Below are 70,840 nucleotides of genomic sequence, written 5' to 3' on the forward strand. Positions count from 1 at the left end.
GCACAGTTAAACCTGTATATGCCTTTTTTGGGGTGGGAGACTGTTGCTTTTGCACAGTTAAACAAATCTGTGCCTGATCTGGAGGGTAATTTGCAGCAACAGTCTGTTCCTGTTGCACATGTAAACCTGTCCTTGCTTGTTCTGGGGGGTAATTTGCAACAACAGTCTGTTCCTGTTGCACAGGTAAACCTGTCCTTGCTTGTTCTGGGGGGTAATTTGCAGCAACAGTCTGTTCCTGTTGCACAGGTAAACCTGTCCTTGCTTGTTCTGGGGGGTAATTTGCAGCAACAGTCTGTTCCTGTTGCATAGGTAAACCTGTCCTTGCCTGTTCTGGGGGGTAATTTGCAGCAAAAATCTGTTCCTGTTGCACAGGTAAACCTGTCCATGCCTGTTCTGGGGGGTAATTTGTAGAATGCACCGATGAATATAGAGTAGATGGAGACAGTATCTGCTTCTGATGACCTTGGGTGCTGAGTTATGGAATGCTCTATATCCAAAGGTTGAACTATAGTCAGGTTTGGGTGCAGAGTCTGAACCTGGCTTGGAGGAGGAAGTTCTACCCCAGGCAGGGAAGTGGAATGTTCAACCTCCATTATGGGTTTTGGAGTTATAGTGACCTCCAGGTCCTTCGGTTTAAGTGTGACACTGGGCAAGTGTGGGTTTGAATGCTGAACTTGATCCTGCTTGGTTGGAGGAGGTTGAGCCTCCATACTGAGTTCTGGAGTTATGGTAAACTCCAGATTCCCAGGTTTGTTTGTTTTTTAATTTTTAAAAAAAATTTTTTTATAGGTACACAGGAATTTATTATGCTATTTTGCATATGGTTCAAAAGAAAAAAATAAAAAAACTGAAAAAATTACGTAAGAAATACTTTTTAAAAGACAGAATGAGTGCAGATAATAAAAGGGAACATACAGATAAACTTTTGCATGGACAGGGACTTGAGGCTAATCTGTATAATCACCTACACCATTGCCTGCCTAGCACATAGAAGGCGGTCAAAATTCAATAAAATAAAATAAAAAAACAACCAACAGAAAAGATAATTGCTCTGACAGCCCCTCTCCCCTACTCCCAATGCCATATCTAGGAATCTGGAGACTTCTCTTCCATTCCAGCTCTTCTTGCCCAATCATCCAGCTGTTTTATATACACATACTCTTATACTTTTCCAGTAAGTTTTTATTATTAGTTAAGTCATGATCAGGATCCCAGGGTGGGGTTCACCATGTACCCAGGTACCCCTTCACCACCCTGGGAGAAGGATGAAGGACAGAGAAAAAGTGCGATGGGTAGTTCAGATCTTCCCAGGAAATGTGCCTTCTGCCCTGCGATCGTCCCAGGCTGACACCCAAGATAAGGGGCAGAGGGACTTATACACACGCTGGTACCACTCGCACACAGTGACATCACCTCCTTTAGCAGTCATTGCCTTTTCGCAGCGGTGGAAGTCCAGGTAGTTCTGCCAGCAGTTCCTGGTTTGGTTCTGGTTGGGGAAGCGGCTGTCAAAAGGGGCAGTTCGGTAGTTCTTGATTTTGGTCTTGATGTCTTCGGCCATGGTGGTGACTCCTAAAGGCAACCCTGAAGTCGCTTGAACCTCAATGTGACCCTCAGACTACACGTCAGTCCCGGACCCAGATTCCCAGGTTTAACAGTGACTTCTTGCGGTCACCCCTCGGGCTGAAGTGTGGTTTGCTGGCCTAGCGAGGGGCGGCGGCCGCGGTAGGCCTATTCCAAACCGCTGCCCCCATAATAGGGTGGTTGGTCGGGCCCACTGCCACCCCTGAAGGAAGCTCGGCATGGGCGCAGAGTGCCCTCGGGTCTCCCCTTCTCGCCAGCCATGCTTCCGCAGCCGCCCCTCCTCCCGAATGGCGCCACATGATGCCTTGTAGGGCGGCACCCTTCTTCTTCTTTCTCCCTGCGCAAGCGCAGGGCGGAAAAATCCAGTTTGCCCTTTTCCCTCCCCCCGACAGCAGCAACAGCCAGGGTGAGCTGCAACCTCATTAGGGGCCAGTGGTGGCTGAAATGGGGACTCTGGCTGGCCTGCAGAAGGGCTGAGTGTCTCATTGCGTTGTATAAACTGTTGTGGAATCCTGCTGGATTGCTTGATATTCAGCTTCTGCAGCAGGTTTTGGAGGCTGAACTGGAGCCTCTTGCTGCACTGGTGATAGCTCCAATTCCCCTATAGGCTCTGGAAGCTGAACTGGCTCCTCCTGTTGATGTGGAGAGGGTGGAGGGGGAGTTGGAAGCCCTGAGGTCTCCTGCTGGGTTGTAGAAGGTTCAGTTTCCTCAGAGGTATCTGCAGGGTGAGCTGGGACCTCCTGCTGGTCTAGAGAAAGTCCAGCTTCTTCTGAATGCTCTAGAGGTTGAGGTGGGCCTTCCTGTAGGACTGGAGAAGGTTCTGCTTCTTCAGGGGGTGTTGGTGGTTGACCCGGGGTCTCCTGCTGGCTTAGAGAAGGTTCAGCCTCTTTAGTGGGCTCTGGAGTTATGGTAACCTGTAGATCCCCAGTTCCAAGTGTATCACTTGGCAAGTTTGAGTAATGAGCTGGGCCCTGGCCTGGAGCTGGAGTTTGAGTTATAACCCCCATAGAGGGCTCTGGACCTGTACTGTCCTGCTCGAATGGAGAAGGTTCAACTTCTTCAGGTAGTTGCAGAGACTGAGCTGAGGCCTCTTGCTGACCTGGAGCACTTTCAACCTGTTCAGCAGGTTCCAGTGGCTGAGCTGATGCTTCCTGCTCTACTGGAGAAGGTTCCACCTGTTCAGACAGCTCGGATCGTTGAGCTGGGGCTTCTGGTTGGGCTGGAGAAGTTTCCACCTCCTCAGAGGGCCCTGGAAGTTGAGCTGGGCCTTCTTGCTGGCCTGGAGAAGGTTCACCCTCATAAGCGAGCTCTGGACGCTGAGCTGGGACCTCCTGCTCTCTTGAAGTTCCAGCACTAGTGGCTTCTGGAGTTACGGTAAGCTGTAGATCTACAGGTTTGAGTGTGACATTGGGAAAGTTTGAAAAATGAGCTTCACCCAGATCTGGATGTTTAACAGTCACAAGATTCCCTGGAGGTTGATGTGCAGCCTCCCTTTCAGGCTCTGGAGGCTCAGCTGGGGCCTCCGGCTGGAATGGAGGAGGTTCAGCCTCCTCGTGTGCCTCTGAGGGTTGTGCTGGGTCATATGGCTGGACTGGAGGAAGTTCAGCCTCCTCAGGGGCCTCTGAGGGCTGTGCTGGGGTCTCCAGCTGGCCTGCAGGAAGTTCAGCCCCCTCGAGGGTGTCTGAGGACTGGGCTGGGTTCTCCTGCTGGGCTGGAGATGGTTCTGCTTTCTCAGGGGGCTCTGGATGCTCAGCTGGGGCTTCCTGTTGGGTTTGAGATTGTTCTAGCTCCTCAGCAGGCTCTAGATGCTGAGTTTGGATTTCCCACTCATGTGGGGAAAGTTCAGCCTCCTCAGGGGACTCTGAAAGCTCATCTAAGTTCTCTAGGAAGTCCAGAGGTAGGCCGTCTGGAGGATAAAATATGTCCAGACTTGGATCTAGAAGATCAGACTCATAGGATTGATCTCTGCTGGTCTAGAGAAAGTCCAGCTTCTTCTGAGTGCTCTAGAGGTTGAGGTGGGCCTTCCTGTAGGATTGGAGAAGGTTCTGCTTCTTCAGGGGGTGTTGGTGGTTGACCCGGGGTCTCCTGCTGGCTTAGGGAAGGTTCAGCCTCTTTAGTGGGCTCTGGAGTTATGGTAACCTGTAGATGCCCAGTGCCAAGTGTATCACTTGGCAAGTTTGAGTAATGAGCTGGGCCCTGACCTGAATTTCCAATCTTAGCAAGCTGACGATGGTGAGCTAGATCTTTCTTCAGGTTTGAGGGTGAAGCAATAAACTTAGCTGATTTTGAACTCTGACTGTCCTCTAAAGGTGGAACAAGTATTTCAAATGACTGGTTATCTTCAGCCCGATTCAAAGCTGCAGTGTGTCTCCTACTTTTGAGTTGAGGAGGCATAGCTAGGGCCTGATTCTGAATCCAATCGAGTGTTGGATCTGCCTCCAGGAGCTTTTGATGCCGAGTTAGGTTATTATTCAAATCCAGAAGTGGAAGAGCAAACTGATCAGGCCCTGCAGGCAGCTCTGTGTCCAAGAGTGGAACCAAAGTTTCGGTGAACTGCTGAGGTCGGGCCAACATGGGGGCGGGAGCCGAGGATCCCAAGTAGTCAAATCCTCCTGGCTCAGGTTGGGGTGTAAGCGCATGGGGTGGTTCAGCGGGGGGACTGGAGAAGGGAGTAGACCCGGGCTCAGTGGGCCCGGGAGGGTGGGAGATCACCTGGATTGGGTCCAGGGATGACAATGGAGGCTGAGCCACCGAAACCAGCAGCCACAGCGGATGCAGTGCGAGAAGGAGCTGTGGGGCCCCTAGGCGCAGTCGGGACATGACGTGCGGATGCTCAAGCGTCCAGCGACCCACGACAGTGGGGTGCCGGCGCCGCGCAGAGAGCGGGAACCGATCGGTTCTGGCAGCCTGAAGCAGGCACACCTTAGTAACCACGTGCCCCTCCCCCACCTCACGACCCACCCTTTATTTACGTCGCTTTTGTTTAGGCCAGCTGTATTTAGCTTGGCCTGTGATTGCTCCACCCCACCAGGGTGAGCCCTTGTCCCAGAAGCACTATGGCTTAAGGCTCCCTTCCCCAAAGTGGAGTTGCCGGCTGCCATGTCTTGTCTCCGCAGTGAGGCAGGATTTGAGTCAGACCCTGGTTCCCCCTCCAACACCCCAATTCTACCTCGAGTAGCATGGGCAGGGAGGGAGGCAGTGCTTGCCAAGGAAGCAACAGAACACAGACTCTTTGGATATTCAAAACCGCTAGTCTATTTCCCGCAGCCTGAACTCTTTTTCCTCCCAGCTGAAATCCGAAAGACCCTCTTCCTCCCCTTGGCTATACTGCTTCCAAGGAAAGTAACTGACCTGCAAAATGAGCACCCTTTAATGTAGCCATTTCTCAGTATTCTCTTTATTCCTCATTATATATATATATTTAAAGATTTATTTATTTTTAATCCGCGCACCCCCCCCCCCGCCCCCCGCGGATTGCCGGTGTCTATTTGCTGCAGGCTGTACTTTCTCTCCCGCTGGGTGGCTCTCCTCACAGGCGCACTCCTTGCGCTTGGGGCTCCCCTACGTGGGGGACACCCCTGTGTGGCAGGGCCCTCCATGTGCGCATCAGCACTGCGCATGGGCCAGCTCCACACAGGTCAAGGAGGCTCGGGCTTTGAACCGCGGAACTCGCATGTGGTAGACGGATGCCCTAAGCACTGGGCCAAGTCCGTTTCCCTCATTTGATTATTAATCCCCTCTATGGGCTACCACTAATTAGTGATGACTCCAAAATTTCTGTAGGAATGATTTTGGGAGATGGGCAGTTGAGTCTGGAAGAGAGCATAGCATTTTACATTGGCAAAGGAAAACTTCCCCAATCCCACCTTTGCTTAACACAGCCATTCATCTAGAAAAAGTTAACCCCACTTTACAGAGGTCTACCTTCCATATGCATAGGGAGAAGACACTTAGGATGATAAAATCAGCAAATACTTTTTTTAAAATACTGATGTGGGCTGTGGGTGACCCGGCCCGCAGGTCAAACGAACCCGCACCTGAAAGAGGGAGTGGGAATTGGGGGACAAGAGGCGAGAAAAACGGAGACAAGACAGGATTCTGATCAAGTCTCCGTTTATTGAGGGTAGAAGCATCAGAATATATACTAAGGGGAGGGTATTTAGCGGGGGGTGATAGGCTGATGAAGCAGCTCTTCCATATAAGGCAATAAAATGCTGTTACACCACTTGCTATAGGTTGCGAGTCTTCAATGCTGGTCATGGCTTCAACATCTTGTTGCGCAGGCGCGACACTTTTTGCCTGGGAAACTGGGGAAAGGGGAAGAAGAAGGCGGAAGCACAGGGGTGGAGTAGGTGTACTTATGAAAACTGCCATGTTGCTGGAGACTGCAAATGCACGTAGCTCCGGGCAGCTCCCCGCATGTGGGTAAGAGGCTGTTTGTCTCTTCGTAGATAACCTAAGCTGTGTGTGTCCTGGCTTGTGGGTGTGGGACAGTGAGAGGCTGCAGTCTGGCCTTGGTGACCATGGCAACGACTCCAGTCCTGGGAGGCAATTTAGCAATGCAAACTCTATATACATACCAGTCAGTCAGGGAGACTCTGATGGTGGTGATGCAGAAGCTTAAGGGAACTTGGACTTGGCCTCCAATGGGAAATATAAGGTAGCTTGTGCATAAATTCAAATGTATCTATTTCTGTGTCCAAATGTGCCTAGTCTCTAGAAATCCAGTTACGTGATATAGGCTTTGAATGTTCAGAAAGGATGTAAGACTGAATGTGTATTCAAAGTTGTATCCAGGGGGCGGGGCAAGATGGTGGCTGAGTGAGCTTACCTGACGGTCTCTCCTGCAAAGAAGTGGCTGGGCAGCGTTGGAGGTTCTCCAGGACCAGGCTGTTTAGGGATATTTGCAGGGCAGGAAGTGTCTGGACATCGATTTGTTGGGAAGGTAATGGAGAGGATTAGTCTATAAGAAATAATTGAAATTCCATTGCACGGAGGTGAGAGCTGCAGGTGGAATGCTCCCTCCTGGGGTGGGTGGAGCCGCAGAACCAGCGCTGCGGCAGTGCTTTTTGGATACTCTGCGGTACTGGGGAATTCGTGAGCCCTGGGCGGGCTGTTAGGGGGTTGACAGGACGGGACGCCTTTGCAGACCGATTTGGGGAGACAAACGGGGGTTTTGTTGCGAAGCGCGGAATTTTTCATTGCGAACACAAGTAATAGCGCTTCCACCTGGAGCCCCGCCCTCCCAAGCTCGGCTGCCATCTGCAGTGGACTTAGATTGCTGGCAATAAAGGGACATAATCGGGAGGCTGTTACAGGGTGTGTGTGTGGGTGGGGGGGAAACGACACACGTCTGGAAGCCGATTGGGGGAATATTTTGCGAAGCTTGGGAATTTGGGGTTTTGGACTCTGTTGGTGTTTCAGGCTGGAGCCCCACCCCCGGGCCTGGCTTCTGCTCTGCATCATTAAATTGGCTGCAGTGTTGAGGCGCCCTCAGGTGGCCGTTCTGGGGGCTTACAGGGTGGGAGCTGTCCTGAAGCCGAATTGATGATACATACACAGAATTGACCCCAGTGAGTGAGTGAATTGTGGGGTTCAGACACATAAGATAGTGTTTGCGGATCTGACTTCCCCCATAGGGCTGGCACCCTGCTGTGGGGATCCCTGAAGGCTGTGTTACACTGCGGTGCTCCCAGGCTCCCTGTTGACCAGATATGAGGTTGCCAGGTCTGAGTCCCCTAAACCCTGGTGGCCCACACCCCAGAGACTCACACCTCTTGAGTCTTCCATATCTCAGACTTTCCACCCTTGAATCCATCATGCCCTGAGGTCCATCTGAGGTCCTTGAATGTCCTAGCCCTCAACGTTTGCGTTTTTTCTTTTTTGTTTCATTTTGTTTTGTTTTAATTTCATTTTATCTTATTTTTTATTTTTTTAATGTCCTGATTGCTAACATTGCATTATCCCCTAGTCTTTTCTCCCAGCGTATCCCCCAAAGTCTTTTTTTTTTCAGTTATTTAGGCTTTTTTTGTTGTTGTTGTTGTTGTTGCTGTTGTGATTGGTGTATATCTTTTTTTTCTTTTCCCTACCTGTTCCCCACCCTTTACCCACCCCCTTTTTCTTTCTTCCTTTCATCTCTTTTTTTTTTCCCTCTGTTTTTTCTCTCTCTCTCTCGTCCCTCATTTTCTTCTTATTTTATTTTATCTTATTTATACAATAGGTGCTGCAGGGAACACCTCACATTTGCTGGGTTTCTTCATCCTCCACTGCCTCATTTCTGTGTGAATTGATTTTGGCTACTTACACTATCCCCTTTCCCCTACATCTTGATATCCTCCATCATCTACTGTCTCTCCTATATTCCACCTCCCTTTCTTTGATCCAGAAAGTGTCCAACTCTTAATTTCTAATACCTTTGTTTCATTTTCTGTCTGTTATCCACTCTTGAAACTATTACCTTTCTTTTCTCTTTCCCTCTCTCATGAAAATACTAGCTTTTTAAATTCATACCATATTCCTCCCATATTCAGTTGACTACCTCATTATAGGTACTATACCTACTGCTATAACTCTACAGAACTTACATGAATCTAATATCCATCCTCCCAGATCTCATATTGTTGCTCTGTTAACATTTATCACCAATACTACTTTACACTTTTTCCTTGCTTACACAATTGCCTTTCCCTGACCCTAATACTCTCCTTTAAAGTGAACTCAACCAGCAATAAGAAATTAGAATAAGAAAAACAAAATGACAAAGAGAAGATATAACACTTACGCAAAAACAACAGCTAATTAATCCCCAAGACTAGACAAAGAAGCTAAGGAACTGATTAAACCCGTCAAGATAAAATGATGACCAGACAGCAACAAAAATCTACAAACCAAACCAGTAATCAGGAAAACATGGCTGAATCCAATGAACAAACTAAAAATCAGGAAGGGGAGCAGAACTTCGCACAAGTAATGAAAGATCTCAGAACATTTATCACCGACAAATTTAATGAAGTAAAGGAAGATGTTAACAACATGAAGACAACACTTGGAGGGGAAATTGCAGACATATGCAAAAAGATAACAGATATGATGGGAATGAACATCACAGTTCAAGAAATCAAAAATACACTTGCAGCAAATATCAGCAGACTAGAAGAGGCAGAGCAGAGAATTAGTGATGTGGAAGACAGTACATCGGAAATCAAACAGATAGTAGAATTGGTTGATAAAAAGATAGAAAAAATCCAGCTAGGACTTAGGGACCTGAATGATAATGCAAAATGCTCAAACATACGTATTATACACATTCCAGAAGGAGAAGAGAAGGGAAAGGGGTCAGAAGGAGTGTTGCAGGAAATAATGGCTGAAAACTTCCCAAATCTACTGAAAGAGACAGAAGTACATATCCAAGAAGCACAGCGCACCCCAATCATCATAAATCCCAACAGGCCCACCCCAAGACATATACTTGTCAAATTATCCAACGCTCAAGACAAAGAGAAAATTCTAAAAGCAACAAGAGAAAAGAAAACCAACACATACAAGGGAAGCTCCATAAGATTAAGTGCTGATTTCTCATCTGAAACCATGGAGGCAAGAAGGCAGTGGTATGATATAGTGAAGGTACTAAAGGAAAAAAATTTCCAACCAAGAATACTCTATCCAGCTAAACTAGCATTCAAATATGATGGAGAGTTCAAAATATTCGCAGATAAAAAAAAAACTTAATGAAAACTGTGACTGGGAATTGAAGATCATTTATAGATGCATTTATGTTATAGAACAGCAGAAGGACAATGACTGAAATTGTGACTGGGTGAGTTTGGCCTGAACCTATTATTATAAGTATACATTCTGGGCTAACCTTGCCTTCCTTTGTGGTCACTTCAGGCCTGGCCTCGCCCTTTGCCTTTACTTATGGTTATTTCATAACAGCTTCTGCCCCTTTGTTTCAGAGAAAAGCAGACATGGGACATCTCTCTCCTGTCCTACTGGTGTTGGTGGCCCTGCTTTCTCTCATGATTCCAAGTGTGAACTGAATTGCTGCCTGGTGAAATTCTTAATCCTTGGGGTTGAACAACCACTGGAGTTTTATTATCTCCAAGGACTGGGAATTAAAGGAGATCTCCTGACTTGACTGTCAGGGTTCCTAAGAGTGGCAATTCATGAGAGAAACCAGTCTTCCTGAGGCTTCAATTGCCTTGGTAGACATACATAGAATTAGTCTTGTTGCTCATCCAAAATTCTGCTAAATTCAAGGTAAAGTATAAAGTTCTGGAACAAAAAAAAATTGTGTTAAAGCATTGGGAACATTTTGGTTACAAGCCATTAGTTAAGAAACAATTCTTGTGCAAAACTGCATGGTTATAGTGCAAATCAAGGAAAAAAACCTTTAGAAATCTTCAATTATTTTGCAGTCACACGTGTTTCATAAAAAAATGGAAGTTTTAAGTAACTAAGTTATGTTTCTGTGTCAAACTATTCATGTCTGCCTATTTGCTCATTGTTGGTTAAATATGCAGTTATGTAAGTAATAAATGTATATCTAGAACCTGTATGGTATTTAAATAATGCAAATTTTAAGTAACATCAATGAGTTGTGTTTCTGTGTCTAATGGTATATAAAATAATGCAAATTATAATTAACATCAATGAGTTGTGTTTCTGTGTCTAACTTTATTTGTGTCTGCCTATTTGCTCAGTGTATATCTTCATACATCGGGATAATAATATCAAATTAACAAATGAAAATTCTTAAAAGAGCTCTATTCAAATTGCTAAAAATTAAATATGCAGTTATATGTGTGAATAAATATTCCTGGAGCCCAAATTAAACTAAGCAGGATGGAAGGGTCATATAGAAATCTGATTATAGAAACTATTGGGAAAGGACCTCCTCTTTGTAGTAGCTTTGAGAGCAGGACTAGGTATGGCAGATTAAACCTATCTACTAGGCTGGGGAATTAAGAATCAATTTGCCCTATAATTCCCCAGTTTAAACCTTTTAAAAGGGAAGCAGACTTGGCCCAATGGATAGGGCGTCTGCCTACTACATGGGAGGTCCGTGGTTTAAACCCTGGGCTTCCTTGACCCATGTGGAGCTGGCCCATGCACAGTGCTGATGCGCTCAAGGAATGCCCTGCCATGCAGGGGTGTCCCCCGCATAGGGGAGCCCCACGTGCAAGGAGTGTGCCCCCTAAGGAGAGCCACCCAGTGCGAGAGAAAGTGCAACCTGCCCAAGAATGGCACCGCACACATGGAGAGCTGACACAAGATGGCGCAACAAAAAGAACACAGATTCCCGGTGCCGCTGATAAGGATAGAAGTGGTCACAGAAGAACACACAGTGAATGGACACAGAGAAGACAACTTGGGGGGGGGGGGCAGGGAAGAGAAATAAATAAAAAATAAACTTTTAACAGCCTTAAAATAAGGGTGGTTAGAGGTTCTGTTGCCAAATTTCAGAAAGTAAAGGAAGGTCCATAAAAGCTATGGAGAGATCTTTCCTGGATTATGATTAAACAAATTATGTGATTTTAATGTGTTTTGGAAACTGGTAGTTAGTAAGCTTTTAAAAATTTCAGAACTTAAACAAAGAAAAGAGGTTTTAGCTTTCTGTAAAGAAAAGAAAGAACATTCCTTGCATAAATAATGGTTTCGATTTTATTTAGCTTGGGTATAATCTCCCTTAGTTTATAAATTACCTATTAAATAAATTAACATATATACAAAATCTTTGGAGTAATGAAAATTATAAGCTCATGTTAATGAAATTAAGCTAAGAAAAAATTGTAGATATGCTCTCTTAAATAAAGTAAACTTCTTTGGTTGGTAATTTAATTTAATAAGTTTATTTAAATGTAAGGTAACTAGTCTATGTGGTTGTGGTCAATTATAAAGAGTTTGTAAAAACATCTTCCAGGCTGAAAATGTTTAAATGGTTCTAGTTCTAGAAGTCATTGTTAACAAAAAATCTGGATTGGTATTGGTGGCAAAGAATAACTTTGTGATAATAAAACCTATCTGAAGGCCACCACAAGGTACATATTTAAGTAAATGGTAATGAAAAGTTATCTTGATTCTATTGGGAATCTTCTGTTTTCATTTTAACAATGAAAAATAGGTTTTTTTTCTCTCTCTATTATTAAAGTAAAATACCTACTATTATCTTCATGGTAAAATTGTATAAGTAAACAAAGTCATTTGATTTATGATGTGTTACATTAAAATGTTTAAAATATATAAAAACAAGGAATAAACTTTAACATTGTCAAACTCTTTGGTGCATTCAAACCAGGCCTTGAATACATTATAGCTTGCCTCTCCATGTGAGTTATTGACTAGGCTTATCACTGACCCCTCAAATAGAAATATTTGCAATATCAGCCTCTGGTTATGCTCCTGAAGTCAATGGAAACTACATTGCAGTTTCAAGTTCCTGCAGCAGCCAGTGATGACTCGGTACAGTCAAGTATACAATGGATATCCCCTCCAGACTGGCACTGTTCCATAGTGCCAGAGAGCACTATGCACCAGGCTGGTAGAATACTGGAAACTCTCACTAGGATCAACGATGCTGCGACTTGCTCACCGTGTGAAGAACATGCTAAGTGGAGCCATGATTACCAGGATTCTGTAAGTAAAACTTAAACACAATTGGCATTATGGCCTGCTCCCATGGAGAGATAACATGTAAAGTATTACAAACCTGAAACTTAAAACTATTAATTGGAACTCAGAATTCTTATGCATTATGTAATACATTAATTACTATTAAGTGCTGTACTTTTATCCTGTACTAAATATATGCCTACTAATTATGTTATCTTTTCTATTCTGGATCAGGTAGAAAAGTATATTAGACATGCTAAATTCCTGGTAACTTCGTTTTCTAAATAGTTAATAAACATGTCTATAAAATAAGATGGCGGTCATAGCTGAAAAACAATGGGGCTACCTGTGGCTTGCAGGTAGCCAGTTAATTGGTGCCAGGTTCAGTCAACTTACTATTCTACTGTACTCTACTGTGTTGCAAAAATGAGACTTGCTTGCTAATAAAGGGTCACCTATTAAATAGTGAAAATTACCAGGAATTGTACAATTTAAACCAAAATGTAAAAAAAACTTTATTCTGTAGTTCTGGTCACTCCCACAGCTAAAGACTAAGAAAATTTCCAACTTGGTGCACTAATCCTGAATGAAACCAACTGCCCAAAAGTTGCCAGTTCACCAGGAGCATCTGACAGAGCACATTAAGTGCCAATCATTAAATAGCCTGAAATGCATCTTCAAAACAAAGCTACATATCTGTTGCAATTTCTCTCTGAAAATAACTTTAATATATATATATATACAGTTCCCACCAGCTTTTAAAAAGGGGTGCCATCTTTATAGCACCCAACCTTGTCTACCTCTGTAATCCAATGTCCTCTTTTAAAACTGGGTATTCCAAAATTTTAATTAAGTTTGTTTCTTTCAGAATGAACATCTTATTAACCGTATGAAAACTTCATCCAGCTTCATACAGAATGCCAGATCCATCTTCCTCCAGTTAAAATAAAAGTTTTATATGTTGTTAGGCAATGACTACAGCCCATGGCCAGCAGGAAGCACTTACAGAAAAGAGATCATCTCCCTTCAGTACCCCTTAGAAATTAAGGGTGTAAACTCTTTAAGGGTAAAATAAAATTAGTAGATGGATCTGGAACCTGACTGGAAATCTACTTGAGTGCTGGTGGCCCCAGGCTGACTGCAGGGGGACCCTGCCCCAGGATTCTACTGTCCAGAACAAAAACTTCTAAAAACAGGAACTTTGTCTTTAGGTCCTCACTGAAAATTGATAAGTAATCAATCAAAACAACAAAAAGCCACCCACCTCAACTCCAACTATAATTATGCCAAAGCTTAGCAAGTTTAGCTTTGGCATAAGGGAAGAAAATGATGTGGGCTATGGGTGGGAGGCTGTTCATCTTTTCGTAGATAAACTAAGCTGTATGTGTCCTGACTTGTGGGTGTGGGACAGTGAGAGGATGCACTCCTGCCCTTGCTGACCATGGCAATGACTCCAGTCCTGGGAAACAGTTTATCAATGCAAACTCTATAAACTTTAAATATTCAGGGAAAATGCAAACCAAATATGCTAAAAGCTTATCCAGAATGTATAAAGTACATGCCAAAAGCTTACCTAGGATGTGGAAGATAATATGCTAATTCAAGCCTATTGAGCACTGAAACAAAAGAACCATTTGGCTCTTCCTCTCTGTAGAAAAGGAACTCAGAAATCTTGTTCAGGGCTCCGATTTTGGAATGAGACTACCAAGCCCGGCCAGTCATAAATCATTTTTCCTTCCCAAAATTATTCCTGAGCAAATAATTGAACCTCTCAACTTCTACAACACCTGAAGTATGAGAAGGGAGACATGGGCCAGGAACTTGGCACATGCCTAACACCACCCACAGATTTCAAAATGACAAAGCTGCACTCCTACAGGCTCTCCTCCCTCATATGTCAAGAGCTAGAATCACACATCAGGATATTTTTGGTGGAGGTGCAGATGATCTGGCCCCTCCCTGGGCATCACCTCTGGAGCCCAGTCCTCTCCACTTGCTAACAGTGCAGACTCTGACTTAAACTCCTAGGTTTGAGTGCCCTGCATTCTAGAAAAAATTCAGAACCAATTGGAGTACCCGTTCAGGGTAACTATTGGACTGCTTCTGATCAAGCGCTTCCATAGGAGGCAAAGGACTGAAAGTTTACAGGTTTATATGGGTTTTCAGATGATTTTGTTGGGGTAACTGAAGGTTGTAAGAGATCTGTATGTGAAGGACTGTTTTAGCACAAAGCAAGTTCTTAACCAAAAGCTTGATAAACATTATTCCCCTCCCCAAGCTTCTTGGGAGGAGGTCAGCTCTAAACTTTTTATGAAAGGTTCTGTCAGGTATTGCTTAAGGATTAAGGTAAAAAAATCTGTATTGTAAGGCCCAAGGCAGAGTTTAGTAAGCAGATGGCCTGATGATACATCTGAAAAGATGAGAAAAAATGATAGGGTCCCCATCCCCACCACTCCCTGCTGCTCACCCCCATACCCCACCCCAACCCATCCTGGAAACAGACCTCCTTCCTGCTCATCCAAAGGCTCCTGGACCATGCCAACCCCAGGACTCCTGCGCTTGTGTGCTGGCAGCACCACTTCCAAAGCACAGAAGAACTTCAGGCTTTGCTTTGGAGGTGGTACCACGATGTCCTCATTTCCTCTTTCTTCAAGGCCAGAAAGATCCTGAAGCTATTAGGATTCTGAATTAAAGTTCCTTTCAAGGATCTCAACGTAGACTTCAAAATGTTTTGTTATTAGAAATGAAAACTAAACTCCACCAATCTCACCTAATAGTTGAAGTATCCTATAGCTTTAAAACTGAGTACTATTGTGAATGAATTACTGAAGACAACTACTTCTTTTTATATACTATATAAAAACTCGGAAAAAAAATTATAGACACCATCATCCAAATCACTGAAAGTATAGGTTAATTCTCAGTGGCAGGCCAATGCTCAGATATTTCTTCTTATCCTTTCATAGTAGGAGACCTCCCACACTTCCTCCCCCAACCCAATTCAATCCTACTCTCTAAAGTCTAGGACTTCACAGAGTATTGAATGAAAGTCTGGCTAAAGAAAACCTACAAAGTTTACCTTGATGATCCTTTTTGACCATCCATTGAAACAAAAGTAGTAATTTGCTGGTTCTTGGCATTGGGAGCTATTTAGGGCAAGGGCCTGATGTTGAAAAGCCTTATGCCTGGTGCCAAAACAAACCTAAAGACACAAGAAATAGACCAACAAATGTCATAACCTGCCACAGAGACTTTATTTTGGGTACACCTGAGATTTATCCATACCAATTCAGAGGATTGTGAAGACAGAATACTTTAAGTACTTGAGTTCACAGTAAGTCCGGCATAACTGTTGTTTATTATTATTAAGCTAGAGTACTTTTCTGCATCTTTCCAGGTTCTCTGATTAATAGGAAGGTTTCCCTGATCTCTGGTGGTGAACAGTGATGATGAAAGCAACCAAGGAAGCCTGCAGAAGCAGATTATAGGGTTGCAGGTGAACAAAGAAAGTAAATTTTGCAACAAGAAGACAAACATGGGCATTTGCTAATAGAAGTGAACTTTTAATTGTTTTGCTTGCTAGTGATATGTATAGAGGTATGTGTATTCCTCTATAAAAAATGGGCAAAGGAACTTGAATAGACATTTCTCCAAAGAAGATATACAAATGGCCAATAAACACATGAAAAGATGTTCAACACCACTAGCCATTAGGAAAATGTAAATTAAAATCAGAACAAGGTATACTTCACACCCACAAAGAAGGGTGTTATTTAAAAAAAAGAAAAAAAGGAAAATAAGTGTTGGAGAGGATGTGGAGAAATGTGGAATTCCAGTGCATTGCTGGTGGGACTATAAAATAGTGCAGCCACTTCTCACTGTGGAAAGCAGTATGGAATTTCCTCAAGAAGTTAAATATATAATTACCATTTGTTTTGTTTTTTTGTTTTTTTTAAAGATTCATTTGTTTTCAATTCCTCCCCCTCCCCCGGTTGTCTGTTCTCTATGTCTGTTTTGCTGCGTCTTGTTTCTTTGTCGTCAGCGGCATGGGAAGTGTGGGCGGCGCCATTCCTGGGCAGGCTGCACTTTCTTTCGCGCTGGATGGCTCTCCTTACGGGGCGCACTCCTTGCGCGTGGGGCTCCCCTATGCGGGGGACACTGCTGCGTGGCTCGGCACTCCTTGCGCGAATCAGCACTGCGCATGGGCCAGCTCCACAAGGGTCAAGGAGGCCCGGGGTTTGAACTGCGGACCTCCCATATGGTAGACGGACGCCCTAACCACTGGGACAAGTCCGTTTCCCTATAATTACCATTTGATCCAGAATCCCACTTCTAGGTATTTACCCAAAGAGAGTGATAATAGGGCCACAAAAGAATACTTTACCCAAACGTTTTTAGCATTATTCACAATAGCCAAAAGATATGGACAACCAAGTGTCCTTCAACAAATAAATGGATTAAAAAAATGTGGTAAACCTCAAAGGAGTTTATCAAGAAGGTGAAAAGAGAGCCTACACAATGGGAGAAAATATTTGCTAACCATATATCTGATAGGAGACTTATATCCTGCATATAAAAAGAACTCCTATATCTCGAAAATAAAGAGACAACCCATTTTAAAAATGAGAAAAAGATTTGAACAGATACTTCTGCAAAGAAGAAACACAAATGGCTAGAAAGCACATGAAAAAATGCTCAAAATCACTAGCTTTAGGGAAATGCAAATCAAAACTACAATGAGATACCATCTTACTCCCATAAGATTGGCAGCTATGAAAAAAACAGAAGACTACAAGTGCTGGAGAGGATGTGGAGGAATGGGAATATTCACCCACTGCAGGTGGGAATGCAGAAGGATCCAGCCATTCTGGAGGATAGTTTGGCGATTTCCCAAAAAACTAGCATTAGATTTTCCATATGACCCAGTAATTCCACTGCTGGGGATATACCCAGTAGAACTGAAAACAAGGACACAAACCAATATATGCACACCAAGGTTCATAGCAGTATTGTTCACTATTGCCAAAAGTTGGAATCAACCCAAATGCCCATCAACAGGTGTATGGATAAATAAAATGTGGTATGTATGTACAATGGAATACTACTCAGCTATAAGAACGAATATAGTACAAACACGTGATAACATGGATGAATCTTGAGAACATTATGTTGAGTGAAGCAACCCAGACATTGAAGGACAAATACTACATGACCTCACTGATATGAAATGAGTAAACCAAGCTGTCTCAGAGAGCTAGAGACCGGATGATAGGCTTAAAGGAATTTGGGAGGTAGAGGAAGGTTGCGAGTCGACACCTACCTGGGTGAAATCTATGATAAGCTGGAGGTAAGTATTTGTACAGGAAAGGGATAAAATGGGGGCATAGGGGTACTTTTGGGTGGGGCTTTGCGGGCTTGAGGGGAGCTGGGATGGGAGGATGGGTAAGATGGCCCAAGAAATTGGGGAAGGTGGGGGAACATCTGTACATAGGAGATTGTCAGGTATGTGGTTGAAAATAAAAGGTTGAGGAAACTTTTTCAAAAATATGATAAGGAAGGTTACCTGTTTAAGATGCTTAAAGGAGAGAATCTGACACAGGGCAGGCTTCTAGGGAGTGTGTGGGTGCTCATTTTGTCATAGTGGCTTTTATCTTTGGATGGAGACCCATACAATGAGAGTGAATGTATACCCACATCCTGGGGAGGACTGATGTTCTCAAATAGAGGGAATTGTATCTCTCGAGAGAACTGGTGGCTCCCAGTGGGTTAGGGCAGTTGAGCGTGTCAAGCCCTCAACATTGTTGCAAGTATCTATAAATATTGCCCTTCAAGTAATGAAGATTGACTGTCACTGTGGGCCCTGAGAGCAGGGGGAAAGAGGTATTGAATAGATGCAATCAGTGCAACTGTGGAGCAATGAAAGTGTTCCATAAGATTATGCAAGGATGGATATAGGGCATGTTAAATTACACCAAAAATGTATAGGGGCCTATAGGCTAAAATGTAAATCATAATGTAAAACATAAGATAACTAAAAATTTTTTAAATTGTTTGGTCTAAAATGTAAACCATAATGTAAACCCAAAAGTAACCATGTTTAAAGCTATTGTCTCAATATCTGTACATCAGTTGCAGCAAATATAATATGAACATGTGAAAAGATCATTGCTGAGGAAGGGACAAAGTGTTTGATGTTGGATATGTGGGAGGACCATATATTATATATATGAATTACTGTGATCTAAAACTTTCGTGAAGACAAGCTTAATAATTAGAAAAGAAAAAGAAAAAGAAAGGATGTAAACACTGAGGAAGAGATGGAAGAAGTTGCCTTGCCACTGTGCATACAGGGCAACACTTATTGCAGTGATGGAAGGCAAAACATCAAAAACAAAGCTTTTTAATTTTTAAATGTTTTGATACCCCAATTTATTTTTACTTTAATTTTTCTAAATTAGTATGTATTCTATATCTAACCTTTAAACCCATCACTATATTCATTTTACTATTAATGGAACCTGGCAAGATATTAGGCTTCATTTTTTAAGAAGTTTTGGACCACAAAGAGGTTCAACTATGGCAGGGGAGGAATACTGGTATGGGGTGTTATTGATAGGGGGCATATGGTTGGGAGGGAGTTCTCCAGTGTAGGAAAATAACTTGAATTTGAATGTGGGAACCTGGCTTGAAGTTGAAATATTTCCATAACGCAGATAAAAAGTGTGGACTTAGGAACACTGGCCTTGACTAGATGGAACACTGTCTGGTCAGCATGAAAATTATTTGCTTGTGGATGGGTTTGAACTTTCTATGACCTGCTCCCTATCATTGCAGGTGCTGCAGCTTTAATAACAAGAAGCCTTGAAAGTAAACATAGATAACTACTGCTTTGTAATTTCTAATAAATATGGTGTGGAAACTAGGGTCGAGGCTCTCAGTTCTAGAAGCTGTTGAGTCCCCTGGTCCCATCTTTATTTTCTCTCTTGTATCTTTCTTTCTGTCTTTTATTTCTTCAGTTCTGTGTCACCTTCCCTTCATGCAAACCTGTTGCTGAACTGGTCTTAGCACTCCAGGGCATGCATACAGGGTACATAAAAATGTTTGGATATTTTCAAAGTGGTTACAGTTAAAATCGACAACTGAGGGAGTCTGAGATCCTAGCCAGGGAGCTCTATCACATTCCCCAATGGAACAGCAACAATCCCCCAAGTGCAATGGCTAAGACCAATAAAGAAGGATTGTCCAGCAATGAGCCCTTGACACTAATGACTACGCTTGTAAGCCTGTGTGCCTGAAATTAGAACTAGTCCTAGAGATGCAGGGTGCCTCAGAGTTACCTCCTGAGAGCCTCCATGTTGCTCAAATGTGGCCACTCTTGAAGCCAAACTCAGCAGGTAAATGCCTTGCCTTCCCTGCAGTGTGGGACATGACTCCTGGGGATGAGCCTCCCTGGCACCAAGGGATTACTACCAAGTACCAGCTGATGTAACTAAAAAACGACTTTGAATAAAAGGGTCGACTCAGACCAGCAGAATATCTCAGCCTACATGTAATATCAGGTGTTAGAAATGCTTTTTGATCTTGAATAAAAGGGGGAAATGGAAAGGACAAATGAGTTTATATGGCTATGAGTCTCCAAAAAAGAGTCGGGAGATCATCAGAGGGGTCACCCTTATGCACGCCTCAGCAGGGTCCCAGAGACAGCCAAAGTAGATACAAGCCCAGGTATTCATTCTTCTGAGGGCCACAAAGACCCACAGGTTCTATGGTCATGGAAGATGGAGTTCAGTGCCATGTCATTAGGCCCTGCTTTGGAGTTTGTGTTCCTGAGTATGATGGAGTTGGACTCAGATGTGATCTTTGTTCACAAGCCTCTCCTATTACTTTTACTGGACCTGTGGTTGGCGCTGGGGTTTGGTGTATACTCAGGGGACCTGAATCTCTGGACTGTCCATGTGATAGCCAGTCTCTGAGCCTCAACGGACTTGCAACTCCTACCCTCTGGTTTATTGGACTTATCCCAGCCAGCTAACAGGGAGATGAAGAAGGTCAACCACCACACCAGGGAGCCAAGAGTGCCTACAACTGCAAGCAGAAGAATTGCATCCATCATCCAAATGGAATCTAAGCCCCCTCTTGATATAGAGTTGGAGTGGACATAATCATCCCAGGGTCCACAGAATGGAGGAATAGAGTATAGATTAGAGTGGACTTACTGATATTCTATTCTGGAACTATTGTGGTTAGTAATGGAAGAAAATGTAACATTGATGTAGAGAAAGTGGCCACGGTAGAAGCTGAGGGTAGGGAAAGGGAAGAAGAGATGTGATGTGGGGCATTTTCAGGACTTGGAGTTATCCTGAGTGATACTGCAGGGACAGTTACTGGACATTGTATGTCCTGCCATGGCCCACTGGGTGGACTGGGGGAGAGTGTAAACTATAATATGGACCATTGTCCATGTGGTGCAGCAGTGCTCAGAGATGTATTCACCAAGTGCAATGAATGTCCTATGATGATGGAGGAGGTTGTTGGTATGTGAGGAGTGGGGTGAGGGGAGTGGGGGTTATATGGGGCCCTCGTATTTTTTTAATGTAACATTAAAAAAAAAAGACAAAAAATAAAGAAGATGTAATACTAACCTTTCTCAAACTCTTCCAAAAATATTGTACAGGAAAGAATGATACCCAACTCATTCTATGAAGCTAACATCATCCTAATAACAAAGCCAAATAAAGTTATTATGAAAAAGAAAAAGTGGTACATTTGCACAATGAAATATTATTTGGTCATAAGAAAGAATGAAGTTATGAAGCATGCTGCAACATGGAAGAAACTCAAAAACATTTATGTTCAGTGAAATAAGCAAGATAATATGGACAAAAATTCTATGGTAACAACTACAAGAGATAAGTAGAAATAGAAAATTTCTAGAGATAAAAAGCAGATTAAAGGTTATTGAGTGAGGGGAGTAGGAGAAAGAGAGGGGAAGGTTTAAGTCTTCCCATCCAGAAGCTCCTGCCTGATAATATGACCTGAAAAGTGAAAAGCAGATAAGATGGACCCACTGCCAAGGTAGGACCTCAATCTACAGCAACCCTCTCCCCAAGTTACTAACCCCTATGAGAAGAAGGAATACACAGACCGCTATACATATCACTAGCAATCAAAACAATTAGAAGTTCACTTCTATTAGCAAGCTCTAAATAATTTACATATTACTGTGGATTTCTTGTATCACTAGTTCTTTCTTTCTAGGAGGTACTGGGGATTGAACCCAGGACCTTGTACATGGGAAGCAGGTGCCCAACTACTTGAGCTACATCTGTTCCCCACTAGTTATTTCTTAAGTGTCTATTTCATTTTTAAATAGAAGTATATGAATATATTTACTGTAAATTTTCAAACAATACAAATAAAGCATTTAAGACTTTTTTATTTTTATTGATCCCCCCCCCAACCATCATCTGCTCTGTGTCCATTCGCTGTGTTCTTCTGTTCTGTTTGTATTCTCATTAGGCACCACCGGGAACCGATCCTGGGACCTTCCAGAGTGGGAGAGAGGTGATCATTCTCTTACAACACCTCAGCTCCCCAATCTGCTCCATCTCTTATTGTCTCTCTCCTGTCTCTTTTTGTTGCATCATCTTGCTGCGCCAGCTCTCCACATGGGCCAGCGCTCCGCGTGAGGCAGTACTCTGTGGAGGTCAGCTCTCTGCACAGGCCAGCACTCCACGTGGGCCAGCTCGCCACACGAGCCAGCTTGCCTTCACCAGAAGGCCCTGGGCATCAAACTCTGGAGCTCCTGTATGGTAGATGGGAACCCAACTGCTTGAGCCACATCTGCTTCCCAAAGCATTATTCTTTATTGATTCATTTATACATCTCTATCACTAGTTTATAAGTTCCTTAAGAGCCTGAGGGTACCATAACTTATTCTTTTCTCACTCTCAACAATAAGCACAGTTCTTGGCATATAACAAGGGATTGTCTGTTTACTGAATGAAAGAATGAATAAATTTTTTAAAAAATTACTTTTCCCACCTGAACCTGCTTGCTAGGAAGGAGAAATGAAGGCTAATTTTTTAATGTGGAGTGCAGCAGAGGCTGGCCTGTACAGTGAGTTATTGTGAAGCTTTTCTGGACAGAGAACTTCAGAAGGGCTGGGAGTTCCTAAGCAGTAGAGACAGTGGAACCTAGGATAACCTTGCCACAGTTCAGACTGGAAACCATTTTCCTTCATGCTGCTGAAAAAAAATCTCTCAGGTGCCCTAGGTCTCCCCTTGATTTTATTTTAAAATGTTCTTTTTCTTTTCTATAGTTAAAAAAGGCAAAAAGGTAGGAACTATGTGGATTTGGTAAAGTATAAAAGAACAATTGAATTAAACTAGATAGCAGTTTGGGGGATAGTAACCCAAGCTTTGTATTCAATCACTCAATCTGATATGAACACCCTTTCCTCTCATCCATATTTTGACTTGTAGATTATTTCCTTAGCACTCTATCATTGATGGGCTTTATGCTGTGAAAATCTGAAATCCTAAAGTTTATGAAGGGGTTTTAATGTCTAAAGAGCACTAAAAACTCATTATTTCCAAACTGATACCAAGTAAATTTTTCATAATCTTTCCAGTAGCATCTGTAATATCTGAGTGGCTACATGAGATGATCATAGGTTACAAGCAGGCAGATCCTAGTTTGCAAATTAAAGAACATCTGACAGGTAATCATTTCAATCACAGGGAGTAAAGCCAGCATTGAAGAAGGTATTGAGCAGGATATAGAAGTGGAAGTTTTATACCTGGAGTCACTCTGAGGAGAGTTCTCAAATAACATCAAGGTTAAATCAAAGAGGAAAGGAAGATGGTCAAGAATAGGCAACAAGAGCAGTGGGAAGGATCAAAGAGCTGAAGACATACAATTATAAGCCTTTTGGGAAAATCTAAGTCTCACTCATTTAGAGAAACTGAAATGTCCTTAAAAAGGAAATGTGGTTTAACTGAGATATTGAGGCATGTAATGAGATATAGTTCTGGGACTCTGGGAAAGTAAAACTGATTGGCATATTGATATGGAATAAGGTTTCTACAGTGCATTAAAATATGTTTTGTCTATCTTCTGGAAACTGAATAGGCATTTGATAGTAATGATGATGATAATGATGACATTCTTTGTGCCACATAACTGGTAAAAGAGATTGTCACTATCAAACACTTTAAACCCACATGAAAGTAAACATAAGCAAGACTCTTGAAAATTTCCCAAATATAGGGTCAGTATAGAATGACCTGGGGTTTAGCATCAGTAAATTTCTATTTGACTTCTAGCTCCAACAATTAACCATCCTGAAACCCTTCATCTAAAAGAAATGGGAAAGTGGAGAATCAGTGTGGCAATACGTCTGAAAGCATTTTGTAAATCAATGAATTCAGCACTTCATTCCAGTGGGGCTAGGAATTCCATGTTCAGATCCACCTTCACTGGAGATTTCTCAAAAAGCAACTTCTGGTCGCATGCCTTTTGGGCTTTATGAGCATCCCTTGCTGAACAAAACCTGATAATGGCATAGTAACCAGGACCAGCCACCGCAGCATTTGGGAAGACATGGATTGAGTACAGAAGGCCAAACTGGGAGAATGCTGTGGGGTGGTCCCACACCAAGTAAGTGCATAGAATGTCACACCTGGGAAACAAAACCAAATATTCCCTTAAATTCCCCAAGCTATTCTCACAAAGGGTGCAACTCAAAACACCTGTCATTGGGAAGCGGACTTGGCCCAATTGATGGGGCATCCGCCTATCACATGGGAGGTCTGCGGTTCAAACCCCGGGCCTTCTTGACCCGTGTGGCGCTGGCCCATGTGCAAAACAAAACAAAACAAAATCTGTCATTTCATGAATGAGTTTTCCTCTCACCTCTTAAAATCTGAGAAGCATTAGAAGGTAGCATGTGCTGGTTAAGTTACCTCTCTGCATCTCTGTAAATATGCTGGGGTTAGTTAAATGCTGGGATACCCTCTAGAACTAATGTTCCTCTTCCCGTGCATTCAACGTGGCCTGAAATTGATGGAGATCACAAGGCAAATGAGGAAATGGGAAGTAATTGAGCACGGGTGAAAATGCCAAGGCAGGGTTGCTGGACTCCCAGGCACCAGGCTTTCTTCTACCCTCCTTCCACCCTGGCCCCAGCTCACATGCAAGGTCTCTGTTGTGGGCCCAGAGCTCGGCTCCCACACCAGCAAGGTTTTATCGTCCTCAGAGGGAACTGCAAAAGGAACCAACTCTGCCATTTCATTGCTACTGCAAGTGGGCAGCTGAGGCTCAAGCAGCAATGCGCCTGCGCAGGGCAGGCCCCACAAAGTTTTAAAGGAAACACGCGTGAGGGGTGGGGCTAGCCCAGCATGGGCGGGGCATGAGCGGCTCTTGGCAGGTTCTCTGGTCCCCACGCTGGAGGGCGTCAGTGTCTAGTTACCATCCTCCAACCCACTGCCCGAGTCTCACAGAGGGTAGAGCTTTTATTTATTTTTTTTTAAGATTTATTTCTCTCCCTTCCTACCCCCCCCCTCCCCCCGTCTGCTCTCTCTGTCCATTCACTGTGTGTTCTTCTGTGACCGCTTCTATCCTTATGAGCAGCACAGGGAATCTGTGTTTCTTTTTGTTGCTTCATCTTGTGTGTCAGCTCTCTGTGTGTGCAGCACCATTCCTGGGCAGGCTGAACTTTATTTCTCACTGGGCGGCTCTCCTTATGGGCACACTCCTTGCGCGGGACTCCCCTATGCGTGGGACACCCCTGTGTGGCCCGGCACTCCTTGCGCGCATCAGCACTGCGCGTGGGCCAGCTCCACACGGGTCAAGGAGGCCCAGGGTTTGAAATGCGAACCTCCCATGTGGTAGACGGACGCCCTAACCACTGGGCTAAGTCCACTTCCCTAGTGCTTTTACTAAGCTGTTATTTTCAGGGTAGAATCCTAAGGGTGGATTTATAGGGTCAAGGGTACGGACAGACCTCTTTATGGAGGCCGGCTTCATATTCACTTCTGGAGAAGGGAGAGGCCTAGAAGACTGGGTAGGTAGTACTATTTCCTGAGCTTTGAAAAGATTTCCAGGAGCAGTGTTAGAAATAGCCACTAAATGATAACAGTTCTTTGACTCTAGAATGTTCTCAGGAGTTTTAAATTTGCAAGTCAAGGTATAACTCACTAAACCATTAAAAGTCTAGCATGAGGTCCTTAAAAAGAATTACCTGAGAGTTCCTGTTGGGTTCCGGCAAACTGTGTTTGTGTGTTTGTAGTATGAGGATGATGTGGGAGGTTTATTTTCCATAAATTTGGAAAACCAAAAAGGGGGTCCAAGTAAGGCATTAAAATTGAAGCTGGTGGTGCCTGAGAAGGGACATTCTAGGCATCCCGAGTGGCAGAGTAACATGCTGAGAGGGACCCCGTGTGGATCGTAAGACTCTCTCTCTCCATCCTAGACCATCAGAGCCAGAAGCGTCCTTGCAGAGCAGGCCTCTTGTGGTTTCTAAGAAATGGCCTTGAATAGACACAGAGAACAGACAACTGGAATGGGGAGTGGGGGTGGGGGGAGAGAGAAATAAATAAATAAATCTTTAAAAAAAAAGAAAGAAATGGCCTTGGAACTGTAAGATTTTCCCCTAATAAAATTCCCATTAGAAAAGCCAACCCACTTCTGGTACTTTGCATAAGCAGCCCTTTATCAAACTAAGACATGGTCTGTGATGAAGTTTTCACTAGTTTTCAGAAAAAACTTATTTCAGAAATAAGAAAAAGGTAATGTAATCAGTTTTAAAAGTAGTGCATAAAGCAAAATCGATTCCATTTTCTTATCCTATGGTTATGATCTTAAAATTTTGGTGATACACTTTTTTTTTCTTTTATGAAGAAATGCTGATAAATAGGTGATAGTTTTGATTACTGCTCTTACGGGGCAATAAAATAATTAGGAAATCTTATCATGGTCTTATTTTCTTGTTTATTTTACTGGCCTGTGAATGGAAAAGTCTGGGGCCCAGTGAGAAGTAAAACTTCTCATTTTACAGCTGAAGTTTAGTTGAGGCCCAAAGGTAAGGGCAAGAGGATAGCCCAAGCTGATATCCCAGTTTGTTCAGACACTACTAATGATGGCTATGAGAAGAAAATTCCTCCAACTGCCCCTTTTCTGCCTTTGTCTTTGTCTAAAACCAAGTTCTATTCCACCTCAGCATACTCCCAGAAAAATGATTCCTCTCCAGAGAGGCCATTCTAAAAATCTAGACTCTAGCCCATTCTCCCACAATACTCCAAAACATTGGCACCTGGCTCCATTTGCCCCATCCCACCATGACGTTCTCCATCCCAAAGTCAGGTCCTTAGCCCAACTCATTATCTTCTTCTGAAGAATTACTTATCACAAAACTATATCAAACCAATATTAGATTTAATTAGTCATTTCATTATCCATTGTAATTAGTCATATATATCTCTACTTCTTCACCTAGATTATGAATGCTTAAAGAACTATAGTTATGTTTTTTCTTTCTTCTTAATATCTAGCACATTTCTACCATATTAGGCACCAAATGTATGTTGAACTCATGACTACATTAACACATTCTTTGCACAGGGATGCTTTAATAATTCAAAATTTATAGACACTTTATTGTGGTCCCCTTGGTTTGCAAATGACAGTCAGGAACCTGAGGCCTGGGCCTGGATGAGAACAAGAAGGAAGTCCAAGAGATTTGTTTATTCCTGGTGCTCTGGTCAATCTGGAAGTTGGAAAGGAAGAAAATTTACTTGTAAATGAGAAAGAAGATAAAAGGAAGGCGAGGCAATAGAAAGAAGAAACAAAGAATCTCCACTTGAGGAGAAGAGTCCTGGAATGACTCCACCTCAGGCCTGTGCCCTTGTTTCATCACAGGTGACATCCTGTCATCCAGTGGGCGAGTGGCCGGCCTAAGCAGTGCAGCTTCCATTCTATCCTGTGGAGAAAAGAGATGCCATTCTTGCTTCCCACTTAGTAGCTTCTTTCTCCACACATATAACCCAGCTTTTGATGAATTTTCCATGTAGAACAACTCCAAGAATCCCCTTCATTCCTAGCTCTCTGGTCTGTCCTCTGGTTCTTCCTTCAAATTTCCCTCATCCCTGGTGTTTATCTTCTTCCCCCATTCATTATGTTTCTACATTTCAAACCCTCTTCTCCCTCTGACAGGGGAAAGCACTGTTTTACAAGACGGTTACTTTAGAAATCCAAGGCGCAACCATTGACTCTCCTACAAAAAAGTATCAGCCCTAAAATCAACAAGCTCCCTTAATTTTCATGGTGTTTCAGAGTGTGCAAGGCCCTTAATTCTTTCAGTCCTCACGGTCACCTGTAGAAGCAGCCAGAGCAAATTTGTGTAGCTCAGAAAAGTCAAGTAACCATCCCATTGGTGAGCTGACAGCTTTGGGGTGTCTACCTGGCTGATGAGCAGCACATTCATTTACAGAAAATTTTGTTGCCAATAATGGAGAGAGGCAGCCGTGATAGTATTCCTCATCTCCTTCCACACCCACAGCTGAGTGGCCCGAGGTGGGGAACAACTGGCTCAAGCTGAACCAGTCAGATACTCTATCCCAGGAGCCTGGACTGAGTCTGCGTCTAGCCAGTCTCTACGGTTTAGAACTTTAGACCACAAGCTTGGAGAATCCACAGTTTGTTCTGTGCACAGGGGTACAGGGAAAGCTGGCCTGCAGAGAGTGGTGAAGCGGATGCACCAAGAGAAAGCAGAAAGCTGTCATGGAAAACCTGCTGACAGTTTCCAGCCCTGGTTCCGTTCTCTTCCTGAGGCCCAGCTCTACTGGTGTGAGACACTTTGTTCTCACAGAATGTATTTCCCCCAGCCAGATCAAGTCGGTTTCTGTTACTGCAATCATGAGTTTTGTTAAATATCATATCAGAGAATGAAGCAGAGCCCAGGTTTACCGACTCAGAGGTCCAAGCCCTTCCAGGCCACACATTTTTTCTAGACTGCGAAAGGGAGTGCCCACCAGTCATTGCCTGTTGTCCCTTTCTCTGCTCTGCTTGCTAACTAGGGCCCACAGTGTCCTCACCAGTTGTTCATTCCCCCTCCTCCAGACACAATCCTTTTGGCACAGTTGATGGCTGAGAGAAGGTTGGAGTTCAACAGTTCTGAAAGCAGAAAGAGAATAACTGAGAGCACAAAGAGTCCCGAAGGCTGAGGCAGAAACTGGCCTTCCCTGTGTAGGCACCTGCCACCGTGAGGCTGGGCGCTTCCAGATTAGGCAAGGCCTCCCTCCCAGGGGCCCATTTAAACATCCTTGCAGTGGCTGGTGGGGGTTGGGGGGCCAGGCTGGTGGGGGAAGAGGGTTGAGATTTAAACCTGTTCATGACCATACTTCCAAGCCAGAGAAGATGGTGGTTCACCCAAAGTTTGGGGGGTCCTAGGGAGAGGAAATGCCAAAACAGGCAGCACACAGGCCAAAATAAAAGTCCTGCCTAATAAGTGGACTCTCTAGACAAAGAGCCCAGGGACGTTAGAGTATGCAGGAGCTGGGTGGGGGACAGGGATTCACGGATTCTGTCAGACCTCCTGGATCAGCTCTGAGGTGGGAAGCATGCACTTGGCTTTTGGATGGGCCATTAGCTGAAGACAGTACTGCTTAGTGGTTACAGCTGTGCTTCAAGGCTGCTGTCTGGTACTAAGTACTGGTTCTGTCCACGAGCCTTGGTTTGCTCATCTGTAAAGTGGGGATCATAATAGTTTCTACTGCATGGAAAGTTGAGAGGATGAAGTGAGCTATGCCTGCAAGGTGCTTAATACATGATCTGCTCTAACTGGTTGGCTGCTGCCTCTGTTCTACTACTGGTGGTGGTGCATAGCCTTTCTGGAGCCTGTTGAGGATGCTGCAGAATCTCCTAACTGGGCAGGCATAACCCTCTGCTCAGTAAAAGATTCCCTGGTTATTTGACTCTCCCCTTTGGGGAGGCATTCTCAGGCTGGGAAGAGAAGTTCTGTGAGTAGAACTGGGTCTTCCCTCTCATCTCTCGCACCCTGGAGCCCTGGTCAGACCTTGACAGTCCACATGGCAAAGGTTTTCTGAATGACTCCGGTAGTCGTTGCACCAGTAGTGGCTGTTGATCTGGAATATGCCATAGTCGAAGCTGCCATCTGCGTTTTCATTTATCTTTGATATGTTGAAGCCACTTTCCACAAAAGCCAGGCACAACCCTTAGATCAAGAAGAGGATCAGGATTTAGAGGAGGCCAAGCTGAAGGAGGAGGGAGAAGGAGAAGGAGAAAGGAGGTGAGCAATCCAAAGAATGGAGCAGGGAAGCGGATTTGGTAGAGCATCCGCCTACCACATGGGAGGTCCAGGGTTCAAACCTGGGACCTCCTGACCCGTGTGATGAGCTGGCCCACATGCAGAGCTGATGTGCGTGAGGAGTGCTGTGCCACACAGGGGCGTTCCCCGTGTAGGGGAGCCCCACACACAAGGAGTGTGCCCTGTAAGGAGAGTCGCCCAGCGCAAAAAAAGTTCAGCCTGCCCAGGAGTGGCGCCGCGCACACAGGGAGCTGACACAGCAAGATGACACCAAAAAGAGACACAGATTCCCAGTGTCGCTGACAAGAATACAAGCAGACACAGAAATGGACACAGAAAGCAGACAACTTGAGGGGGGCGGGGCAGGGAAGGGGAGAGAAATAAATAATAACTTAAAAAAAAAAGGAACATGGCCCAAGAGCCCAGAGGGCTAGAAAGAAACATTCCCAGGAGGGGCCTCTCCTGTGACCCATTCACCCATCCACACTCCACCACTACAACCACTCATCCATCCAAATGCCCAGTTACCCTTTCTGCACTAGTGAGCACCTACTGTGTGCCAAGGACTGTGCAAGGCCCAGTGAGGGACATTTAGCTGGGTCAAACACTGATGCTCTCTACAGTAAGGGGCCTATAGAACAAGAGGGAACGTGTGCATGTTCCCAAGAAAACACAAAGTGAGAGAGGAAACAGTGCTGCAAGACAGATGTGCACAAATCCTGGTCGAGATGGAGAGATCCCTCCCATGGGGGAGGATAAAGCATTTGCCCTGGCTGCTCTCTTCCCCCAGATATTTGAGTGGCCAGGCCCCTCCTCATTTCATGCAGCACCGCTCGGTGTCACCTCCTCAGGCCTTGCCTGCCTTTCCTATCTAGACCAGCATGGCCCTCCACTCCCTCTGTTTTACTCTTCTTCACACCACTTATGGCCACTGGGTCATTGTTTGTTTATTACAGTTCTCCTCCCTGAGAAATTGAGCATCATGAGGGAAAGGACTTTGTTTATCACTATACCCCCAGCGTCTAAAACATTTCCTTAGCATGTAATAAGTGCTCAGTTAGCCACTGTTGAATGCATACAGTGTAGGGAAAGGCTTCTTGGAGGGGGCTGCTTTTTAAATTTGGCTTTGAAAGAAGGGAGAGAAAGAGAGAAGTGGCCAGGTAGGGTGTGACCAGGAGAGGAGGAGACACGGGGGAGAAGGGCTGAGGAAATGGCACTCACAGTCGCTCAGATAGTAGCCCTCAAACCCATCCGCGCCCTCCTCGAACAGCAACTTGGCCACCGCACAGCGACCGAGGACTTGGCTTTTGGCCTGCTTTGCCACGAGGAGGCAGCTGACCAAGGAGATGAATAGTGCTCTCGTCATCCTTGGAGGAGAGGAGGCGCAGTTGAGGGTCTGCAGTTCTTAGGGTCTCGCAGACTTCCTGCTGGTCTTTTCTGAGAACCTAAAGAATCCGAAGAGAGCAGCCAAATGTCCTCGCTCACTCACTGCTCCCATTGGACTGTGTCCAGTCTCTTTCCTCCCACTTACTATTATTATTTTTAAATGGTTTTTTTTCATGAACAATGTAAGCATTCACAAAAAGAGAGAGAATAGCACCATGTGCCCTCATGGGTCCATTGCCCACCTTCAACAGTTAAAAACCAAGGCCTATCTTATTTCATCTGTGGGTCCCAACTCCTCTTTGCTATTATTGCTCTTTTAGCAGGCACCCGGCTATGGGCAGTATTTGGGTATTGGGGTGGAGATGAATACAAACTGCCCTTCACCAGCATTTGGGTGTATATTTGTGCATGTGCTTTCAGAGGAAGATCTAGGACACTAGGCACGAATCTCTCCACCCTCCCCATACCTCGGACACACGACACATGGCTTCTCCCAAGGATGTACCCTGCCTTGTGTGATTCCTAGTGGGTTGATTGTAGATTCTACCTTTTTGTTTCCATTCAAAGGTCCATTTCAGAATGCAAGTGAGTAAGAGTGCTCTGGTTATAGAAATAACTTTCATTCTCAACTTTCACACTGGTGTGCATGTACGTGCGTGTGTGTTGCACAAAGCCTCTGGATTCAGACTAGCTTGCTTTCAAATACGGCTGGGCTGCTTTATGAACTTGGACAACATACTTAATCTCTATGGGCCTCATTTGTACAATAAAGACATGCTCAAACCTACCTAATAGGGTTGTTGTGATGATTAAATGAGATAATAAAGGCCCAGATCTTGGTTTCTAAATAACATTCCCCACAAAAAGGAACCAGGACACCTTGGAAAATGGCTGATTCCCAACCTGAAGCAGGAAAGAGTACGAGATAAGCTTGGATTATCTTGTGCTAGAAAGTAAGGAAGCACTCAAAATAATGATGGGGGCATGTCAAGTGGACATGAAAGCCAGCTTAGAGGAGTACCCACTGGCCAAATCTGAAACAATTTTTTTTGGTAACAGCTTTATTGAGATATAATCCACATACCATACAATTCACCCATTTAAAATCGGTTTTAGTACATTCACAGAGTTGTGCAACCATCACTGCAGCCAATTTTAGAATGCTTTTATCACCTCAGAAGGAAGTCCCATACTTGTTATCAGTCATTCCCCGACTCCCTCACTCCTCCTCCCTTCCACCCCTGGCAGCTACCAGAATCTATTTTATGTCTCTAAGGATTTGCCTATTCTGGGCATTTCATATGAGTAGAATCTTACAATATGTGCCTTTTGAGCCTGGCTCCTTTCATTTAGCATAATGTTTTCAAGGTTCATCCATGTAGTAGCTTGTTTCATAGCTTCATTCCTCTTTTATGGCTAAATAATATTTCATTGTGTGGATATTCCACATTTTATTTATCCATTTAGCAGTTGATATTTGGGTTACCTCCATCTTTTGGTATTATGAATAGTGCTGCTATGAATATTCATGGAAAAGTTTTTGTGTGGACATATATTTTAAGTTCTTTTGGGTATTTGCCTATGAGTGCAGTTGCTGGGTCACTGGTAATCATGTTTAACCTCTTGAAGAACTGCCAGACTCTTAAAATGCCTGAGCCATTTTATATTCCGACTAGCCATGTATGAGGGCTCCAACTTCTCCACATCCTTGCCAACACTTACCTGTCTTTTGATTACACGCTAGTGTAAGCGAAGTGGCATCTCATTGTGGTTTTGATTTGCATCTCCCTTAAAGCTAATATCTGATGTTGATAATCCTTTCATGTGCTTCTTGGCCATTCACATATCCTCTTTAAAGAAATGTCTGTTTAGACCCTTTGTCCATTTTTATTTGGGTTGTCTTTATTATTGAGTTGTAATAGTTCTTTATATATTCTAGATACAAGTCCCTATCAATTATATGATTTGCAAAAATTTTCTCCTCTTCTGTGAACTATTCACTTTTAAAAAATTATTTTAAATAAATTGCAAATTTCCCTTTATTGATGATGTCCTTTGAAACACAAAAGTTCTAAATTTCAATGATGTTCAATTTATTTTTCCTTTTGTTGCTTGTGCTTTTGCTGTTATATCTAAGAAAACCATTGTCTAATGGTTTCCAAGGTAATCTGGGTTAATGTGACCATCAAAATAAATGACAGTAACAAATTATAATCCATTGAATAAATAGGAATCATGAATCCATAATAATAAATAGATAAATAGATGCATAATAGGGTGAAGGGAGGGCCTTTCCTGACAATAAAATGCTGACTAATAAATGCAGACAGTCTTGGGGTTGAAAAAAAAATCACTATTTTGCAGCCATCATAATAGAGATAGGTTTGAGCAAGAATTATTAGTGGATGCTAAATCTGAGATAATAGGAAGCTTGATGAGGAACTGGATATGTACATGGTCTTTATTTTTAATTTTTATTGTGGGTACACACATACAACACAAAATTTCCTATTGTAATCACTTTCAAGCACACAATCAGTGGTGTTAATTACATTCACAATGTTGTGCTCCCATCACCACCACTCACTAACAAAACTTTTTTATCACCCCAAACAGAAATTCCACAATTAAACATTACCTCCCCATTCATCACCCCCACCCTTGTATATACTTGGTCTTAAAGTATCTTTCCACAGATTGCTTATTCGTTGCCCTGGGGCAAAACAATTGCTGTACAGGAGAGAAAGCAGACAGCACTTTGACTTTGTGGTCAAAATTAACATTACAGTTAAGGAAAGAAGGACATTGTATGCCTCCAAACGCGATGCCCTGAGGAGGACATAGTATCACTTTCGTGGTGTTGGCTAGGGATGTGTAATCTATTTATAACCCTGAGGAAACATCAATCAAGGCTAAGTGAAAGGAAAATTGATCAAATAACTCGCTTGTATTTTTCAAAACTGTCAATGCCATGAAAACAAGAGTGGGTATGCCTCTGCATGTACTCGTGTGTGTGTATCCCCTTGAATGGGGTGTATGGTGTATGTTGTTGAGGGCAGAGGCCTATCTCCTTCATCCACCAGCGTCAGGTGTCAGGCCAGCTTCTGCTTGGGCAAGATGGCGACCCCGGGTGGCCGTGTCTCCACACGGATCTTCTCACTACTCCACCCCAGCCTGAGCTCAGGGCCTTTCTTTCTCTTCTCTCCCTCCCTTGGGATTGCCAGATTTAACAAATAAAATTATGCCCAGTTAAATTAGAGGTTCAGATAAACAACAAATAATTTTTTAGTATAAGTTATGTCCCATGCAAGCAAGCCTACCCCATCCGGACCTGGCAGGTTCCCTCTGAGTGTCACTGAGGCTCGGGAAGGAGAGCGCTTCATCTCTGTCCATAGGCCCCTCTTGAGTTCCCTTGGGGAAGACAGACCAAAGCAGTGGTTCCAGCAGGTGCATTCCCACCTCCCCTCCCGAAGCTTACCTCTCTCCCTCCCTCTCTGACGCTAGGTCCCAGTCAGCCCAGGGCTTTCTGTGAGGATCTGTAGAACAAGGCCGTTAGGGGCAGGAGCTGCCTCTTCCTCATGAACTACACCTGAGCCCCGCCCAGCTCATAGTTCCCCATGTTCTAAGGAAGGTGGAAGTGCTGGCCTACCCCAGGCTTCTGGAACTCCGCTCTCTGTGATGTCATCACTTCCCGGGAAATACGCTGGCTTAAACCATGCAAACTGGGCCAGCCTTGAGGGCTGTCCAAACTTCCACCGGAAATGGCAGGTGGACCTGGAAGGATAGAGAAAACTGTGATGAAGACCACTGGGTGGACTGGAGGGAGTGCAGCTGTTCTGTCTGCCCACCTCCCTTTCTTGTTGAGAACTGTACCACTTTTGGGAAAACTCCTTCCTCCCACCCCATACTCCCACCCTGGGGTCCTAGTGGGCTGCTAGCCACAGTGCCCTGTCCCCCGAGTGACAGGGTGTCTGTGTGTCCTCCCTCAGTACATTTTGATTTAGAACTAAGTGGAGTAGCTCAGCTTCTGAGGAGAAGCCTGTGGGTGTGGCGCCAGAGGCTGAAGGTTTTCAGTGTGAGGATACAGCCTGTCTGAGAGGATGAGAGGCTCCATGAAGAGGGAACAGAGTCCAGGCAGGATTCCAAACCCAGAGTCTACCCTTTCTGGGACCCAAATACACCCCTGCCATTTCCTGCCATTCTGCGATTCAATGAATCTTCTTGCATAAAAAGTTTAAGTTGGGTTTCTGTCACTTACAGCCCAGAGTCCTGCCTGCGACAGTCAGCCTCAGGTTAACCATCCCTGGAACGCGTGACCTGACGACCTGTCACTTCCCTAGGAAGGCCACAACATCTCAGCATCGGCACCAGGAAGTCTGGGAGAAATTTCCACCTGTGGCAAAGAGGAGGCAAGAGAGAGAACGTTTTGTTACCAACAGTTCCTCTGCCCTCTGGAACAGGATGGTAGGGTCTGATAGAAAGAAAGGATGGAGGCTGTTCCAGTGGGCAGCTGGGTGTTGGAGCCAAACAGACCCGGGTGCAAAGCCAGGCCCTGCCTGCCCATGGTGCGATATCCCACAGCAGGGCTGCTTGTCCTGTTTGATGTTCTGGTTTATGACACTTCAGTCTGACTGCATGCAGAGCTGTTGCATTTGCTGTAATTTTGAGTTAAGTGCAACTGTCTGACTACCTCATAGCACATTTCAGCGTGATCATGCCTGAGCGTTTTACATAGGCCTACATGCTTGGCTTCTTTTAGTTACTCTTACATATTATAGTTAGGGCATTACATTGGTTTTTAAAATTACTATCACTCAGAACAGATAAACTGTGATACGTTCATACAATGGAATACTACTCAGCAATAAAAAGGAATGACCAAAATAGGAGAAGGGAGGATTAGATGGGAATTCTTTGTACTGTCTGCTCAATTTTTCCGTAAACCTAAAACTGCTCCAAAAAACTGTCTATTAAAAAAAAGAAAAAAGCAATGATCAATTGGAACTCACAACAATATGGACAGAACAGCTTTGCTGAGTGAAAGCAGTTGGACTGAAAAGGAAGTATATACTATATGATTCCATTTATAGAAAACTCTAGAAAATATAAACTATAATGATAGAAAGCAGACCAGAAGTTACCTGGGGATAAGGGAGTAGGAAGGGTGGGGGAGAGGGATTACAAAGGGGCACAAGGAAACATTAGAAGGTGATGGATATATTCACAATCTTGATTGTGATTGTTTCACGTGTATGCACATACATCAAACTAATCCATTGTACACTATAAATATGTGCAGTTTATTGTATGTTGATTATACTTCAATAAATATGTTTGAAAATATTTAAAAATTACTATTGTTCCACAAAATATCTTTATTAAAAGGGGGTGGTGGGTCTGGCATGGTTGAGAACCCCAGCATCTCGTAGATTCTGAAGTGGGAAAAAACTCCTTCCCAGTCCCCCTCTTCAGTCCAGCCCACTGGTCAATTTATCCAATAAGCCACTAGAGGCCAGCAGTGACCCATCTTAAGTAGAAAGTACAGGAAACGCATCAACACTTAGAATTACCTCCTCTGCTCACTAGCCTAAAATCCTCATTATACTCAGTGGTAGACCTGGGATTTGGGCCGTGGTTTCTTTAGCTTCTGATCCCACCTTGTTAGTTCCTCCACACCAAGAGACCTTGCTGTGTTTGCATGTCTTTTAAAAAGGTGTCTTGACAAGATGGTGGCGGAGTAAGGACCTCCGAGAGTCAGCTCCTGCTACAGGGCAGTTAGCAAACACCCAGAGCTCTCTGGAGCTAGCTGAAGCACCTGTTTGGGGCTTTCAGGTGGCCAGAAGGGCATCCTGCAACATTCTTGAAGGAATGGAAGAAGGAGCTGCCCATCTACAGAGAAGACTCCTAAGTAGAGCTCTCCACGCCCCGTAGGCTGGTCCCCATCCTCCACTGGAGGCACAAGTTGCCTCAGGAGCTGTTCTGCGCCTGGAATTGAAAGCTCCACTTCCCAAAATGGGGGAGGAAGAGACAATTGGGCACCAACTTCAGCTACTGATGAGTAAAATTCAGTGGGATAAAGTGTAATCCTGAGAACAGCTAAAGTTTGAGCCCGTCCAAGTCAGAAAGAGGCCAGGGAGCTGCCATTTTAACTCCGCCCTGGCACGAGGGGAAGTGGGGTGGACTGAAAATCCCAGTGCTGGTGGGGACTGGCTTCTTTCCATCCAGGTCAGATGGCAGGTCTAGCCTAAGCCCCAGTGCCACCTCTGACAGGGAGGAAGCTGCAGGGACCTGCACCAGCCTCTCTGGGAAATTGCCGACCAAGCCACGGAGGCCAGTGATTGTCCTACTCTGGTGGTGCAAGCTGACCCAGGAGCTGTTCTGTGACTGGAATTGGAAGTTCCATTTCCCAAAAACAGGGGAGGAAGAGACAGTTGGCTGCCGATTTTAACTACTAATTGGTAGACTCAGACGGCTAAGGAGTAATCCTAGGAACAGCTGGTGTGTGAATTTGTCCAAGTCGGAAAAAGGCCGGTGGCTGCCATTTTGACTCCACCCCCAGCCTGAGGGGAAGCCGGCCTGACCAAATATCACAGTGTCGGTCAGAACCGGTTTCTTTCACCTGGATCAGCCTGCAGCCCTAGCCTAGGCTTCGGTCTCACCTCTGGCAGGAAGGAGGCTGGCTAGCTCAGCACCAGTCTATCCAGGTAACTGAGGGTACCTTTGGCTGGCACAAACAGAATAATTAAAAGTTTACTGGGGCAACTGCGGTCATCTTGGACCTGCACTGCATAGATTACTGCCCACACCTGCAGCTCCATCCATGCCTCAGGCAGGGGAGAAAGGGGTTTGAAGCTTCATCAGTTTCTCTGGGCAACTACAGTCTAGGCCTACACAACTTGGATTATTCCACATAACTGTGACTCTATCCCTACCTATGGGAAAGGAAAAAGTTGGGAGAAGCTTCATCTGTCCCTGGGACAATGAGGACCACTTGAACCTCCACAGTTTATAGCACCAATTACACCCTTGGCTCCTACTGCACAACCAGCAAGGGAGAAAGCACAGGAAGTCCTAAACTAAAGAGAAAAACTGCACCCAGAATAAATACTCTAGTAATCCGAATGCCAAAACACCAACCAAAAATTACAATCCACACCAAGAAACAGGAAGCTATGGCCCAGTTAAAGGAACAAGATAAGCCTCCAGATAATATAAAGGAGTTGAGACAACTAATCATAGATGTTCAAACAAATCTCCTTAATAAATTCAATGAGATGGCTAAAGAGATTAAGGATATTAAGAAGACACTGGATGAGCACAAAGAAGAATTTGAAAGCATGCATAGAAAAACAGCAGATCTTATGGGAATGAAAGGCACAATAAATGAAATTTAAAAAACATTGGAATCATATAATAGCATATTGGAAGAGGCAGAAGAAAGGATTGGTGAGCTTGGAAAAATGGCCTCTGAAAGTGAACATATAAAAGAACAGATGAAAAAAATAATGGAAAAAATTGAACAATGTCTCAGGGAATTAAACGACAGCCAGTGATATGCAAACATACATGTCATGGGTATCTCAGAGGAAAAGAGAAGGGAAAAGGGGCAGAAGGAATATTTAAAGAAATAATGTTAGAAAATTTTCCAGCCCTATTGAAGGACACAGATATCCATGCCCAAGAAGCACAGTGTACTCCCATCCGAAAAAATCCGAATAGACCAACTCTGAGACACATGCTAATCAGAATGTCAAATGTCAAAGACAAAGAGAATTTTGAGAACAGCAAGAGAAAAGCAATGCATAACATATAAGGGATAGCCAATAAGATTAAGTGCTGATTTCTCACCAGAAACCAAGGAGGCAAGAAGACAGTGGTCTGATATATTTAATATATTACAAAAGAAAAACTTCCAGCCAAGAATTTTATATCCAGCAAGACTGTCTTTTAAAAATGAGGGCAAGATTAGAATATTCACAGATAAACAGCAACTGAGAGAATTTCTAAACAAGAAACCAGATTTTCAGGAAATACTAAAGGGTGTGCTAGAACCCGAAAAGAAAAGACAGGAGAGAGAGGTCTGCAAGAGAGTCTAGAAATGAAGATTATATCAATAAAAGTAACCAAAAGTGTCAAAAGAGTGGTGAAAATAAAATATGATAGATAAAACTCAAGTAGTCAGGAATAAACTTAACCAACGAGGTAAAGCACTTGTATTCAGAAAACTGCAACCCAATGTTAAAAGAAATCCAAAAAGGCCTAAATAACTGGAAGAACATTCCATGCTCATGGATTGGAAGACTAAATATCATTAAGATGTCAGTTCTACTCAAATCAATATACAGATTCGATGCAACCCTGATAAAAATTCCACCAGCATTAAAAAAAATAATAATTGAAAACACAATTAGTAAATTTATTTGGAAGGGTAAGGGGTCCTGACTAGCCAGAAACATCATAAAAGGAAAAGCAAACCCCCATCTCCGGACTTTAAATTATATTATCAAGCTATAGTGGTAAAAACAGCATGGTACTGGCATAAAGACAGATACATAGACCAATGGAACCAAACTGATGGCTCAGAAACAGACCTTCACATGTATGGTCAAGTGATTTTTCTCTAGCCTGTCAAACCCGCACACCTTGGGCAGAACAGTCCATTTGGCAAAATGGTGCTGAAAGAACTGGATATCTATTGCCAAAAGAAGGAAAGAGGATCTCTATCTCATACCTTATCCAAAAATTAACTCAAAATGGATCAAAAACCTAAAAATAAAAGTAAGAACCATAAAACTTCTAGAATAAATTGTAGGAAAATATCTTCAAGACCTGGGGGTAGGTGGTAGATTCTTTTTTTTTTTTTTTAAGATTTATTTTTATTTATTTCTCTCCCCTCCCCCCCCCCAGTTGTCTGCTCTCTGTGTCCATTCACTGTGTGTTCTTCTGTGTCTGCTGACATTCTTGTCAGCAGCACCGGGAATCTGTATCTCTTTTTGTTGCGTCATCTTGATGTGTCAGCTCTCCATGTGTGCAGCACCACTCCTGGGCAGGCTGGACCTTCTTTCACATGGGGTGGCTCTCCTTATAGGGAGCACTCCTTACCCATGGGGCTCCCGTATGCGGGGGACACCCCTGCATGGCACGGCACTCCTTGCACACATCAGCACTGTGCATGGGCCAGCTTACCACACAGGTCAGGAGGCCCGGGGTTTGAACACTGGACCTCTCATGTGGTAGGCAGATGCTCTATCCATTGAGCCAAGTCCACTTTCCTGGTAGATTCTTAATGGAGTATAAGAGAAAGACTGAGATGGACTACTGATGTTTAATGTATGTAGAAGTTTTAATTATCTTTATTGTAAAAGTGTGGAAATGTATGGAATGGATGGTAAAAATAGTAATAGCTAGTTTATAAATAGGGATGTGGCTGAAAATGGTAGTCTAGGGATGTAAATGGCAATTGATAGAATGCTAGAGAATCATCTAGGAACTGAATAGCACAGTAAACCAAGAGGTGGATGAGAATTGTGGTTGATGGTACAGATGCAAAAGTGTCCTTTGTGAGCTAGAGCAAATGTATATCGTTACTGCAGGGTGTTGGGAACGCATGGGAAAAATACAACTGGAATGACCTATGGACTGTGGTTAGCAGTAATAATATAATATTCTTGCACCTATGCCAAAGAAGTACTGTGTTGATAATGGGGCAGTATGGAAAATGTGAGCCGAATGTATACTATGGATGTGGTAACAATCAGATGATATTATCTGTAACAAATGTTCCACCACAGTGTGGTGTGTTGGTAGGGGGGTGTTGCTTGGGAATTCTGCATATGTGCATGATTGTTTTCTAAGTTTACAACTTCTGTCATAAAAAAATATATTTAAAAAATAATAATAAGGTGTGTTGGGGGAAAAACACACCAAATGTAAGATAAGGAGTATAATTAGTAGTAAGATTTTGACAATATTCTTTCGTAATTTGCAACAAACATCTCATGACAACGCAAGGTGTTGGTGGGGGGTTGATGTATGAGACCCCTGTATGATGTTATGCATGTTTGCTTTGTAAGTTCACAACTTTTACTATACACTTAATTGTTTATGTATGTTCATATATAAATTACATAAAGATAATAATAATAGGGAGGGTTTAGTAGTAATATTTTGACAATGCCCTTTAATCATTAGTTAAAAAGGTTTAACAACAATGTAAGGTGTTGGTGGTAGGGTGAGTTATGAGAGTCCTGCATGATGTTATATATGTTTGTTTTGTAAGTTCACAGCTATTACTATATACTTACTGTTTATGTATGTTTGTGTGTGGGTGACATATTTCAATAAATTTTTTAAAAAGTGTGTCTTGTCTGCAGTGGAGCAGTAGCCATAGCTTGGGATCTGTTATGCTCAGGGCTTGTTTGATGGGCGGGGCTGACACGGAGCAGGTGGAGCCAGCACCAGGGAGTTGTAGTTCTCAAGGAGCAAGCCAGGCTTGGAGTACCCTCTGTGTTGGCTCTCTGCTATGTCTGGACCCCCCCCCCCCCCATTATGGAACAAGACAAAGTCCCATTATCAGGCTTAGCTAACCAGGTGAGCATGTCACTGAAAAACTGGGGCACTGGAAAAGTTCATTTTTATAAGGGAGACTGCGAAGGAGAGACGGTTTCATTGGGCATTCCCATGGGATACTGCAGTGGAGACCTCCCAATAAAAACAACTACTAACACTTACCGAGTCCCCCCAGTGTTTGAGACATGATGCTGAACACAGTGTGCAGTGAACCATTTGATCTTCACAGCACTGTTATGAAATGAACTGCAGAGAAGTTGAGTAACTCACCCAAAGTTACAGAACTAGGAGGAGGCAGAACGAAGATTTGAATCCAAGTCTGACACCAACATGCTGATTTAGCCACTGTTCTACACTGTTGACTTAAACTGAATGGTCTTGCTTGCACTTCAGAGTTAGGCTATTATTTAATTTATGTGTTTAAGTGGTTGGTAGCAGGTGATGGGAATATTAACTTAATTCTGGAAATAAAACTTCTGCCTTATCTAGTGATGATGCTTCAAGGGAATTTTAAGCACCTGTGATGGTCCGGAAGCAAGTTCTGCCCTTGTCTCTTATTTGTTGAACATTTACAATAGGCTAAGGCTGAGACATTCATAGGGATGGTATTAGAAGGGCAGGTGGGCAGAAGTCCACAAAAAGGAATCGAGAGGCAGGTGACACATAGCAACCCAGTGGCATTGTTTATTCATCTCATAGGAGTCTGTTGAAAGCAGCAGGGCCCCACCTCACCTGGAATCTTGAGCAGGTAAATAGACCAGGATGCAGGCCCAGGGAACTTGCCAGAAAGCTTAAGACATCAGAACAAGGTCAGAGCATTCTGGTGAGCAGGAAACTAATGCCCATGGTTTGTGGGTAGATGAGGTACTCCAGTTGTTTCTCTTCTGGACATCCTTTCCCTCTGAATTTTACCTGCCCACCTGGGATAGTGCCATTTGATCTTCCAGGGGAGGTGCCTCAGGGGCATGGCCCTTCCAGGTCAGGGTTCTGCAGGGACCAATAGCTCTGGGCTGCTTCTTCTTAGAATCTCATGGGCACTTGGTACAGCTGATACAGGCACAGAGGAAAAGGGTTGCATGGGTGAGGACAAAGGAATAGGAGGCCAGAGCCAGACAGACCCTCACAGACCCATTGGGTAAAATTGCTTCATTCTATAGAGAGGAAAACAGGCCTGGGGAGCAGAAGGAACTTGGTCAAGGCCACACACACAGTGGCCTGATGTTTGAGCCGGGTCTAGGACTCTACAGCCTTTAATCTATAGGTTCCTCTTTAATCTTTCCCTCTTTTTTCTCACAATTTATTATCAAGGAAGTCATATCATTTGCCCTGCAGATTGACCAGTCTGGATTTTGATGATTGCAAACGCATGACATAGTTTAACATATTTCTCTGTCCTCTGTACTTCCTGTAAATTGAGAGTTGAATCTAGAGTCTTGATCAGATTAAGATCAATGTTTTTGGCAAGACTACTTCATAGGTGGTGCTTTGTTCTTCCAGAGAAGGCACATAATGGCTAACTGGCTTCCTTTTTGTGACATTAGCAGCTGTTGATGTTCAGTGCCAAGACCCATTAAATTTCTGGGAGTTAGAAATGGTAATAATCTACTTCTCTCATTTCTTCTTCATTTATTAGCTAGAGTACTTCTGTAAAGAGACGTTCCCCTCATTTACTGTTGGGTATGTAGGGTATTTTCTCATAAATCCTGTGAGGATTCTAGTTACACTTGATTATCCCTACTTGGGAGGTGAGGACACTGAGATCAGAAGGATTGAGGGAACTGCCACCAGCAGGAGAACTGTCCAGTTGAGCCCCAGTCAACCCACAGGATCATAACATGGATGGGAAGCACCAGCCGGGGGAGGGGCAGGACTCCAGTTCTCAGGGTGGAGTAAGTCGGGACCCTCATCCTTACACTGGGAAGGATGACTGAGGCAGGAATTTGGCACAGAGATCAAGTCAGATGCCCTGTATTAGTTAGGATTATGTTGGGTTGAGAAGAACGGAAAGACCCAAAGATCATTGGCTAAAATAAGGTAGTAGTTCATTTCTCTCTCACGTTAAGATGTCCCATGGGCGTCAGTCCCAAGCCAGCAGAGCATTCCATGGTGAAAAGGAGATGGCAGAGAGAGAGAAGACCCAGGCTCCCCTGCCTCATTGCTCTGCCTTCCTCAAACTTGACTTCCACCCCATGGACCAAACTAGGGCTGAAACTCAGCCTTTTCATGCCATATTCCAGGCAGTAGGCAGGAGGGGGAGGGGAAGAGCATTCTTCTTCTCTTTAGAGAAATTCTCAGAATTGCACACACCACTTTGCTCACATTCTATTGGCCAGCACTGAGTCACATGGCCACACCTAGCTATAAGGGGGGATAGGGAATGTAGTCTTCATTTTACACAACCATGGGCCTAGCTGAAAATCCGTGAGTTTGTAATGAGGAACAAGAGAACACATCCCCCATGACTCAAATTATAGCACACAGCAGGGGTCAACAGGAAATTCACAGTTTAGGTCCAGGGTACTGGGCTGAAGTTGTTTATCTTCCTATTGCCCCAGGTCCTGGGGCTTGAGGGGCAGGATGGGGTGATATGATATGACTCCAGCTGTTGTAAGGTAGAAGCTGTAGAGCCTAGCCGCAGGGCCTGGCAGTGCTTGAGAACCTGTTACTGCAATAACAGTGGGCATTTTATAATTAAGCACTGCATTAGCCAAGGAAGGAGAAGAATCATCGGTAAGAAAGCAAGGTTTGTCTACTCATTGCTAAAGACAAGCACAGACTCAGAGGCCAACAACTGCTTGACATTGTGAAAAGCGTCTTTAAGGTGATGAGTCCAGGGTCACAGACTGCCTTTTCTCAGGAGGCAGTGATGTGACTGATGACAGCTCCCCACGTTTTCCTTTTACTTAAAAAATTATTGAATTTTTTTTTCAAAATTTTTTGTCTTTATTTTTTTAATGTTACATTCAAAAAATATGATGTCGGGGTGGCAGATTTGACCGTGGTTAGGGCGTCCGTCTACCACATGGGGGGTCCACGGTTCAAACCCCAGGCCTCCTTGACCCGTGTGGAGCTGGCCCACGCGCAGTGCTGATACGTGCAAGGAGTGCCCTGCCACGCAGGGGTGTCCCCCATGTAGCGGAGCCCCACGCGCAAGGAGTGCACCCCATAAGGAGAGCCACCCAGCGTGAAAGAAAGTGCAGCCTGCCCAAGAATGGTGCCGCACACACGAAGAGCTGACACAACAAGATGATGCAACAAAAAGAAACAGATTCCTGTGTCACTGACAGCAATAGAAGTGGACAAAGAAGACGCAGCAAATAGACACAGAGAACAGACAACCAGGGTGGGGGGAAGGGGAAATAAATAAATCTTTAAAAAAATGAGGCCCCCATATACCTCCCCACCCCCCTCACCCCACTCTTCCCCCCATAACAAGAACCTCCATCACCATGAGACATTCATTGCACTTGGTGAATACATCTCTGAGCACCGCAGCACCTCATGGTCAATGGTCCAAAAAAATTATTGAAATTTTTTGTAGGAGAACATGCATATAAAAAAGTACACAAATTATATAAACAAAGAGCTCAATGATTTTCACAAAAATGAACACACTCAGCTAGCCAGCACCCAGAACAAGAAACAGAACATTAGCAGAACCGCAGAAGCCCCCTCTTTTCCTCTTCTAGGCACTATCTACTCCCCCTCACCCCCACACAAGGGAAACTGCTGGCCCACAGCCAGTATTTTAAAAATCTTCCCAGTAATTCCAAAGCACAGTCAGTGTTGAGAATCGCTGCTTGTATAATAGTGGTTCTCAAACCTGGCTGCACATTAGATTCCACTGGCAACAGGCTGCCTTTGGAGGGGGAGGATGGAACAGCGATAGCCAGGGAGACACACAGACAGCCTGCCACTGCCCAACTGTGTGACCTTGAATGAGTGCCTTCACCTCTCCGAACTTCACCTGGGAAATGGAAATACCATCACACACCCTGCAGAGCAGAGGCCAAGAGAGAGTCTGTAAGGCCCAGGTCTAGATATATGGCAGTTATTCTTGATCTTAGCCAAAAGGCCGAGAAGCAATATGGCAGGTATTCTTACAATTTTTTTATTAAGTGTGAGCAGCCCCGGCAAGACTTAGAGCCCTCCCTTTCTTCACACAGATGGGACTCCGTCTGGAGATAGTGGATGCAGGTTGTGTTGATGAGAAGCCAGGGTCTTTCTAGGAAGGACCGGAACATTCCAGGGGCAGCAGATATTCCAAGCCAAAGCAGATGAGTGGTGGCTACCGACGAGCACAGCTGCAGCACCAGACACCAGGGGCCGGCAGCTGAGCAAGAAGGAGGCTCCTTCTCCTTCAGCAAGAGCAGCAAGAGGCTGACTGGCTGCAGGCTTTGGGTCTGACAGCTGCATAAGGGGAGGAAGCATCCTTTGTCAGTACTGCTACATGCTAGTACTGGTACTAAACAAGCCTTTACACCTGTGAGGTGGATGTGCTCAGCCCTCTTAACAGCTGAAGAACCTGAGGCTTAGAAGCTGCAGCCCTGCCTTCCCACAGAGCCCTAGTGGTCTCCACGAGGCTTGGACCAGCCTTTCTGTGGGATTGCAGTGCCAGCACACGTGGGTGCACCGTGTACACCAAGTATGCTCTGTTTGATTAGTTGCTCATCTTCTCTGTACTTTCCCCCCAAATAAAAAGCTATTGATGACTTTATCTTTTTTATCTTATTACAAAAGCAGTAGTATTATTGTAGAAAATAGAGAAAATGCAGGCAAGTGAAAAGAAAAAAGAGAAATCACTGAGTCCCACCCAACACAGATAACCACTGTTATCTCCCATATCCTCTTCATCTGTACGTATCTGTGTGTATGCTTATGTGCACATAAACCTGATCAAAAAGGAGTCATAGTGTATGTACTATTAGATAAGCTGCTTTTTTTCACTTAATAATATTTGGTGGCCATTTTTCTATGTCATGAAATAATAATCTACAACAATGGTTCTCTACCCAGGCTCCACATTAGAATCCTTGGGAAGCTTAAAAAATATCGATGCCTGGTTTCTACCTGATCTGGAGTAGGGCTGGACATTGGGATTTTTTAAAACTTCCCAGGTGATCCGCATGTGCAGCCAAGGTTGAGAGCGCTGTGGTACAGGTTGTTTTGTTTTTTTTTCCATTGAGGCATTTTATTTGTGTGTATGTATTACAGCCCTAGAAAAAGAACCCCAGCGGGAAGCAGACTTGGCCCAGTGGATAGGGTGTCCATCTATCACATGGGAGGTCTGGGGTTCAAACCCCGGGCCTCCTTGACCCGTGTGGAGCTGGCCCATGCGCAGTGCTGATGCGCGCAAGGACTGCCGTGCCACGCAGGGGTGTCCCCCGCATAGGGGAGCCCCACGTGCAAGGAGTCGCCCCATAAGGAGAGCCACTCAGTGCAAAAGCAAGTGCAGCCTGCCCAGGAATGACGCCACACACACAAAGAGCTGACGCAGCAAGATGACGTAACAAAAAAGAGACACAGATTCCCATGCTGCTGACAGCAACCCAAGCAGACAAAGAACACGCAGCAAATGGACACAGAGAACAGACAACTGGGGCGAGGGAAAGGGGAGAGAAATAAATAAAATTTTTTAAAAAATAGTAAAAAGAACCCCAGGATTTTCCCTTCTGTGTATTTTCATCTCGCTTTCTCATGGTCTGTGATGCCACGTGAGGTCATCAGCATAATACAATGAAACCAAACTAATGAGATGGGAGCAGATTGTTTGGCTATTTTTCTCCATCTTTGAGTTGCACATCAAATCTGGGACTAACTCCCCACACTTGTTTAACCTTCTTGTCAGGTTCACAACAATTTTCCCAGCTCCATGACCCTTAATGATTTCAAATTCGCCTATGTAACCTTGCTTCATCGTCACAGAAACCGAACGACACCCTTGGAGCACAGCCTAACAAGAATTTGGCAATGGCCTCTTTTCTTGGCATTGTTGATGCCCTTGCGATCATTGGCCAGGATGTTCAGGCACACCATTACAGCGGCACAGAAAGATGGCAGCAAGAGCCAGCACTGCTTCCTCATAGTGGCCTTGCGTTCCCTTTGCTGAAGGGATGCAGTATAATTTGAGCAATCCCTTTTCTTGGACATTTGGGTTGGTTCCAATTTTTTATCACAATAAATCAGCAGTTGGCAAACTTTTTCTGTCAAGGGCCAGATAGTACATACTTTAGGCTTTGCAGGCCATATGTCTCTGTTGCAACTATTTAACTCTGCTATTGTAGTGCAAAAGCAGCCACAGACAATGCATAAATGAATGAGCCTGGCTCTGTTCCCATTAAATTTTATTTGCAAAAACAGGTGGCCAGATTTGGCCTTTGGGCCACAGTGAAATGATCCTTTTTGTGAAACAATAGTTTTATACTATTTAGTTTTAGAAGTAGAGCCATTTTTCAAATGAAACTATATAGAGAACCTAAATAAACAAGAGGTAAAAGGGATATTTTGTTAGTATATATTTTATAAATTCAAATATACAACATTTCATTTTTAGGAAGTCTACTAGGGATTGTAGATGATAATTAACAGCTTTTTATCAGCCTTGGCATCTGCAACATTCACCTCAAGTTTTGCAGAACCAACAAAGCATCTCTATGGAACCTTAGTGTTTCACAAAGGACACAATTTGAAAAACATTGCTATAGGATAAATTTCTGAAAATGAAATTGCTGGGGCAAAGGCCCTGAACCTTTTAAAAGCAGTTTAGACATGTTGTCAAATTGCCCTATAGAAAGAGAGTGGAAAAATTTCTAAGATTTAAATGAGTGTGGACATCTTGTCATCCAGCTGGCCTTGAGACCCTGGCTACTGGTTCCCTTATCTCACTCCTGACAACTGGTAGAAGGTTCTCCAACATAGCTTTTAACAACAGTAGTATGATCATATGTCTCTTGATTCAAGAGCTTTGGCAAAGAGATTTATGGAATGTTATCAGTTGAATTAGTATACTTTTGTGTAAGTGACAAAAAGTCAGCTTGAGGTAGCTTAAGCTATAAAGAGGGATAATGGCTTTTGTCACCACACTATGTGATTGTCCAGGGTTCTAAGATGTTGAGATGATCTGTCTCTTTCATTTGAGCATCTGACTGTATAGGGCTTAATTCCTTCCCATGGCAAATGGGTTTTCTCCACATATCAAAGAAAGAAATAAGCCCGTGTTCTTACAGCCCTGTCATTAGACGGTATGATAGTTATGCTATTGTGTCAACTTGGCCAGGTAACTGTGCCCAGTTGTTTGGTCAAGCAAGCAATGGGCTAACTGTAATACGAGGGCATTTATGGACTTTAGTCACCACTGACTTCACTGCAGTGGTAAATCATAGATAGCTGGTTATAATTATATCAATCAGAGAGATTGCCATCAGCAATGAGTGATGCTTAACCCAATCAGTTGAATCCCTTAAAAGGGGAAGTGATTCCAGCATTGAGAGAGAATTCCCCAGCTCATCTTTGGACAGCCAACATCTCCCAGATTATCAAGAATCTTCATTGGACCTTCATCAGAGCTCCTGATTACAACCTGCCTGTGGAACCTGGACTTGTGCATCCTCATGGCTGTGTGAGAGACTCTGATAAATCTCTTACTATCAACAGATATCCCTTGTTGATTCTGTTTCTCTAGAGAACATTGACTAATACAGACAGAAAAGAGATCTCTTCTCCACCAGCTCCACTTGGAAGTTCCTGGGGGAGATTTTGGATTGGCCAATTGTACGTCATGTTTCAGTTATTTAATTGCTGTGCAACAAACTACCCCCGAATTTAGTGGCTAAAACAACAAACTTTAGCTATTTCTCATGATTCTGTGGGTTGTTTGGGCTCAGCTGCCAAGTTCTGCTAGTCTCTCATGTGATTAGGTCTGAAGTGGCTTCAATGAAATGTCTGGCACCGTGTCCAGGCTGGCTGGGAGGCTGGGGCCTTGCTCTCTCCATATGCTCTAAGTAGCTAGCTTAGGCTTCTTTACAGGGCATCTGGATCTCAAAAGTGACTCTTCCAAGAGGACAAGCCCGATGTGCCAGCATTCATCAAGACTTTACTTGTGTTACACTTGCTGTTGTGTAATCAAGTCGCACATGGCCAAGCCAGAGTGGAGATGGGAGGGACTACACAAGGGCAGGAATACCTGGAGGCATGATTCACTGGTGGTTGCCAGATAACAGTCCATCACAGGTCACATGCCCATCCTGGGCCTATCCATGGGGGTCAGGTGGAAGAAGCACAAACATCGGCCTAGACTGTGGCCTGTCTCCATCCCTTAGATTGCCTGGGGGGAGGGTAGGAGTCCGTGATTGGCAGCCTTCCCCATAACTGGCTAGAATCAGAGAAGAGTACTTCCTCAAAAGAAAGCAGATGGGGAAGCAGATTTGGCTCAACTGATAGAGCATCTGCCTACCATATGAGAGGTCCAGGGTTCAAACCCAGGGTCCCCTGACCCATGTGGTGAGCTGGCCCACATGTAGTGCTGATGTTTGCAAGAAGTGCTGTGCCATGCAGGGGTGTCCTCTGCATAGCGGAGCCCTACACACAAGGAATGCGCCCTGCAAAGAGAGATGCCCAGCACGAAAAAAGTGCAGCCTGCCCAGGACTCAGGAGTGGCACCGCACACACGGAGAGCTGCCGCAGCAAGATGACGCAACAGAAAGAGACACAGATTCCCAGTGGTGCTGACAAGAATGTAAGTGGACACACAAGAACACACAGCGAATGGACACAGAGAGCAGACAACGGGGGAGGGTGCGGGGGGGGGGGGAATAAGTTTTTTAAAAAATCTTTTTAAAAAAAAGAAAGCAGATGATATGTAGGGCAGGCAACCCAATTACTGCCCACTTCCTTGGGACAAGACGTCTTTATGATTCTGAATGCCACTTAACCAGAGCCAGGCCCTGCCTTGTGCCCCTGGGACTGTTCAAGAGGGGCAGTGTCCTGGCAGTTATCCCAAACTACTGAACGGGACACCACTTCCAGCCCTCATGGTCCCTGATGCAGGTGGCAGGAGTTGCTACAACATGTCCCACTCTTCACTGTGATAGAGTCTGAATGGCACACCTGTTCAGCAGGACCTTCACCTGGCAGAATTTGTACCCTGAATCCTGAATATGCCAGCAGAGTATGGGAATACTTTTCCAGGCTTGAGTGGGGGTCGGCGCAGCTCAACTGTTTGGGAGACAGAGTGAAGCATTCATTTCCAATGTTCTGTTGACCTCGTGGCAAGAGCTCCTCCTCAGCATCCACCACAGCACTTTCACACTGACTTGTGATGATTTTGTGTCTCTATTTGTCTCCCTTACTAGGCAGGACTGTTACCACTATTCCCCAGCACTTAGCACAGGACCCCACACACAGTGTGTGCTCAGTATCTATTCGGTGAATGGAGCCTAACTCCAGCCCTGGCTTCCACCTGCCTGCCTGCCACTGCCACGTGTGTGCCATAGGGAACCCAACCCTCTTCACCCTAGACCTTCCACTCCTCTCACATTCCCAATCCCAGCAGGAGCTGGAAATAGGGGCACCATTCCTTATGTCCAAGTGGCCTGCCTTGCTGATGGTGCTTCCTCCAGAATCCCCGACCCATCTCCATCTCCTCTTCCACTGCCTTGGTCAATTGCAGCAGCCCCCAAGCTGCTTTCTTGGTAATGTCAGTCCAGTCTTGCTTCCACATGGTTGTGAGGACGTTCATTACCCTTTCTTTTTTGAAAATATAATTTTTCTTTTGATGATCAAAATTATACATGTTCATTGTCAAATATTTGGAAAATACAGAAAAGAGGCTTAAAAAAAAATCCAGGGGAATGTAAATGCCAGACAGAGACGCACCTCCCCCGTGACTAGGATGGAGTCCCCAGCAGGCTGTGCCTGCACAAACCTCTTCAGCCCTCTCTTCCCACACTCCTCCTCCCTCTCTCCCCACCCCTGGTTCCCTGCAACAAGTCGAGGCCGCTGAGCCATTGCAGATGCTGATTGCCCTTTGCACCCTTCACATCCTACTGACCTTTTCAGACTCAGCTCTTCCCATCACTCTTCCTCCAGCAAGTGGCCAGGACAGCTGTGCCGGGACAACGGGAAGGGGACGCTGTCCCATATGGGATGCAGTCGGGCTCTTCTACTGCTTGACCGTAAAGCAGCACTGATGTACTTCTCAGCTCTCTGCAGCCTCAGATATCCTCCACAGCGTCTGAGCTGAGCAGGGAACCCCCTGACTCTTCTGAGCCCGGTCATTAGGGGTTGGCATCTTGCTACATTCCCTGACATGACGACTGGCAGTGAGGCTGGTGCACAAATGGGTAATCCAGAAGGCTCTTTCTCTTCCTTTTTCCTTCCTCCAGGCTTGTTCTTTCTCCTTGGGAAGCCAGATGCTTTGGAGTTTAATTATACGCTGCAGTTGGAAGCACAGAATGTCAACGCTGGAAAGGAAGGACCTTGTTATAAATAATAGCTACCAGCACTTACCGAGCATTTACTCTGTGCCAGGCACTGCGCCAGGCCCGTTTCCATGCATTGCCTCATTTAACCTTCCCAACAATTGTAGGAGGCAGGTGCCATCCTTACCTCTGTTTTACCCTGTTTTAATGCTACAGGGCATTTCCCAACCTGTGCAGAGTTGGGCAGGGTGGCACAAAATATTAGTTGGTGTTTAATATAAAAGCATCCCGTTGACAAATGCTGCATTCAGCATCCCCCGACCCCCTTGGGAAATTTACAATGCATACCAACACACTAAAGGCACCGAGAAGTCCCGCAGTAAAGAAGTCTGCTGCGGTCAGTGTCTCTTCCACGGCAGATCTAAGGACCACTGATCCAGAGAGCAACCTTTGGGGAATGCAGATTTTGACCCAACTCCTCATTTTAGAAATGGAGAGACAGAGGCTCAGGCAGTGCTTTAGAGGCAGACCAGGCACAGATCTTGGGCACCATGTTCTCTGCACCCCTCAGCACAGAGGTAGGCAAGCTACTGCCCACCCGCCCGTCCGGCCTGCCACCAGCTTTTGTAAATAGAGTTTTGTTGAAGGTCAAACTGATCCTGCTCCCTTGATTTACAGATGAGGCAATCTAGGCCCGGTGTGGGGTGAGGTGGGGGAGGGGTGAGGCTGGGGGTAGTTCCTGATACCTGTCTCCTTCCCCGTCGCCCTGCCCCCTTTCTGCTTCAGCCAAAACAGCCCCCTCCCCTCTCCATGCAGTTCTGCTGCTTTGGGTAAAGCTTCCTCCGCCTACTTGCCTGGGGCCTCCCTCTGCCTTTCGCCCTGTGTGGATAAACAGAGCAGGAGCCAGCCCCACAGCTTCCTGCAGGGAGCGGAGGCTGAAGAGGGCAGTCCACGTTTAATTCTGAACCAGATGCGTGTAAAACATCATTAACTTCCTCAACGCCAATTTGAAACGTGAGCTCATTTGGACAGAAACTGGGCAGAAGGCAACCTTTGCCCTCTCCAGGAAGAGTTTATCAAACCAATGAAGAGTGTAAACAGGGTCCTAGGGGGGTTGTTTGAAACCACTCCAGAAAATAAATTATGTTCAAGGGCTCTCGGGGCTCTCGGAAGTACATTGACATACAATGGTTATCTATATTTCTCTCAGGGAAGGGGGTACAGATGAACATACAAATAGCATCATCCTTATTGCTTCATTGAAGTGCTTCATGCAAAGAGCACTTTATTTACCCAGTTTGAGATGTGAACAATTTAAAATATCTGTAGATTTAAACGTCTTTGTTCAGAGAGACCCCCCCAAGTGGGACAATTTGGGAGGTTTTATGAAATTTTGAATCTGGGCAGGATGGGGTCCTTACAGACCCTGGATGGCCAAGGCATGCCAGAACAGTAAGGGTTCATCCAGAAACAGCTGCAGGGACAGAGGGCATAAATGATGGTCTCCGGGTGGAGGCTCTTCCTGGGGCAGGCAGACTGCCCACATGGCCCTTCCAGAACCAGGAGATGCAGCCTTGTCGCTGAGGTGGAGGGTAAAAATAGTTCCGTGTGGGTGGCAGCTGGGCCCTGAGGCTTCCTTGTCTTTAGAGCAGGGGGAGGCAGCCCAAATGACAGGTTCCTAAGGCCCTTCCCAAGCCCTCGGGGGATGGGGCCTTTCCCTAACAACCACCACCACACTCCCTGCCACACGCTGGAACAAACTTGGGTTCTGTTGTCAGGCAGCTAAGGGTTTAAATCCCAGCTCTGCCAAGTACCAGCTCTGTGATCTTGGGCAAGATTTTTCTTTTCTCCTTCCCGAGTCTTCATTTTTCTCATCCTTCAAATGGGGCTAGTGACAGCTCTACAAGGCTTGCTGTAAAGATTAAATAATGAGAGTTAACGTGCCTCACCGTGCAACCTCACTCTTTGGCCCCTCTGTCTTCCACCACTTGCTCACCTTCAAGCACATTCTTCCAGAGCAGCTCTGCAGGAGCCAGCAGCCATGTCGGGAGGACGCTCCAGCAGTCCTTTGGAGAGGGTCACACGTGAGGAACTGAGGCCTCCAGACAGCAGCCGTGGGGGAGGGGGGATGACCTTGGAAGTGCATCCTCCACCCCCACCTGCAGCCGACACCTTGATGACTGCAACCTCATGAGAGATCCTGACCAGAACCACTCAGCTAAGCTGATGTCAGATTCCTGACCTCAGAAACGGTGTGAGACAATAAATGTGTGTTTTAAGCTGCTAAATTAGAGGGTAATTTATTATACAGCAATAAATAACTAATATGCTTTCCTTTCAGGATTTTTACAAGAATTAAAAGTTAATATACATCAAATAAGGACTCAACTCACAGGCAACAGTGGCTCCAGAAAGGTCAGTAGAAGCAGAAGGGAGGTGAAGGAGCACCGTGCAGGGAGTGCCCATCATTCCTCATTTGGGGGAGGAGTTCAAGTTCTCTCCACCTCTTCCTGGCCCCAGATCAAAAACAACATCATCCTCTCTCAACCAGGCATTTGGCGAAACCAGCTCAGGAATGATGGAAGAGAGGGGAACAGGAGTGAGTAAGAGTGCAGCAATGGAACAGGTTAGATCTGAGTTTGAATTCTGGCTCTGATGCTTAATTAGCTATCTGGTCTTGAGTGAATCAATGAACCACTCTGAAGGTCTGTTTCCTTATGGGCCAATCAGGCTGAAAACTGAGGGATGGTGTGAGAATGCAGTAAGTAATATATTCAGTGCACCAAGCACATGGTAGGGACGCAATAGCGAAAGGCCAGCCACCTACCTCCTCACGGTTTCTTCCTGGGGTGGGCAGGCTCCTGTACTGCACCCTTACTCATGCCCCCTTTCTGCTCAGCAGGCAGTCCAACCTCCCTGAGGTGGAGTCAAGGGCATGGGCTCCAAGTCCAGGGTGTATCAAAGGTCAGGGGTTGATCTCAGGAGGAAGATGGACGAAGGACCTGACCAAGCACCTCTCTAAAGAAATCCAAATGGCTAAAAGCAGAGGACAAAATGTCCAGACCGAATACCTGTTGTCTCCCTGTTCTATCCTGTCTCAGAGTGGTAGTCAGGCAGGGAGACCCCCGTCTGGAACACTGAGTGCCCTGGTGCCAGGTGCCTGGTGCCAGGCCAGCTTTCCCAGGACTGAGGAGGGCAAGTCTGCCGTGTGCATCTGTATGTGCGAGCCTGCGCCTCCGTTTCTTCATCTTAAAACGAGAATCTTAATAGCTTACCAGGACACTTGCACACATGAATCAGTGCTATGCTAATGAGTGTGTATGTGGAGGGGCAGCTTTGAGATGCTTGTGTGCTGGGGAATCTGGAGTCCTTTCACTCGGTTTGCCAAGCCCAGGTCCATCTGCTTGTCTTCCCCTTCACTACAACAAAACCTCCTAAGTGTGTTCTTTCCTTCCCAGCTACTAGTAATCAAAGAATGCAAATTAACACAAGAATGAGAAACCATTCTCCTTCCCCCATAAACTCCAGCAAAGATTTTCAAAATAATAATAAACCGGATTGGTGGGGACAGCACCCGCACTCCCTGGGCAGGAGTATAAACTGGTACAACATTTCGGGAGGGCAATTTGGTAGAATGTACTTTTTTATTCTAAAGTTCTAGTTCTCAAAAATATAATCTGTACTCCTGGGACAACTGGAGATCGACAAGCGAAAGAACGGAGTTGGACCACTACCTCCCACCATATACAAAACTAAACTCAAAATAGGTGAAATCATAAAACTCTTAGAAGAAAAGATAGCAGAAAATCTTCATTACCTTGGATTTGCCAATGATTTCTCACATATGCCACCAAAAGCATGAGCAACAATGACAACAAAAATAGATAAACTGAATTTGATCAAAATTTAAAACTTTTGTGCATCAAAGGATATTATCAAGATAACTGAAAAGACAACACAGAATGGGAGAAAATATTTGCAAATTATATATCTGGTAAAGCTGTAGTATCCAGAATATATAAAAAACTCAAAAGAAGGTCTACAAATGACTATTTGCACATGAAAAGATGCTCGACACCATTATTCATCAGGGAAATGAGAATCAAAACCACAAGATACCATTTCACACCCACTGGGATGGCTGTAATAATAATTTCTTTAAAAAGGAAATTAAGTGTTGGTGAGGTATAGAAAAATTGGAACTCTGGTGCATTGCTAGTAGGAATATAAAATGATTCAGTCACAGTGGAAAACAGTTTGGCAGTTCCTCAAAAAGTTAAACACTGAATTACCAGACAGCTCAGAAAGTCCACTCCTAGGTATGCATCTCAAATAATTGAAAACAGGTACTCAAACAAATACTAGAAATGCACGTTCATAGCAGCTTTATTCACGATAGCCAAAAAACTGGCAGAAACATTCCAAGTGTTCATCAAAGGATGAATGGATAAACAACTCGTGGTATAGCCATACAATAGGATATTAATCAGCCATAAAAAAGAATGAAGTATTGATACATGCTACAACATTGATGAAACTTGAAAACATAATGCCAAGTTAAGTAAGTCAGATGCAAAAGGTCATATATTGTATAATTCCATTTATATGAAATATCTATAATAGGTAAATTTGTAGAGACAGAAAGTAGATTAAGGTAGCCAGGGGCTGGTGAGGGGGGAAACTGGGCAGCAACTGCTTAATGGGTATGGGGTTTCCTTTTGGGAGATGAAATGTTTTGGAACTAGATAGAGTTGGTAGTTGCACAGCATTGTGAATATACCAAATGCCACTGGATTGTTCACTTTAAAATGGTTAATTTTATATTACGTAAATTTCACCTCGATAAGAAAATATATAATTAAAAAGTTACAGTTTCTGCACAAAAAATGTAGTTACGAGGCTCTTTATGGAAATACTGTCTCTGGTGTCAAAAGAGGAAGAGAGAGAGTAAAAGAAACAACTCCTTTCAAATACGGGGGCCTTGGATAAATAAATGTTGGTAGGGCATATGTCTCCACTGAAAATGATGTTGTAGATCAGGGGATCTCAAAGTGTGGCCCCAGTCCAGCAGCATCAGCATCGCCTGGGAATTGACCCATTCTCCAGGGGACCCCAGACCTACTGATGCAGCAGCTCTGGGTGGGGTAGGGGTGGGGACCAACAAATGGGGTTTTAAGAAGCCCTGCACTTGATTTTGATCCCACTGCTGTAGATGAAAAATTATCAGTATAGAAAGGTACAGTTAAGGGAGGCTTGAATTGGAGCCTAGGAAGTAAGCACACAGCGGCGCTTGGTTGTGAGGAAAGAGAAGCAAGACCCAGGAAGAGAGGAACCCAGGAAGCCTGAACCCTGGCAGACTGCAGCCATCTTGCTCCAACACTTGCAAAAGAAGTAAACTTATGCTTTATGGCCTGGTAACTGTAAGCTTCTACCCCAAATAAAAACTCTTTATAAGGAAAAAAAAGGTAGTTAAGCAACAGAAGTTTACAAAACAACATGTACAAAACATGTCTGAACAGGGCATCCTTATTTTGAGTATATTTATATGGAATGACACACACAGGAAAAGGAAGGCCTGGAGGAGCTGGAATCAGGGAGATTACATCGACCCTGTCTAGGAGGTAGGGTTAGAGCATTTTCATTATTTCAGTAATAATAATAAGCAAAAAACAGACGAGAAAATTCCTCACCTCTCAATTTCTGTTTCCCCTGTTGTACGTAGCTGCAGTTTCTTGCTATTCTTGCACAGTTATTTATTAAGCAATTTTATCGAGCTACAGTCACATGCCATATGATCTATCCAAAGTGTATAATCCACCGTTTTTAGTATAATCACAATGTTGTACACTCACCATCTCAAAAGTTTTAGAACAATTCCACACACACGGAACAAGAAAGGCCTGGAAGACCTCGTATCAAGGTGATTACTTCAACACTTGTCCAGGTGGTAGGATTAGGAAGTTTTAGATTTTTTTCATTCTGCGAATCCATGCTTTCAAATCAGTCTACAATGACTACGTTTTTGTAAAAAGGAAAGAAAAAAACCCCACAATAGCTTATTTTTAAAAAGTCAAATGGTGCGGGAGGTGGGGGTGGTGTGGGAAGGAGGGAGGGGGCAGGGAGCTCTTCCCACCGCCCCAGACTTTAGTCAAGAAAAGCTGGGGAGCCTGGGGCTGCGCGGAGGGGGCGGCGCTGGACGTGCCGGCAACCCCGGGCCACGGCGGAGTCGAGTGGGGAACGGGGATTGGGGAGGCAACGCTGGGGGTCACAATTATCCCTCTGATGTCTAGGAAAAAAAGATTTAGGAGACGAGATTTAGGACAGACTTCAGGAAGTACTTCGCAGACAGCTGCTGCCCAGAGGAGGTCAAGCTTCCCCGGCCCGAGGGTCGGGGATGTCCCAGCTCGCGCGATGCCCTGCAGTCCTCCGGCCCCCGGGAAGCTGCTCTCGCCCCGCGTTCCCCGCCCTTCGGGACGTCGCGGGGCCCGGCGGGGCGGGGCTGTTGCTAGGGGCGGGGCAGCCGCGGGCTAGGAGCGCCGCGGGCGACGGCGACGCGCGCTCTGCTCTGCGGTTCCAGCTCCAGCGCCGCCTGTTGCTCTCCCCACTCGGCCGCCGCTTCCCGTCCGGTGCCCAGGGAAGGCGGCTCGAGGGCGTGCCAGGACGCGGGCAGCCTCCCGCCCTCCTCCTCTCCGCAAGTACCAGCCGACGGGCTCGTCCGGACGGTCCCCGAGGGCGCGGGCGCGGGCCGGCCTCCCCGTGCGCCCGGAACCGCGCGCCCAGTCGCGGGCTGGCGGAGGAGCGATGAACGCGACTTTCCTGAACCACAGCGGCCTGGAGGCGGCGGGCACCGCGGGCGGCAGCGGGACCGCGCTGGGGAACCGCAGCCACGGGCTGGGCACGTGGCTGGGCTGCTGTCCCGGGGGCGCGCCGCTGGCGGCCAGCGACGGGGTCCCCGCGGGGCTGGGGCCCGACGAGCGCAGCCTGTGGGTGTCGCGCGTGGCGCAGATCGCCGTGCTGTGTGTGCTGTCGCTCACCGTCATCTTCGGCGTCTTCTTCCTGGGCTGCAACCTGCTCATCAAGTCCGAGAGCATGATCAACTTTCTGGTGCAGGAGCGCCGGCCCTCCAAGGACGTGGGCGCCGCCATCCTAGGGCTGTACTGAGCGCCCGCGCCCGCGCGCCCTGAGCGAGAAGGAGGAGGAGGGCGAGCAGGACCTTCGCGCCGCTCCGGGACCCCTGCCGCCGTCCCTGGGCGGGCCGCTCGAGGGGCAGCGACGCGCCTCGGGGCCGCGGGGTGTGGGATGTGGCGCGCCTCGCGGCGGCGGCGCGGGAAGGGACTCCCACACCGGGTCTGATGCGGAGTGCGCTCCGGCGTTGGCTGCGGGGAGGGAGGCTGCGGGAGGGGGGCGGGCGAGTGGCGGGTGGATGGGGAGGGCTTGGGGCTTCTTAACTTTGTTTTTAAAGTGGACGTGGAATGCCATTTGTGGCTGAGGTCGCTCGCGTGGGAGTTTCGTGTGCTGGGCGCGGGCGCGGGGTCGGCTATGAGCAGGGTGAGGGGAAAGTGGTTCAAGCATCCGAGTCGCGGAGCTTGTTGCCCTGATTTTGCATTTTGAAAGAAATCTTGTAATAAAACTGCAGCCGTCGGGCTTCCTGGCCGCGTCTCTGGTGTGTGCGTGCTGCGTGTGTGCTGGGGTGTGTGCGTGTCCGCCTGTGTGTTCGGGTGTGTGGGTGCCAGCGTGTGTGTCGGGGTGTGTGCTGGGATGTCTGCGTGTGCGTTGGGGAGGGTGGCTTTGTCCTAGCGGCGGGCACTTTGAGCCGGTCCAGGAGAATCCAACCCCCAGCCCGGGCTTCTTGTGAAGGCGAGAGCCGGGAAGGGAAAAGGGGCAGCTTTTTTTGCGCGGGCGGTCGCGGTGCCTGGTCCTGCAGGCCGCCTGGTCAGTGGCTGAGATTAATTAAATCATGCGGAAATTTAAGAATATTCTGTGAGAGGAAAAAAAAAACTCAATGAGTTGAGTCCAAAAGGGAGCAGGTGGGGAATACATTAAAATTAATAATCAGGACGATGAACAAATAAAATTCAGTTTGGTGGGAGGGGTGGGGGGAGCTAGATCTAGCTTAAAAATCAATTACAGTGCCCGAAGCTGTCATCGAAGGGCTAGTTTCCGCCCCACCTCTGCAGAGGGCAGGAGAGCAGACTCGGAAGACAGCCCCTTGCTGCTTCCCCAGGAGGGTGGTGTCGGGTGGGTGGGTGTCTGCTGCTGCCAGAGACCCAGGATGTTTGAAGTGGAGAAAATGGCCTCCACCGCGGCTGTCTTGGGGTGAGGTGGAGAGAGGGAATTAGGGACCTTCTAAACGCCTCCTGCTGCCCAGAACCCAGCTCTCCCTGCAGGGGCAGGACTTCCCTCAGAGCATGTTGCCACCCCAGAACCTCGGTGCTCACAGGACAGGCTAGTGAAGGCCAGGGCACGGGGGCGCCTTGCAAAGGATCTATGGGGTAAGATGCGACATGTGGAGAATGCAAGTGTGGTGAGACTTGCCGGCAGCCCCAGCCTGGTTTGGGGAGAGCAGCGTTTAGTGCTTTAGGCAAGCTGGGTATGTGGCTCCCAAGACAAGTGTCTGGGGCCTGGGCTGACCTGATGGCCTGGTGAATGCAGGGCAGGTAGCTGCATCCAGGTAAAACCCCACGTGCCTGGAAAACGGGGCTTTCGGGAGGAATAGGAGCTTATGCACCATTTCCTGGCTGTCCGAGTTAGAGGGAACACCCCCGGAACTTTCTTGTGATAAAATGAGTCTGCTACTAGTTGTGACTGGGGCAAGAGAAAGGCGATGCAAGAATTCAGTTTTCTGAATTTGCTGAAAAGGAAAGCCTTAGTGGGGAAGCTTTGTCGGATTTTCTCACTGTTTAAAAAGAAAGAGGACAGCGAAGACAAGTCTGTGTACTACCTGCTGTCTTCTGCCTGCATCACATGAGTAGTGCACCCACATATGCAAACGCGCACCCGCACTCATGGGCACATGTCCAGGAGGTATGTTCACGCCCTCGGGCAGACTCAAGGTTGGAGGAAGACAGCACACTTGGCGGGGTTCCGGGATGGGGTCGAGGGTGAGGGACCACATGAGCCGCCCATTCTCCCGGAAGCCCTGCTGCCTCGCGGCATGTTGACAGGGGTGGGAGTAGGGAGTTACATAAGAGTGCACAAGGCTCAGTGCAGGGAGGCGGGGAAACTGGATCAGAATCCTGAGCCGGGGGCATCTGGGTGGGGAGGATGGAGATGGGGCTGGTTCTCAGCACTGCGCCCCGCCTGGGGCAATGAGCGCTCTTCCCATGCAGCCTGCTCGGTGGAGCTGCCAAATCTCAGAGTCCTGAGTTCAGAAAAGAGAAGGCCTGGGACCCTAGCCTTTGAAATCCTGGCTGCCCCTTTCCCTAGCTCTGTGACTTTGGAGAAGTAACTGAACCTCTTGTGTGCCTCAGTTTTCTCATTCACATGAGGCGATAGGACCCATAGCCCACAAGAGATGTCCTAAAGCAGCCAGCTCCACGCCTGACATGTCAGAGACACACAATGAAGACAGCTACTGTGGTTATTGTTATTTTGTTGACTGTATGAACTCTTTCTCAGTAAAGTACACTTGGTTCTATAAATAGGATCCCTGGACAGAAAAGTAGTCATTCAGATTTCCAAGGATTTGGTAGTTTTCCAAGCATTTCCATACGTAAGATGAAAATCACGTATTGACTGCCTCATGTGCCAAACACCGGGCTCCGGGCTTTCCCCCACACCTCGTGGGGAAAGGGTCATTACCAGTCCTGTTTTACAGGTGAGGTTGCCCACGTCCACCTAGAAGGGGCAGAGCCAGGGTCCAAACCCGCCGTGCGAGCCTAGCTTTCACTCTGTGATCTTGGGCTCGCGTGACAGCCTGGTGAGTAAGGGGAGCAGATCTTCTCCCACTTTCCTGTTGGTAGGAAAGGAGACAGAGGCTCTGCTGAATGGACTTGCCCGCTTTCATTCTTGCAGGCAGAATCTACTGTGGATCTGCTGGGGGCCATGCTGGGCCAAGGAGTGAGCAAGGGGGTGGCAGAGCCAGAGTCTAGCTCCAGCCTGTAGCCCGCTGAAACCCCCCACCCGGCCCCCGCTCTGCTCCTTGGGGCCATGCACCTCCGCTTCCCGTCCGCTGCTCCGGGGTGGTATTTCCGGTGTCGGGTGTGCCCTGCCTGGCAAGATGGCCTCTGGCAGTAGGGAGGGCTAAACTCACCACATCCACTCACGTCCCACTTGTTGGTCTGAGCTGAGTTCACCTGGGGGGTGCTCAGCTGCGGCTGCTGGGAGTTGCCCTCCCCCAACCCCTTCTCCCCACCCTGAGACCCCAACTCACTGCAGACCAAGAGCAGCCTGGAGCATTAGGGGTGGCTTCAGGGTGAACGAATGAAGCCTGAGAAGTGGATGTTGATGGGGACACAGCCAGATACGCAGAGGCCTGTACTTGTCCCTGAGGGTCACCCTGCAAAGGCCACCGGCTCCATGTCGAGCTGGCCGGGCTGCGGGAGGCTGGCGAATGTGCGCGCCATCTGGTGCCCCAAAGCTGAAGTTCAGCAAGAGCTCCAGGGCCCCTCTGTGCAACCCTAACCTACTGTTGGGGTCCCCTCTGGTCCCAAGTCCTCCTTCCATCTTGGCCAAGAGCCAGGGCTTCTTTCAGGGAGATCTAGTTATAGCTGGGCCAGAAAGCAAGAAGGAGGAGACAGGAAGAGGAGGAGCGAAAGGGAAGAGGAGAGAGGAGGAAAATAAAGGGAGAGGAGAAAGAAATTGTGTGGGGGGAGAAGGGGAAGAAGAAAATGGATAGGGAAGCCAGGCCAGAGGCCCAGAGAGAAGCCTTGGTCTCCCTGCCTTCCCTAGCCCGGAGAAAGGAACTTAACCTCTTGAAGCCTCAGTTTTCTCATCTGTAAGATGGGGCGCTCTCCCTGACCTCGCCAGGGCACTGGGAAGTTTAAATGAGATGACGTATGAAAAGTGCTTATAATGATGAATTAAGTGAATAAATGCTTTAATGTATAAATGCAAATCTGCCAGGATCGGTGTGAGGTTCAAGGTCAGCAAAGGATGTAGTGAAGGTTTCATCAGCACTGGGTCAGCACAGGCTCAGCCAGGCCAGGGAGAGAAGGAAGCAGCATCCACTGAGTTCATCTATGAGCCAAGCACCTTACAAACATTATCTCTTTGAATCCTGTGTGTCGGGGATTGTCCTGATTTTACGAATGAGGAAATGGAGGCTGAGTGAGGTTAGCTACACAGCCAGGTGATAGCGACATAGGATTTGACCCTGAGGTGCCTGGGGGTGGACGTGGGGGTGAAGAGAGAGCTGGCACAGGGCAAGGCTCTCGTGAAAGGTAACAAGCTCCTCTCTCACAACGGGAGCGGAGGTGGGGCTCAGGCTCACCCCCTTATAAACTCAGCTCAGCCCGGGAAAGCCCCATGCAGGGGGCCCATCTCAGTGGCTCCCAATTGTTCACCTTCGAGGCTCTTTTTGTATTTTTCCTCCCATGGATTATTTAACTATACGGCATTTATCTCCCAAACACACTCCCCTTATGACAGAATAATGAAATTGTTTGCCATCTACAGCTGCTAATCAGAGCTGCTGCTGTCAGCAGAGCGCCTGCTCGCAGCCAGAGCAGGGAAGGCTGGTGGTGTGTGGGTGTTCAGCGTCTCTGGGCACAGGAAGGTAGCTCTGGCCCCTCTGTGGGGTTGGGGGGATCTCCCTGTGCAGCCCCCTTGCTGTGAAATAGAGGAAACTGAGGTTCGGTGAGAGCAGGTGCTGGGACCTACACTAGAATGGGGGCCGCCTGCTTTCCTGGCCACCTCCTCCTCCTCCTGAAACCAGCCAGCTCCCCACCCTGCTCTGAAGGACCCCATGGGCGGAAAATGGGGCTGTGCTCCAGCACCAGGACCAGGGAGGAAAGCGGGGCCCATTTGGGATCTTTTAAAAAATATTTTCATAGAGAATTTATAGTTTTACAGAAAAATCATGCATAAAATACAGAGTTCCCATATACCACCCTATTATTAACGTCTTGCATTAGTGTGGTACATTTGTTACAATTCATAAAAGAGCATTTTTATAACAGTACTATTAACTATAGTCCACCATTTACAACAGGGTTCATTGTCAGTGTTTACAGTCCTATGTTGTTGGTTTTTAAATTTTTATTCTAGGAACATATATACAACCCAAGAGTTCTCCTTTTAACCCATCACATACGAAACTCGGTGCAGCTAATTACATGCACAGTGCTGTGCTACCATCACCACCATCCATTACCAAAATTTTACCATCAACCCTAATAGAAACTCTGAACAATTTGAACATTAACTCCTTAGTCTCTACCCCTACCCTGTCCCCTCCGTTTGGGGTGTCGAGTCCCTCCTGGGAGGGCAGTCAGAGTGGCCCCTCATGAGAGTGGGAGCCTTGGACCACAAGGAGGCTCCACCACCTGGGAAGGGGATGTGGGAGAGAAAGATCTGGAGCAGGGAAAGGAGCCCAGAGAGGAGGAGGGCAGGGGGAGGCCAGCATCAGCTGCAGGGGGTCCTGTGGCTGCTGGGCTCTTCCGTCGTGGTGCAGCCCCACCCCACACTGAGGAGGCCGCTGCAGAGAAACAGTGATGCTTTCAGGGTCAGTTCTCTGCAACAGTGATTTTCAACCTTAGCAGCTTGTTGGAAAGACCTGGAGGAGCTTTTAAAAATCCTGCTCCCTGGGTTGCAACCCAGGCATTTATGTAGCCACAGGCCTTCCCCGTGGGTCCTGGAGACCTTGCGATCAGTCTTGTGGGAGGCAGCAGAGGTGTGGAAAGAGTACAGAGAACGAGCAGTGTATCAAAAGCAAGTTAATTTCTCTGAGCCTCACTCTTCTCTTCTGTGCAATGGAGATGCAGTGAGATAATAATGATGGATGTGCTTGGCACTGTGCTCCGCCCCCAGCAGGTGTTGAACAACCAGTTGCTGGTGTTATTATGCTGCTGCTCTTTCCCCCAGCAGTGGCCACCGGAGGGACACTCAGGTGGGGCTTTTAGGATGGGAATGGGAACAAGTCACGTGTGTGCTGGAATGGGTGAGGGCAGGGGAAGGGCGAGGCAGTGCTGAGAGTTAGGGTGGGGGGCAGTTTTTCTCTAATGATTCAGAGACAGGAGGGGATGTTTAGGGTTGTGCAAGGTGGCAGCAGGTGTCGTCATAGTCCTATTTCGTCTGGGGAGGGAGGAAGAGAGGCTGGATCTGGAGTGGGGGGCTCTTTGCTCATTTCCTTCCCCCCACTCCTTGTTCACAGGTGTTCACTGAGTACCTGGCTTACACAAGGCGCTCTGTGGGGCTTTGTGAGGGCTGGGGGAGAAGGAACAGCAGATAGGGAGATACAAGAGTGTTCACAGGGCCATGCCCCCAGCCCAAGATCCTCCCACCCCGAGCTGGGCCCCGATTCTATAAAGGCATCACCATTGCCATCTTCCCAGACACAAAGCAGAAACCTCTGGCCACGTCTGACCCCGCTCACTCCATCACAAGATCCCATGTTCAGGGAAGCGGATTTGGCTCGATGGCTAGAGCGTCCACCTACCACATGGGAGGTCCAGAGTTCAAACCCAGGGCCTCCTGACCCATGTGATGAGCTGGCCCATGCACAGGCTGATGCACACAAGGAGTGCCGTGCCACACAGGGGTATTCCCTGCATAGGGGAGACCCATGTGCAAGGAGTGCGCCTCATAAGGAGAGCTGCCCAGTGCGAACGAAGTGCAACCTGCCCTGGAGTGGCACCGCACACACGGAGAGCTGATGCAGCAAGATGACGCAACAAAAAGAGACACAGATTCCCTGTTCTGCTGACAAGAATATAAGCGGACACAGAAGAACACAGAGCAAATGGACACAAGAGAGCAGACAACTGGGGGGAGGGGAGGAAGAGGAGAGAAATAAATAAAAAATAAATCTTTAAAAAAAAAAAGGTCCCATGTTCACAATGCCACTTTCCTCCTGCCCTCCTCCCTCATTCAAGCCCTTGAGATTTTTACCTGGGCTGTGCTAGAGCCTAACTGTCTCTACTGGGCCCCCACCTCCCTCTTCCCTGATCCTTCCTTCACTGTCACCAAGGTGATCTGCCCAGAACCCAGGTGGCATCATGTAACTCCCCTGCTGGATCACTGTAATCGATCTTTATTCCAACAGAACTGTCAAATGCTTGACCAGCATTCAAGACCTTCTAGGGGAGGTCCTTTTCTAGCCTGTTTTCAAGTATTTCTCTCTCTGCACCCCTTTGATTCAGCCTCCAGAAAGTATTTGCTAAAAATGCTGCAGAGTTCCACACGTCCATGCCATTGCTCATGAGGCTCTGCTTCCCCCAAGTGCTTCTCTTCCCCCCGTCTTCCCTTTGAAAATTACCAATCCACCAAGGTCAAGCTCAAGTGCAACCTCATTCATGAAACAAAATTATGATTGCTGTTATTTCATATTCACACCACAATCTTTATATGTCTAAATAACAACAGCTAATATTTATTGAGCCTTTCTGTGTGTTTGGCTTTGTTCATGTACTAACTCTCCTAAGAAGTGGCTTCCTATTAGTATTCTTGTTTCAGGAATGAGGAAACTAAGGTCCAGCAAGGTTGAGAGACTTGCCGGAAGTTGTCAGTCAGTCAGTAGTGGAGCAGGGATCCAATCCAGGAAGACTATTTCCTGAGCTCTCACTCCTAACCAGCGGTTCACATTGCCTCAGCACATGACATGGGCCTCCCTCTGCTCGCTGCTTTGGTTCCAGGTGTCTACCTCTGGCTTTCCTATTACCCTGCTCTTAAGAACTAGAACCAGGTCTTCCTCGTGTCTCTATCTTTCTCATATGCAGGAACTCCACAAGCTTTATTGAACTGAAGTCACAGTCCTAGCTTTCAAGGGCCTTCCCACATAGTAGGGGGAAAAAAAAGACATTTAATCAAATAAACAAAACACAGGGAAGAAGATGAGCATTCCCTTCAATAAGATGCAATAAAATTCCGTGGGAATTATGCCCCTTCGAGGTGTTAAGTAAGCATCTTTGCCATTTAGAGAGGATCCTCCATGTGCAGGAAGGGTGTGAAGCACTTTTCCTATTTTGTCTCATAATCTTTTTCAATTTTCTCATAATCCATATCTTATCATTTATTCAAGGCAGATATTGTGGTCATCTCTGTTTAATAAACTCAGGCTCAAGGGGCTTAGGTCACTCATCCAAAATGACAGCATATAATTGATGGAACCAGGGTTTGAATTCAAGTCTGCTTTCAAAGACATTTGGAAGGTGAGCAACTGGTATATGTCATATTTTTAATTGAAACTTTGAAATAAAGCCATGACTTGATTTTTCTGTTTCGTTGTTTGGGGTGGTGGAGGAAATTTTGTGAGCACTTCTCACTTTTCCTCGTTGCAGAGTATAACAGTGTAATGCTGACCCCTCAATCATGACATACCACTACTGCTACTAATGATGAAGATGATGAAAGAAATGATCCAACACCGTTATTAACTGAACTATAAATTTATTAGTAAGTTGTCATTTATAAACAATGGAAATAGAGACACACAGAGAGAGTACCTGTGCTAGGGCAAGAGGGTGGGTAAATACCCATTCCAGCCAGCTCTGTGTCATTATAAACATCAAGACACAAAGAAATCCATAGCATTGGTAGAAAATAGAGACGTGCCTTTAGTGGACCAGGAACTATGAAGCTTTCCTGGAAAATGCTGGCAGATGAGGTCATGATGAAGGTGGTACCCAGAGCTCACAGAACAACAAAGTAAGGTCTGCCACAAAAAGTGAAAACAGCTTCAGGGGTGCTCCAAGCTGGGATGCAGGGGACAAGGGGCACAAGAGGGACTCTCCTGGGGTGCTGCAGAAGTGGTAGCCAGAAGGATCAGCCTCAGCTGCCAGTGGAGACAATTCTGAACCCTTTCTATGGGCAGAGCACTAGGGAGAGTACAGAAGCGTAAGTTTAAGATGCACTGAGCTGTAAGTTTTAGGAGAGGTTTGCAATGGCAGTGAGAAAGCAGAGCTGCTCCCAAAACTACCTTAGGTGCTTTTCCTGTGCCCTGGACCCTGCTCTACCCTGCACCCACCTTGTTATGCCCCTGACTGCAGGCTTAGATAATGAGATATTCCACTTTTAGAAATGTGATTTTATATTAATTTTTCTGGGAGGTACATATGGGAAGTCATGTGTGCAGTTACAAGAGAGGTGGGAAAAAATCCAAAAAATTGCCATGGAGATGAAACCTGCAATGAGATTGCCATGGTAACTAAGTTGTTTCTTAGTTACCACTTTGGGGAAGTAGGAAGCTCCTGTCGAGGACTTGGAGTTAGAGGCCAGATCACAGACCTTCCCACCAGGGCCAGGTGCTCTTTGCAGTTTCTTTTCATTCTTCCATTTTTCTTTTCTTGTCTTGCCAAACCCAAGGGCAGGGGATTTTAATTTTGGAGATTTTGATTCAAGCTCTGGCTGTGCCATTAATAAGCCACAGGGACCTGGTAGCTGAAGGCCCTGAAAAGATGTGATGAAGTAGGCACCAGGCCCCATCTCTGGCTTTATACTCACTTGCTGTGGCCTTGGACAGGTCACTTCTCCCTTCTGTTCTTGGGTTCCCTCCTATGTAAAGTGAAGAGGCTGGACGAAATCGTCTCTTCTCTCTGGGCTTGATACTCTTTGCCCACACCGCTCATCTCCCCAGCAATCGGTCAGTGGAACTGTCCTTGGTGCTGAAGCACTGACCGCTGGTCTTCGGGGCGGTGTCCTGCTCCCAACAGGTTTGGCTGCTCTAGTCTCACTCCTGGAGGCTGCTAGACTCAGGCCACCTCCATCAGGAGTCTGGGGGCTTGCTTTCAGCTGTAGAGGAGACTCCAGGGCTGTAGAGTCTGGAGAGCACTACAGAAGAAGTCTGGAGATGTGGTGTTAGCCTGCCTCTGCCACTTGTTCTCAGTGGGGTTTTAATGAAGTCACGCCTCCTCTGTGGGCCTGTTTTCTCATCTGTGAAATTGAGGTGGAGGCTAATATGACCCTAACACCTGAGGAGCCCAGAAGATCCCTGGGAATCTTGCCTGAGCTGCCGGGGAGATGAGAGACCATAAAGTCTCAGCCACTCCCCACCTGCCCCAAAGTCCAGCCTTCTCCAGTGGTTACTGCAGGTGGCGAACAAGGGAAACTCACTTGTTAGGAACATGTGCTCTTTTGTCTAGAAGAAAAGACAGGCAGCAAGCAGATGTAGCATTAACTTCTTTTCAAATGACAATGGAACACTGCAGATGATTAGTGCTTATTATGAAATGTGTCAAAACTATAATAAAACCCCCAACTTATATCATCCACCTACTTATCTGATCATAGTTCCAGAACATGTTTTACTCTTCAGTGGCACAGGATGAAAAAGACAAGGAAGGAAAAACTTAAAGGAATCTCATACTAGGAGGGGCACAGAATTGTGATTTGCTCTGAGACATCTTGTGTTTTTCACCCTTCCATTCCCCCACTGGGCCACATATGCAATGGTTGGCAGTGTGGAGTCCACAGTCAAGAATCCCTGAACTCAAGCCTGCTTCTGGCCCTTGTTAGATATAAGGCATTCTTTCCAAACCTCGCTTTCTTCCTTTGTAGCATGAAAGTTAATGACACATACCTGCTATTATTGTTGAAAGGCTTAAATAACATTATTTATGAAAATGATTAGGGAAGCAGATGTGGCTCAAGCAATTGGGCTCCCGTCTATCATATAGGAGGCCCAGGGTTTGATACCCAGGACCTCCTGGTGAAGGCAAGCTGACCCATGTGGTGAGCTGGCCCATGCGGAGTGCTGGCCCACACAGAGCGCTGCCCTGCACAGGAGTGCTGCCCTGTGCAGGAGTGCTGGTCCATGCGGACAGCTGGCACAGCAAGATGACACAACAAAAAGAGACACAGAGGAGAGATAATAAAGAGCCACAGCAGACCAGGGAGCTGAGGTGGCACAAGAGTATAATCACCTCTCTCCCACTCCAGAAGGTTCCAGAATCGGTTCCTGGAGCCACCTCATGAGAATACAAGCAGACACAGAAGAATATGTAGTGAATAGACACAGAGAGCAGACAATGGAGGGAGGGGGGAGACATTTTTCAAAAATCTAAAAAAAAAAAAAAAAGAAAATGATTAGCTCAAAGTGTGACACACTTTGAAAATTATTGTTTTGGAAGTCTATAGCTGCATTTAAAACTACCCCAGAATGTCTACTTTTAAAAAATAAGCATTTTATTATTTCTCATGGTTCTGTGGATTGACTGTGCTCAGCTGGGCAGTTCGGCTGAATGTGATATCAGCTGGGCTGAGCCATCGAGGGGTCCACTGGCTGCAGGGTCCAAGACGGATCACTCACGAGCCTGGCACTTCGATAGGGACAGCTGGAAGGCTGGGCTTAGCTGGGACAAGTGGACCTCTCTCCTCTCCCAGTAGTCTCATGACATCTCATTCTCCACATGGCTTCTTCACGTAGCTTCTACATATGGTCTTCCCAAGAGGGTAGTTGGGTTTATGACAAGGCAGCTTTCTTCCTCAAAGTGCAAAAGCAGAAGTTTCCAGGCTTGCACAAGACTTAGGCACAAATTGCCACATCCTATTTGTTAAAGTGAGTCACAGAGCCAGTCCAGATTCAGTGTGAGAGGAAATGAAACAAGGGCATGAACACTGGGAGGTCTGGGTCATTGGGCATCTTTGGAAACCAGCTACTACATTGATCAACAAATGTTTTTTGTTATTGAAATTCCAAGTATGCTTCACCCCCTTATCCCTTTTTTGCAATGTCATTTCTTGTTAAGTTTGCAGAGGTACTGAATGAATATTTGTTGACTAAATAATTTAATGCGGAATCATTGTGGTCACCATCCTAATTATAGTCCCCTAGGATAGGAATTGTGTTTCTAGT

The 70,840-nt window shown here is 45.9% G+C and overlaps 3 protein-coding genes across 3 annotated transcripts; 1 reads left to right on the plus strand and 2 right to left on the minus strand.

Annotated features, from left to right (window-relative positions):
* Nucleotides 1-4,645: 4,645 nt before the first annotated feature.
* On the minus strand, nucleotides 4,646-24,482 carry LOC101442049 (RAD52 motif-containing protein 1-like). The gene is made up of 4 exons (XM_004478172.5): nucleotides 24,371-24,482; nucleotides 23,668-23,831; nucleotides 15,272-15,394; nucleotides 4,646-4,932 (listed from the first exon to the last, which is right to left on the minus strand). Exons 1-4 carry the CDS (start codon nucleotides 24,480-24,482, stop codon nucleotides 4,831-4,833), a joined length of 501 nt encoding a protein of 166 aa, XP_004478229.2. The 3' UTR covers nucleotides 4,646-4,830.
* Nucleotides 24,483-26,802: 2,320 nt separating this feature from the next.
* LYZL6 (lysozyme like 6) lies at nucleotides 26,803-55,116 on the minus strand. Its single transcript, XM_071210720.1, has 10 exons — nucleotides 53,888-55,116; nucleotides 51,522-51,933; nucleotides 35,163-35,297; nucleotides 34,554-34,678; nucleotides 34,236-34,315; nucleotides 31,693-31,807; nucleotides 30,740-30,963; nucleotides 29,267-29,425; nucleotides 28,287-28,365; nucleotides 26,803-27,172 (listed from the first exon to the last, which is right to left on the minus strand). Exons 7-10 carry the CDS (start codon nucleotides 30,882-30,884, stop codon nucleotides 27,106-27,108), a joined length of 450 nt encoding a protein of 149 aa, XP_071066821.1. The 5' UTR covers nucleotides 30,885-30,963; nucleotides 31,693-31,807; nucleotides 34,236-34,315; nucleotides 34,554-34,678; nucleotides 35,163-35,297; nucleotides 51,522-51,933; nucleotides 53,888-55,116; the 3' UTR covers nucleotides 26,803-27,105.
* Nucleotides 55,117-56,264: 1,148 nt separating this feature from the next.
* On the plus strand, nucleotides 56,265-59,542 carry RPRML (reprimo like). Its single transcript, XM_058284434.2, has one exon. The coding sequence runs from the start codon at nucleotides 58,693-58,695 to the stop codon at nucleotides 59,050-59,052; it is 360 nt and encodes a 119-aa protein (XP_058140417.1). The 5' UTR covers nucleotides 56,265-58,692; the 3' UTR covers nucleotides 59,053-59,542.
* Nucleotides 59,543-70,840: the final 11,298 nt, after the last annotated feature.

Source organism: Dasypus novemcinctus, chromosome 21, assembly GCF_030445035.2.
Source record: "Dasypus novemcinctus isolate mDasNov1 chromosome 21, mDasNov1.1.hap2, whole genome shotgun sequence".
Lineage (NCBI taxonomy): Eukaryota > Metazoa > Chordata > Mammalia > Cingulata > Dasypodidae > Dasypus > Dasypus novemcinctus.

Excerpts from the sequence above, each read along its gene's own strand:
- LYZL6 (XM_071210720.1), bottom strand. The coding sequence starts at position 30,884 with ATGACGAGAGCACTATTCATCTCCTTGGTCAGCTGCCTCCTCGTGGCA. Across the intron at positions 29,426-30,739 it reads GGGCTACTATCTGAGCGACT|GGTTGTGCCTGGCTTTTGTG; the intron begins GTGAGTGCCATT and ends TCTTGATCTAAG. Across the intron at positions 28,366-29,266 it reads TTGCCATGTGGACTGTCAAG|AACTGTTGAACTCCAACCTT; the intron begins GTCTGACCAGGG and ends TTCTGCTTTCAG.
- LOC101442049 (XM_004478172.5), bottom strand. The coding sequence starts at position 24,482 with ATGGCAGAGTTGGTTCCTTTTGCAGTTCCCTCTGAGGACGATAAAACC. Across the intron at positions 23,832-24,370 it reads GCATGTGAGCTGGGGCCAGG|CATTCTCCCAGTTTGGCCTT; the intron begins GTGGAAGGAGGG and ends ACCACCCCACAG. Across the intron at positions 15,395-23,667 it reads TTGAGAAATCTCCAGTGAAG|GTTTGTTTTGGCACCAGGCA; the intron begins GTGGATCTGAAC and ends TTGTGTCTTTAG.
- RPRML (XM_058284434.2), top strand. The coding sequence starts at position 58,693 with ATGAACGCGACTTTCCTGAACCACAGCGGCCTGGAGGCGGCGGGCACC.